This window comes from Strongylocentrotus purpuratus, unplaced genomic scaffold (assembly GCF_000002235.5).
Source record: "Strongylocentrotus purpuratus isolate Spur 01 unplaced genomic scaffold, Spur_5.0 spur5_scaffold_18, whole genome shotgun sequence".
Lineage (NCBI taxonomy): Eukaryota > Metazoa > Echinodermata > Echinoidea > Camarodonta > Strongylocentrotidae > Strongylocentrotus > Strongylocentrotus purpuratus.
This window is the reverse complement of record NW_022145603.1, coordinates 13955145-14027233: the sequence shown is the minus strand read 5'-3', so window position 1 is coordinate 14027233 and position 72089 is coordinate 13955145. Positions and strand designations below refer to the sequence as shown.

Genomic DNA, 72089 nt, shown 5'->3' with positions numbered 1-72089 from the left:
CAGTAGATACAATAGAACAAGAAAATATGGTATTCAATTTTCATATGCCATTTGTTTGTCATATATGATATCATATGTTTGTAAAACAAACACTTACATGTTGTATCCGGACACCTACCCCTGGACATCCGACCCCGGATAACCACCCCTAGAATAACAATCCTCTAGGACAACTACCCCCTAGAACAACTAACACCTAAGGAAACCACCTTCTAGGACGACTACCCCTATGACGACTACCTCTAGGACAACTACCCCGGACAACCACCCCCAGACAAATATCCCTGTGATAGTTGTCCGGGGGTAGTTGTCCTAGAGGATGGTTGTGGTAGGGGGTAGTTGTCCGGGGGTTGTTGTCCTAGTGGGTAGTTGTCTGGGGGTAGTTGTCCTAGGGGGAAGTTGTCCGGGGTAGTTGTCCTAGGGGGCAGTTGTCTGGGGGTAGTTGTCCAGGGGAAGTTGTCCGGGGTTAGTTGTCCTAGGGGGTAGTTTTCTTAGGGTAGTTGTCCTACAGGGTAATTGTCCGGAGGGTGGTTGTCCTAGAAGGTGGTTATCATAGGGGTGGTTATCTGGAGTGGTTATCCAGGTGTGCTAGAATCTGTTCATGTATGTGCCTTTTAATCTACTTTCTGCCAAGGATCGAAAAATAATGACTGAAATACCCAAACATTATAAAAAAAAACACACTCGAGAAATACATCTGGGTTTAAGAGCAATTTCAATACTGCAGAGCTAATAAAAATCATGTTCGGATTATCTCAAAAGCAGGAGAAGAAAAAAAACCTAGTAAAATGGCTATAAATTAATTCATGTCAAATTCATATTGCCTCAGGAATACATCTATGTCAGTGTATCTAAATATATATTTCTTTGAATAATCAATTGATTCACTGTTGTCTTTCAAAATGATCGTCTACAAGCTTAAAGTCAGTTTATGTCAATAATGGGACAACACAAATACAGTATGTACTGAAAGTCTGAAACTGGTTGATCTACAGAGTAATGCTGACGGTTTTCAATGTCGACTAGGGAGCATACCCTATTTATTACTAATATTTACTTTCATTATTACTACTACTTCTACAACTACTGCTTCCATTACTACTACTTCTATTACTACTACTAATACTACTACTATACTTCGTCAAGTACTACTACTACTACTACTACTACTACTACTACTACTACTACAACTACTACTTCTACTACTACTACTACTACTACTACTACTACCAGGCGCGTACGCAGGATTTTTTTCAAGGGGGGGGGGGGTTTAACATTTATAAATCTACGATGACGTCATCAAAATGAAAAATAATACTTCTTCTACTTCTACGACGATACTCAGCAGGATCCATAAGTCAGGATGTAGTGCTGAGGAATAAACTATCTAGTTCTTGGTCTAGATGCTTGGTGGAAGCGCTCCCTTGAAGCCCTCCAGTGAAGTAGCGTCAAGGGTGATCTTTGAAAGTGCATTCCACGCAGTTACTGTCCGAGGAAAAAATGAGTTCTGGTAGAGCTGGGTGCGGGATGGGATAGCCAGCAACTTCTTTGAGTGATACTGTCGTGTGTTGCTGGCAATCATGGGTGCTGTGTAATGGTGTGCATTGATGGCTACTGTGTCGTTTTGGATCTTGTACATGAGGTGGAGGCTTGCAGCATTTCTTCTCCTCTCCAGGCTCTCCCATTTCAGATGTTGAATCATGGCCGAGACACTGGCCATACGACGATATCTCTGGAGGGTGAATCTTGCTGCTCGCCTTTGTACTGCCTCGATTTTGGATATATGCTTGTTTGTGTGAGGGTTCCAGACCGAGCAACAGTATTCCAGATGAGGTCTAACGAGAGAGAAGTAGGCTTGTTGGCGGATCTTTTGTGAGGTTTTGCGGAGATTTCTGCTGACTAGTCCCAGCATCCGATTGGCTCGGGATGTGATGTTGTTTATGTGGCCTTGCCAGGACAAGTTGGATGAGAAAGTCAGTCCTAGATACCGGAGATCTGTTACCAACGCAAGAGGAGTGTCTTCTAGCGTGTATGTCGTGGCTTTCCGACGTAGGGAGAATGTGATTTGGTAGCATTTCTCGGTGTTGAATTTCATCTGCCATATGTTAGCCCATGAATGCAGCCTGTTGAGATCTTGTTGTAGGGCTTGGCTATCAGTGACATCAGTGATCGGACGGTATAGAAGACAATCATCAGCAAAGAGTCGGATTTTGGAAGAGATCCCATCTACTATGTCATTGATGAAGGATATAAACAGAAGTGGGCCGAGAACTGTGCCCTGCGGTACCCCAGAGGTGACTGTAACCCATGCATATGCAGTGAACTTGTAGACAATTGCCTCAACTACAAGATATCATCATTAAGAAGAGAATCAATCAATATTCACAGAGATACAATCAATTTTCCATAAATATGCTGACGTCAAAATTTGCAAATTCGTATTTTGAGTTCCAAGGTCAATATGATGATGACACGATATACTTAATGGCCAAATGAGACATGAAATCACATCTCCGAATCATACTCTATCCGAATATGAAGAGAAAAATTGAGGGTTCCCGTCCATCCCGAAGAGCCATAGGGGTTTTGTATAGGCATGTTGTTGCCCATGTATGCTATGTATTACAAGAGCTCGCGCGCACGCACATTCATCTTGAACGGACGCTCATTCCCTTATTAATGGTCATAAAGAGATAAACATGGTATCAAATTGTTCGGGAAAGCATGAGGAATACTGTGTTAAAAAATACCCTGGATGAATTATTTTGCGTTCGGCCGTGACAAACGAAAACGCACGTGCTTGCGCGTGTGCGCGTTTCTTTACTTTCTTTATGAAATGCTATTGCTAATAATGGCGTACGCGCGCGTTTTTTGACCTGAAATTGACTGGACTGATATTGACCTTGATCCTGGTAAATATGAACGAGAAATGTCTTTCCGTTATGAAGATATGATCATGAGTTGATTTTCACAAAATGGCGCCTAGATTAAGTCATCGGTCAAGGTCAAGTTTGAAAACCTCATTGTGCTCTTTCCATATGGCTATACATAATTATGTGTGCCAAATTTCAAGGCATTTGATTGAGCCATTTTCAAGTTATCGTGCTCACAAAAAAAGCTCTTACGAAAACATAAGGTGATCTGTATTATATAAAGCCCACCTGAAAAGAAGAATTTTAATTGGGCAAAATTGGAACGAAAACAAAGCAATGACGATATTCGTCATTGCAATTAATGGGACAGAATGTGAACGAAAACAAGGCAATGACGATATTCGTCATTGCAATAATGACAATAATAGCGATAATATGTCGTTCTCCAGTTCACTGCGTCTGAGGTATGTATACGGGCAACAACAAAAAGAACGGATTTCCCATTTGCAACGGAGGCGTTATGCAAGTTGTCTATGTGACGCGGTGGGTACAAATTATCATTAGTAATAAACCATAAAGATGTTGCATTCATATCGTGTTGGGTTTTCACGCAGCGCATACACACGACCCCGGAAAGAGTCAAGTTTGGAAGGGCGTGACGCCTTATATATACCACGTTGACTTGAGTGTAGCTAGCCATCTTGTATTTTACAGCAAACTTTCTGTTTTTCGGAATTATATAATCAGTTTACACAATGTACCATTGCTAGTGATGCATACCAACATTTGACATTGGCGGTGACGATGAGTGTTTCGTCTTGTGTGTATTCAAGCAGGAAAATGATTAACAGAACTGACTTCCTTCTGATTTGGTATAACAGTTGACACATATTCCTAATAAGGTTAGTGTATTCCAGTATTCTTATACCAAAAAACCTAATACCGTATACGTACTGAGGAAGGGGGTGTTAACCAGTAAAGCTTCTCGATATAATTTTTGTTTGGTTTTTGTATTTTTGATTATGTTGTAAGGATTTGCTGTAAAGAAAAGTCTCTTTTCTGTCGCTTTATTGTTCTTTAATGCTTGAGTTGTTTTGTTTATGTCTGTTTGTTTCTTGATTTAGTTGGGAGAGGGGGGGGGGGGTGTTGTCAAAACTTGGCGCCGTCTATTTCAGACGCAATTTTAATGTACGTTAAAGAAAAGACCTTTTGTCATAAAGCGAAATTTGTATAGATTTACTTCAAGTGTCTGAATTTGTTTCACTCTCTTAATCCAGGTGTTTGACTTGAGCCTGCTGGCCTACTATGTAAATTATATGTACAGTAGATACAATAGAACAAGAAAATATGGTATTCAATTTTCATATGCCATTTGTTTGTCATATATGATATCATATGTTTGTAAAACAAACACTTACATGTTGTATCCGGACACCTACCCCTGGACATCCGACCCCGGATAACCACCCCTAGAATAACAATCCTCTAGGACAACTACCCCCTAGAACAACTAACACCTAAGGAAACCACCTTCTAGGACGACTACCCCTATGACGACTACCTCTAGGACAACTACCCCCGGACAACCACCCCCAGACAAATATCCCTGTGATAGTTGTCTGGGGGTAGTTGTCCTAGAGGATGGTTGTGGTAGGGGGTAGTTGTCCCGGGGTTGTTGTCCTAGTGGGTAGTTGTCTGGGGGTAGTTGTCCTAGGGGGACGTTGTCCGGGGGTAGTTGTCCTAGGGGGCAGTTGTCTGGGGGTAGTTGTCCAGGGGAAGTTGTCCGGGGTTAGTTGTCCTAGGGGGTAGTTTTCTTAGGGCAGTTTGTCCTACAGGGTAATTGTCCGGAGGGTGGTTGTCCTAGAAGGTGGTTATCCTAGGGGTGGTTATCTGGAGTGGTTATGCAGGTGTGCTAGAATCTGTTCATGTATGTGCCTTTTAATCTACATTCTGCCAAGGATCGAAAAATAATGACTGAAATACCCAAACATTATAAAAAAAATCACACTCGAGAAATACATCTGGGTTTAAGAGCAATTTCAATACTGCAGAGCTAATAAAAATCATGTTCGGATTATCTCAAAAGCAGGAGAAGAAAAAAAAACCTAGTAAAATGGCTATAAATTAATTCATGTCAAATTCATATTGCCTCAGGAATACATCTATGTCAGTGTATCTAAATATATATTTCTTTGAATAATCAATTGATTCACTGTTGTCTTTCAAAATGATCGTCTACAAGCTTAAAGTCAGTTTATGTCAATAATGGGACAATACAAATACAGTATGTACTGAAAGTCTGAAACTGGTTGATCTACAGAGTAATGCTGACGGTTTTCAATGTCGGCTAGGGAGCATACCCTATTTATTACTAATATTTACTTTTATTATTACTACTACTTCTACAACTACTGCTTCCATTACTACTACTTCTATTACTACTACTACTACTACTACTACTATACTTCGTCAAGTACTACTACTACTACTACTACTACTACTACTACTACAACTACTACTTCTACTACTACTACTACTACTACTACTACCAGGCGCGTACGCAGGATTTTTTCAAGGGGGGGGGGGGGGGGGTTTAACATTGATAAATCGGTCCGAAAATTTCGCAACGACTCAGCCGACCGCTGAATAAGCGGGGGGGGGGGGGGGTAAGAGGACACTTTTTTTGGGGGGGGGGGGGTCTCAAAAAAATCGCAACGACTCAGCCGACCGCTGAATAAGCGGGGGATAAGAGGACACTTTTTTTTTTTTTTTTTTTTTTTTGGGGGGGGGGGTCTCGAAATTTTGAAATTTGACATTTTGCTCGGTTTGGGGGGGGGGGTAAGGTCACCTTTTTAAGGTCGGTCATGGGATTTTTTTTTTTTTTTTTTTTTTTAAATAATTAAAAAAATCCACAAAAAAAAATCCAAAAAAAAATCCAAAGGGGGGGGGGGGGGGTTTACACACAAAAAATTACCCCCCCCCTGCGTACGCGCCTGACTACTACTACTACTACTACTACTATTTCTTCTAATATTACTAACTACATTTTACTACTATTACTATTACCACTGTACTACTACTACTATAACTGTATTACACGTACATATTTGTACTAATAATATTACTACATGTAGTAGTATTACTACTAATAATACAACAACATCTACTAAACTAGCTACTACTACTACTACTGCTGCTACCACGTACTACATGTACTACTTTTACTACTACTACTCCTACTACTACTACTACTACTACTATTACCACTACTACTACTACTACTACTACAACATGTAATATTGCTACAAAGATTACGAACTAAGCCAAATTGTTTTATCATTAAAAAGTGGAAATCTCGCAAATGAGAATTTTTTAAAGCTTAACTTGACATATCACTATTTTTACGCAATTGCACAAAATAAGGCAAAGAGTTTTGCGGACTGAATTAACAGTTCGTAAAGGCTTTTCACCCCAGTGAATGCTGCACCCCAAATGTTTTGGTACTGTGATGGATGTATAGATCGATGTATATACATACTCGTCCTGTGGACGTGTTGTGTTAGTTTTAGTTTTAAAAGAGAGCTTGAAACGAAGATTGAACAATATAGATTCCTGAATCTTAACCACTCTGTGTGACTATGTGATCTGTTTATGTTAAAGGGATCCGGTAACTTTGTCTTATGGCCCGGTCCCACTGGCCGATGGACACAAAACGTATGCATAAAGGACACAGCGGACAAGCAAAATTTCGAGAGTGGCTCCATCCGTTTTCATCCGCTCCAGAAATGGACAAAATTTCCAAAAATTTGCGAAAACAGAACGGAAAATAACGGACGTGGGTAGTATGTAGCGGGGATGTTAAACGGATGTTCATCGGAAGCCTATCGGATGAAAGCGGATGTAAGTGGATGACAGCTTTCAATACTTTACATACGAGATGCATACGCTTACATCCTTTCTATTTCCGTGCTACTAACGATGTATAGACGTTCCATGTACCTTATCTTTCCTCCCTCTTTCCATTTTCAGCTGCAGCGGATGTGAGTTGCGAGGATGCCCAGAGGATGCAGAGAGGATACAGCGGACGTTTAACGGATGATAACGGACATAGAACGTTTGTTGCTCGTATTTGTCGCGGATTTACATCGTACACGGTGGAAGTTCATCCGTTCTAAAAGTTTTGTGCAGCTCAAAACTTTTTGCGCGGATGAAATCACAGTGGACGGATGCTCGATGGATAGAGCGTATGAAACACGTATGCAATGAGTACACAACGGATGCATAGCGTTTTCCACCGGTTTTCCAACGGATGGCAAGATTTTTTACGTTTTACATCCTCTTTGCATCCGTAAGTGCAGTGGGACCGGGCCTTTAGATCCTTTTAAAAAATCCTTCATTTAGCTCATGCTGCAATAATAATTATAAACCTTTAGGTCAGTCAGGAACCCCATGATCTTTACAAGCCGATCGCCTGTCTTATTATCAAGATATTTATGATTGAAAATCGAAATCAAATTTTGCGTTTGCCAAACGGTTTTCATAACACTACAGTCTATTGGGGAAAACGAGTATGGTAAAACCGGTCACTCAAATGTTTTTACTTTTTTGAGGGACTTCTTGATCATTTTGAAGCGCATTTTTTAGGGCTTCAATATAATACCATATCACAGACACTGATAACACGTAGGGCCGTGCATCTCAGATTTAAGGCCCGGTCACACAGAGGGGACGCATGGGGAACGCACGGCCAGCGCATTGGAAATTTGCAATTTTGGCCAGTGCGTTGTCGTGCGCCCAACTTTTGTCGTAGCTGACACCAAATTCATAGCGTGTTGCTAGCGCGCTGAGCGCATACAGGGCGCATACAGTGCGCATACAGACCGTACCCAGAGCGCACATGATAACAACTTCCACGAATGCACAGCGTATTGCTAGCGCGCTGGACGAATGGTCCACGCATGCACCGCGTTCTACGACGCACGGCCAGCGCATTGGAAATCGGAAAAGGCCGTGTGCCTAACTTTTGTCATGATTTTGGAAAAGCTAGCGAGCTGACACAAAATGCACAGCGTGTAGCTAGCGCGCTGTGCGTATACAGGGCGTGTGCTCCGCGTATGTCTGGCGCTGGTCTAGCGCGCTCAACGCACGTCTGGCGTGCCTTTGGCGTGTACATTGATGCGTCGAGCTCCGCGCACACTTTTGAGCATGCTCAAAAAATCCCGACGCACACAGCGAATGACGACAAATGCATAGCGCTGGTCCAGCGTTGGTCCAGCGCGCTCGACGAACGAGTAACGAGTGATGACGCACGCCTAGCGAACGACAACGCACTGGCCAAAATTGCAAATTTTCCATGCGCCGGCCGTGCGTCCCCCATGCGTCCCCTCTGTTTTGGTAAACCCCCTTAAAAAAAAGTCGTTGCGATTTTTGGGGGACTACTCTTTCCCCCCCCCCCCCCCCCCACTCTCTCTCTCTCTCTCTTTCTCTCTCTCTCTCCTAGCTCTCTTTTAATCAGGCTGCCGTGATTAAAGGCTACTCAAGGGGAGCTACTGAGCACTTTTTTTTGGGGGGGGGGCAAGGCCCGTTCGCCCCCTCTCCCTGGATCTGCGCCTGGATATTAGTATGGGCGGCCATTAATTGTGTGCCACTGCACGCTTCATGTTGTGTTTTTCATTCACCAAAATCCTATTCGTTTTGCACGCAGAGCTTGTAAGCCCTATCTAGGCCCCTTCCATTCATATCCCGATTCCAAGCAGTAAACAATTGACATTTCAGGTCTCTTCATAAATTCGTTTAACAGTTGATTCCACTTGGTTGATTCTATTGTTCGGGTTATTTACCAGGGATCGCGAGATAGAAGTTTATATTCTCATGACAAACAACTGTGTATTATTATCCTTATATTGTGGGGTAAGCACTAATTTCTGGGCTCAACGGGGGGCGGGGGCGGAGTGAACACTCTTTTTTTTTTTTCCCTCAACATCCACCCCCTTCTTTGTGCCTGGGGGGGGGGGGGGCATAGATAAAACACAGATATAGGGTGTCTTTAAAATTCTAATACACCCCATTTTGCCAAGGGGGGGGGGGTTGAACACCTGTAACACCCCCCTTTTGATACGCCCTTGCTACAATGCTATTTGAACAATATTTGATAACAAAAGACGGCACTCTGGTCCCATTTTTATGTAGCTTCACGAAGCAATGGCAGATGAATGAGTATTAGTCCGGGTCTAATAATCTATAGAAAACTGAATTTGAACCCGGATCATATTCTCTCTCTCTCTCTCTCCCTCTCTCTCTTTCTCTTGTTTGCCATTGCCTTTCTTTTCTCTCGCTTACTTCCTTTTTACCACGGAGTATGTAATGTGTATGTGTATGCCTCAATCATAGAGAATATGATCACTAATATCGCTCAAATGATTTTTCATCGGGGTATCTAAATATGGATGCATCCATTTCAAACGCAATTGTGTTGAGGAATTCTTTTAGACCTCCACCCACAGAAGGCAGGGCTGTCAACCCTTCCTCAGTTGGAGGGAGTCTCACGCCACCATGCTCATTCTCCCGTCGCCCCAAAAGCTCGTACCGGGAGGCGCATATTTTTTTGTACACAACTGTTTAGCCACTTCAGTCAAATATACTGTGCAAACGACTAGAGACAGAGTCTAGCATTACCCTTGGCAGCTGGAGCTGTACATGTGTACATAATCATACTCGTTATTTGTTTCGGGTTAAATCTATCTTCTCTTCTCTTTCATGATGTATTTCTGTGTTTTCCATCAATCTATCCTCTTCTCTTTTGTCATGTATTTCTTTCTTTTTTCTTCAATCTATCCTTCATTCTCCTTCGTTATATCTTTGTTTTTTCTTCAATCTATCCCCCAGTTCTCCTTCTACCTTCGACATGTATTTCTTTTGTTCTCCTTTATTCTAACCTCTTCTCTTTTGTTTTATGTATTTCTTTGTTTCTCCTTTAATCTATCCTTTTCTCCTTCGTCATCTATTTCTTTTTTTTAATCTGATAGATTCCCTTTCTCCTTATTTATTTATTTCCCTGTTTTTCCTTAATCTAGATCTATGATCCTCTTAGCTCTTCAATATGTATTTCTATGTTCTTCCTTTGACTTATCCTCTTCTCTTTCCTTATGTATTTCCTTGTTTTTCCTTCTCCATATCCTCTTTTTCATAAAGGGGGATGATCAATTGATTGATGCTGTACATAAGAAGGGTGTAGATTTACTCCCCACAGGGTGTGGAATCGATCATATAGGGTATAACCTTCAACCCCACGGATGTAAATTTGAACCCATTTTTTATGAAAATGGAACCAAAAGGTGTTAATTAAGCACCATTGGGTGCAAATTCCACTCCTTAAAGGGAGTAAAATCATAACCTTGGGGTGCAAATTTACACCTTATTGTGGGGTGTAAATTTACTCCCTACATTGGGGAGTAAATTTACTCCCTGAGGGGAGTCACTTATGCGACAAGCACTCACTCCCTATAGGGAGTAAATTTAAACCTATTTGTGTGTAGAACCGATTTTAGGACTTAGTATTTGAAAATAAAGGTATTTGCCTTGTTATCACAATGTGTCAATGACTTCTTGAGGTGTCAGCTTCAAACATGGTGATAAAACTACCTTAAGGCCCGGTCACACGTACGGGACGCATGGGGGACGCACGGCAAGCGCATTTGAAATTTGTGTGCGTCATCATTCGCTGGACCAACGCTATGCATTCGTCGTCATTTGCTTTGTGCGTCGGGACTTTTTGAGCATGCTCAAAAGTGTGCGCGGAGCTCGACGCATGAATGTACACCCAAAAAGGACGCCAGACATGCGCGGAGCACGCTAGACCAACGCCAGACATACGCGGAGCACACGCCCTGTATACGCGCTGCGCGCTAGCAACACGCTATGCATTCGATGTCAGCTCGCTAGCTTCTCTCAAATCCTGACAAAAGTCGGGCTCACGACTTTTCCCGAGTTTCAATGCGCCGGCCGTGCGTCGTCTTTATGTGACCTGGCCATTTTTAACTCACCTGAGCCAATGTCTCAAGTAAGCTATTGTAATCTCTTTTTGCGTTCATAAACTTTGTACAATTTCAATTTTTTTCTGGAAAATCCAGGGCTGGATTTTAATTAAACTTGGAAGGAATCATCCTCGGTCCCGGACTTTTGAAGTTGTTCAAATGGGGTATATAATGCTCCCAAGGGGGTTTGGGATTAGCACCCCACCCCCCCCCCCCCCCCCGCCCTAAAAAGAAATGCCCTCTGGTTTACATTTTCGACTTCTTCTTTAGAAAAAAAATTAGGAATCATCCCTAGGCAAGGGGAATCTAAGGTTCTTAAACTAGGGTATCTACCATCAATGGGGGCCTGGGGGCAGCGCAGCCCCTTCCCAAAGTTCCTCGTTGGTAGTAATTGCTCATTTTCTACTTCTTCTTGAAAACCCATGGCTGGATTCCATCCAAAATGTGTAGGAATTACCTGCAGGAAAGGGAGATCTAAAGTTGGTCAAATGGGGTATATGCCCACAAGGGGGCTAGGGTGCAGCCTTATTTATCCACCATGGGATGCAAACAGCAGTGAGAGCACGGCAAGCTTTAAAATATGTGCATGCACGAATCTTGAAAACTGTCAAAAAATTGTAGAAATTGTTCCTTTGAATGAAAGATATCTCTTCAAAATGCCTGGTAACCCTCATTTTTTTAATTTTCATATTCTTATAAATCATGAAGTGTAGATTTGACTTATACCAAAATGTTGGTATGGATTCTGGCCACATTGTAGGAATCATTTTCATATGAAGAAGACCCAACTTCATGTCTACCCCTGCATGGTACTTGAGAGTAGCACTCTTAAATCGCTCTACTGTTTCAATAAATGGCTATGTCCCTGTTGCCAAGGGGATGGGAGTTAGGTCCCTTATTAGGCCCCCAACTGGGAGTAGCACCCCCACCTCCGAAAACCCCTCTGGTTTACATTTTTGACTTCATCTACAAAAAGTGCATGGCCAGATTTTCACAAAACTTGGAAGGAATCATCCTTAGGCAAGGGAGTTTTTAAGGTTGTTCAAATAGGGCATACATTGGGGGCAGCCTTCAATATCCACCATCCAAACAGCTTAACAGCAAAATTAACTGCTACTACAACCAGGCGCGTACGCAGGGAGGGGGGAGTTGTTTTGGGGGTTAACCCCCCCCCCCTTAATTCTTTTTTCTTCCAAATTTCGGGGGGCAAAAAAGAAAGAAAACATTATTGCTCACTACCCCCCCCCCCCCCCCCCGAGCGAAATTTCGGTCGGCGGGTTTTTCAAACACCCTCCTTGAAAAAATCCTGCGTACGCCACTGACTACATCTATTAACTAGTTACTCGTACTATTACTACTACTACTATAACTACTTCTCATACTACTACTACCCGTATACTTTTTTCCAGTCATTACTTATGCACAACACAAATGACTAGATAGTTTAAAGAATAAAACAATGTGGGCTATTCAGATTGACTATTCTCTTTTTCTTGTTATTTAATTGCACTTTCAGTTGACTGTTTTCCATGAATGTGTTACTGTATAAGTGTGGACATTACCAGTGCTATTGTTCATTTGCGTATCAGGACAATTACCCCCTGGGCAATCACCCCCCGGGCAATTACCCCCCGGAAAACTACCCCCGTAGGACGATTACCCCCCGGAAAATTACCCCCCGGAGAATTACCCCCCCCCCCCCGAGGGCAATTACCCCCCAAGGACAATTATCCCCCGGAAAATTCCCCCCGGAGAATTACCCCCCGAGGACAACTACCCCCCGCGGACAATTACCTCCCGAGGACAACTACCCCCGAGGACAATTACCCCTCGAGGACAATTACCCCCAAGGACAACTACCCCCCCCCCCCGAGGACAACTACCCCCGAGGACAATTACCCCCCGAGGACAACTACCCCCGAGGACAATTACCCCCCATGGACACTACTGGGCATGGTGGCTCAGTGGTTAGAGCCGCGCCCGTCTCATGAACGGGAGGTCGTGAGTTCGAACCCCGGCCGAGTCATACCAAAGACTTATAACAATGGGACCTTCTGCCTTCTAGCTAGGCGCTCAGCATATTAGATTGGAGAAGGGTAGTAATAACATATTATGTTATGCAGGGCCCGCTGGAAGAGCAGTTTCATAACTGAAGTGGCTACCCTGGGTAAATAAAACGTTATTATTATTATTATTATTATTATTATTACCCTCGAGGACAACTATCCCCCAGGAAAAACTACCCCCGAGAACAATTACCCCCGAGGACAACTACCCCTCCCCCCTTCGAGGACAACTCCCCCCCCCCCCCCGAGGACAATAACCCCCGGAGGACAACTACCCCCAATGACAATCACCCCCGTGGAATTTATAACACTGTGACGTATTAAACGCAAGCTTCTCTCCAAATTGCTATTTACAGAAAATTGCATAAACCTTCATTTTCTTTGTTATTTATGAAGTTCATTTCAGTCTTTTTAAATTATTCAATTCGATATGGGGGGGGGGTGGAGGTTGCCCAATTCCCCTGTAGTTTTGCTACCGAGTAAAGAACAGAAATTACATTTCTTAGAAATTGAACAATACATTGCGCGCAGATGAGTACGCGTTACAGCCTCTCTCACCATCAATGGCACAACAAAGAAATTAGGATGTAAGATTTCCTTTATGCATCCTCTGTAACTTTTTTAATCAGCTGATCGTGTATTTGTCTTTGTATGTATAACGGGCACTCATCCATGCCATGATCCATAATTAAGGTTTTCTTCACGTTATCTATTATTTCTGTCGTCATGCTGAAGTATAATATGTTTTCGTGTACGTCAAATTATTTTGTAATATAAATTGCCTTCAAGTTATATGTACGGTGCCATGTCAAAAGAAAATAAATATCAGCTCTCTGGTAATTCATCTCATTGATTTTGTAACGCCAGCACAGCGTTTTTCAACCGGGGTGCCGCAAGAGAATGATTTGGAAAACGTTGAATTTGTAAAAAAATCAAATACCAGAAACGGTTAAAATATGTAATTACATGAGAAAAGAAAATTTTGAAGATACTTAAGTGTCTTCCTTCCTCGCTCGCTGACAATATTTTGACAGCAAGGCAAATAATAAGGGCAACGAGAGGCCCGAATATCCTCAAATTCGTGTATCAAGATCATGACCGAATATATCACTTTTTATTTATGTACATTTGGCGGCAAGGTGCCCGCATACAGTACTTTAAATAGTTTCTAGTGTGTGGATTACAACTAATTTGTTACCAGTTTGGAATTGTCTTCTCCTTTTTATTCTTAAATGTGCCCATACGTGTGTGCATAGCACTTGACGAGAGCCAGAGTCATGCAAAATTAATAATCTGTAAAGACTTTTGGGATTTGGGAGAAACTTTTCTTTTCTTAAGAGGGTACCGTGACTAACAAAAAGTTAAAATAACGCTGCTCCAGAGAAATGTATTTCTATGCATTTTGAAAAGCGCTGGACAATTACCTAAAACTTACATCCTTCGTGGAAATTAGCAACCGCACTGGCGTTGCATAAATTATAATGAAAGGGAAATGTGTAGTAATGAGGAAGACAACGAGATATAGTATTTGAAATAATATGGGTTCATGCAGGGGATCTTAGGGGCTCGTAGCCATCTCTCAATGTGTCAGATCGTCTTTTGCTATTGAATCCTGATTGTCCACGGGGGTAGTTGTCCTCGGGGGGGGGGGGGGTAATTGTCATTCGGGGAATTGTCCTCGGGGGGTAATTATCATCGGGGGGGGGGAGGTAGTTGTCCTCGGGGGGGTAATTGTCCTCGGAGGTAATTGTCATCGGGGGTAGTTGTCATCGGGGGGTAATTGTCCTCGGGGGGTAATTGTCCTCGGGGGGGGGGTAATTGTCCTAGGGGTAATTGTCCTCGGGGGTAGTAGTTATCCTAGGGGGTAATTGTCCTCGGGGGGTAGTTGTCCTCGGGGGGTAATTGTCCTCGGGGGGTAATTCTCCGGGGAGTAATTTTCCGGGGGGGTAATTGTCCTTGGGGGGTAGTTGTCCTCGGGGGGTGATTCTCCGGGGGGTAATATTCCAGGGGGTAATTGTCCTTTGGGGGTAGTTTTCCGGGGGGTAATTTTCCGGGGGGTGATTGCCCAGGGGGTAATTGTCCTAGAACCGTTCATTTGGCCCCCTACCATTATTTTCTTCCAGATCCTGGCTTGTTCCTGTGATTGAGTCGATTGATTTGCCAAGATGCCTGTATCACTAAGTGAGTGGAAGGTCCGAATCGGAACATTCGTCCATTGGATTAGGGAGTATGAGGTTAAGGAGAGGAGAGAAAGATTGCTTAAAGAAAAGGTTCGAAGACTGAAGGTTCTTTGCGAGAGACTTGAAGCGAAAATGGGTGATTCTGGAGAGGAGTCCGAAGATGACAAAAGCAGACAAGATGGCCCTGATTCCAAGGGATGTCCTCATAAAACTGCGAACATTCGGTCGTCAGGAAACTCATCAGATATCAAGGACTTATTAACTTCATGTGATCAGTGCATAAAGGGTTTATTAACATCAAGTGATTCTCATATCAAGGAGATACTCACCTCTTCTGATACATGTATTAAACAATTGCTGACACCAAGGAGAGACAGATTGCAAAGGATTCAGAGACTGAAGGTTCTTTGCGAGAGACTTGAAGAAAAAATGAGTGATTCTGGAGAGGAGTCCGAAGATGACAAAAGCAAAGAATATGGCCCTGATTCCAAGGGATGTCCTCATAAAACTTTAAACATTCGGTCGTCAGGAAACACATCAGATATCAAGGATTCACTAACTTCATGTGATCAGTGCATACAAGATTTATTAACAGCAAGTGATTCTCATATCAAGGAGATGCTCACCCCTTCTGATACATGTATTAAACAATTGCTGACACCAACTGATTCAAAAATTAGACATTTGCTCTCTCAAACCAATTCTTGTAAAAAGGACCAACATACAGCATGTGATTCTCATGTTGAAGATCTTACCATGCTTACAACAAACTATTCAAACATCAGGGGGTTGATTATACATTCTGATTTGTGCTTCCGAGAGCTACATATGTCAGCTGTTGCTTGTAAAGATGATATGCTATCTGATTCTGACGTCAAAGGTTTACTAACACCAAGAGACTCTGCCATCATTGAGATACTTCAGTCAAAAGATTATTGCACCAACAGCTTACTTGCACCTAAAGATTCTTGCATCCAGGAGTTACTTACACCAAGAGATTCTTGCATTCAGGAGTTACTTACACCTAGAGATTCTTGCATCCAGGATTTACTTACACCTAGAGTTTCTTGCATCCAGGAGTTACTTACACCTAGATATTCTTGCATCCAGGAGGTACTTACACCTAGAGATTCTTGCATTCAGGAGTCACTTACACTTAGAGATTCTTGCATCCAGGAGTTACTTACACTTAGAGATTCTTGCATTCAGGAGTTACTTACACCTAGAGATTCTTGCATCCAGGATTTACTTACACCTAGAGTTTCTTGCATCCAGGAGTTACTTACACCTAGATATTCTTGCATCCAGGAGGTACTTACACCTATAGATTCTTGCATTCAGGAGTTACTTACACCTAGAGATTCTTGCATCCAGGATTTACTTACACCTAGAGTTTCTTGCATCCAGGAGTTACTTACACTTAGATATTCTTGCATCCAGGAGGAAATTACACCTAGAGATTATTGCATTCAGGAGTTACTTACACCTAGAGATTCTTGCATCCAGGAGTTTCTTACACCTAGAGATTATTGCATCCAGGAGTTACTTACACCTAGAGTTTTTTGCATCCAGGAGTTACTTACACCTAGATATTCTTGCATCCAGGAGGAAATTACACCTAGAGATTATTGCATTCAGGAGTTACTTACACCTAGAGATTCTTGCATCCAGGAGTTTCTTACACCTAGAGATTCTTGCATCCAGGAGTTTCTTACACCTAGAGATTCTTGCATCCAGGAGTTATTTACACCTCGAGATTCTTGCATCCAGGAGTTAATTACAACTAGAGATTCTTGCATCCAGGAGTCACTTACACTTAGAGATTCTTGCATCCAGGAGTTACTTACACCTAGAGATTCTTGCATCCAGGATTTACTTACACCTAGAGATTCTTGCATCCAGGAGTCACTTACACCTAGAGATTCTAACATCCAGGAGTTATTTACACCTAAAGATTCTTGCATCCAGGAGATACTTACACCTAGAGATTCTAACACCAAGGAGTTATTTACACCTAAAGATTCTTGCATCCAGGAGTCACTTACACCTAGATATTCTAACATCCGGGAGTTATTTACACCTAAAGATTCTTGCATCCAGGAGTTACTTACACCTAGAGATTCTTACATCCAGGAGTTACTAACCCAAAGAGATTCCCACACCAGTGGGACACTATCACCAAAAGACTCCAACTTCCCACAGATATTTACCCCAGGAAAAACTCACACCATTGAGTCACTTACCCAAGGAGACTCCTACAACCAGGACTCTGTTTCACCTAGAGATTCTTACATCCGAGAGTTATTGACACCTAGAGATTCCTACACCAATGAGTTACTGATGCCAACAGATTTCCACGCTATTGAGCCACTTACACCAAGAGATTCCTACACCAATAAGTCACTTACACCTGGACATTCCTTCACTAATGCGCAAGAAGACTCCTACATCCACGAGTTATTAGCACCAAAAGATTCCTACACCAACGAGTCACTTACACCAGGAGACTCCTACATCCACGAGTTACTAACACCAAGAGATTCCTACACCAATGAGCCACTTACACCAGGACATTCCTACACCAATAAGTCACTTACCGGTGTTGAACTTGAATCACCTAGGCAAGGAGACCAAGAAACTTCACCTACATCTAGCTTAGACAGTGATGCCGTACAACATGGACCCTTTGGTGGAAAGGTAAGCAGGCTTTCTGATTGTTGTGTCCACTACTGTTTTAAATGTTATACTTCTTTATTCTAATTGGTGGTGGTGGTGGTGGTTATTTTACCTGACTGCTAAGAAAGCATAAATGCATGTTAGTAAGCAACCGAAGGACCGACGGCTTTAGGTCCTCTCCGAGAAACCTGTTGAACTGACATTGGAGAAAAACAATCAATGTGTAGATACATGTATATGTAAAGGTTTGTCTAAATCATGACATTATATGCACAGCGACAATTGCTTGTTGGTAAAGTTGAATATTCGAATCATTGCTCTGGTAAGGAGTACGAGGAATTTATAACACTAATAGAAGCCCTTCAATTTTCAAATCCAAAGAACTAACAGCAACCCAAACCATTACCCTATAGCTTTAACAACTTTGAACCCTGAGTTAAAACTTCACCGGTGCAAACGTCTGATATACTTAAATTGCTCCTTGGAATAATCACCTACCGGTATCAGCTAGTTTAACTGTACGTCTGCCCTTAATAGAAATACATGTATGCCCTACTTTATTTGGCCATGCAACATTCATAATTCAACCATTCCCTGTACACTTTATTTTCCTTAGATTATTTGACTTATTGTATCATTTAATTTGCAGGAGATGGCAAATACATCATCAAGATCATCATGCCACAAAACGGATAGCTTGAAAGGAACAGTTGATGTGATGTTATCACAGCAGCCATACCTGACTGAGTTACTGCTTGTTAAAGCGGGGGATGTGGAGCTCAATCCGGGTCCTCTTCACGGGTAATACAATTTAAAATATTATGAATTAGCACATACACCATGCACCATGTACACCCACGCATACACACGCTCAACTTGTACACGCGCAACCATATTATGTATTTAATTATTGTCTGTCATGTTTTTTTGATTCCGTAATTTGTTTCAAAATTAAGTTATAAATATATAAAATATAATTATTATTGTGCGAATCTACATCTAACAAGCTTTGCTTTCAAGTAGGTTCGTTTTTTTTCTTCATTTCCTGTCCTTATAAAAATCATTTTACATTACAATGACCCAAAAAACAATGTCAAAGATATTTCAATGCTCATTTCTGTTATATCATTACGTTTAACATTGTCCGTTATTGTTTATATTATGTGAAAAGAAATGAAAAATAAAATTCGCTCTGTATAGAGCTACTACTACTACTACTAAATATAGGATTTAAAAAAGAGGAGCATGGTATTAACTTCACACATGCTTTCTATATTTTCTCATCATTATTTATTGTAAGTTTGTTCAAAGTTTCAAACAGGTTATCAACCATGTCCTGCACATTTCACATGTAACCATTTTGCTACTTTATGTTTGCAAATTCTTTTCTCTTCTTGTTTTCTTTCAGATCGATAGATAGTGTACTGCAGGACAGTGAACTCATACTGCTCGCTGAAGAAGTTCCATGCGACTGCTACAATAAACTGTGCACTGGTCTTGGTTTCAGCTTAACGCAGAGCCAGAATGTATTAACCCAACATCATTTCAACTTCCCAGGAGCTTTGATCAACTTTTTCTGTGGATGGAAAGTCAAGCAGAGAGATGGCACCAATTGTAGAGCACTTCTTGGAGAAATTCTTCAACACGCTGATATGGGTGCACTTCAGACAAAATTATTGACAGGTACATTTGTCATTGTATTTTTAATATCTCTTTTGTTAAAGGGATCGTTTAACAATGTTAAATCTGAGATACACGGCCCTAAGCTACGTGTTATGTGTCTGTGAAATCGTGTAATATCAAAGCCCTTAACAAATTGTGCTTCAAAATGATCAAGAAGTGCCTCAAAAAAGTAAAAATCTTTGAGTGACCGGTTTTACCATACTCGTTTTTCCCAATAGACTGTAGTGTTATGAAAACCGTTTGGCAAACGGTTTTCAAAATTTGTAATTCCAATCATAAATATCTTGATAATCAGACAGGCGATGGGCTAAGTCATGGGCTTCCTGACTGACCTAAATGTTTATAATTATCATTGCAGCATGAGCTAAATCCAGAATTTTGTTTCAGAATCTGAGACAAAGGTACCGGATCCCTTTAAATGCATGTCGTCATTTCATGCGTATTTATAGAGGTGCATTATAACGATCAACATTGTGATACACATACAACGGACAGTGAGAAATAGATACGAAAGCGTGAATGATTATTCGCATTAAAAACACAATTTATCAAATAAAACCTAAAAGTAGAAGTATTATCAACCATTATTGCTTAGGAATGCAAATCTTATCCACTTAAACTACTTTTCTTTATGTGTGATGTAACAACATGGACGAAAAGAGAAAGATTTAAAGTATATTCCAGGTTTGTTTATTGTTTACATAATTTTCAGGCTTATGCTCTACCCCCACCCCCCTGCCAGAGAAATACAGTGTTTTGAATATGGTATGTGGACATTTTTTACAACATTAATTTACAGAATATTAACCGTCCTTTTATCTATGTAATTTTATTTCCGTTCTTAAGGTGAATTTCTGACATCTGGAACCTCACCGTCTGGTAAGTGTACATCACACATTTTACACGAAAGATCATTCGTTCATCAGGGAACTATCGTGCCTTATCAATACAAATTGAAACAATTGAAATAATTGTAGCTGTACTGAATTTTTAAAAGTAGTTCCAGAACAATGTAGGTTTGGTTTAGATAAATATTATATATCTCAATGTGAAAATTAATTAACATACTCTGTTCTCTCATTTTCTGTTCATATCAAGAATTAAATTAGGTTAGGGTGGACTTTCTCTTTAAAGCGAGCTCTTTGGACATATTACTGGAGAAATGTAAAATGTGATTTGTTGCGTTGTGTATCCGTTACTATTAAGAGCATTGATCAAAGATATGTAAATCATCTACCCCGGTATTCGCAATATATCTATAACGTACCGTCGTAGACTGACTGTAATTGCATGTTCGACCTATATCATTTCTTGTCCAATGGGTTGTGTCCCAGGATGTGGTAAAATCCTGTAGATATTTGATTTGTTCCTTTTATCACCACCAAAAGTTGTCAATTGCCTTTCAAGATGAGTTACGCCTTTAATACCCATGTCCTTATTTGTAACATCATTTTTCTGTTGAAATAGGCATTTTGTAGGATTTACATAAAATGTTTTTGATCTCTGTGCAGATCCAATACTGGATACTTCCCAACCAAACATGACTGACGCACAGGTTCTCCAGTGTGGGGAAGACTTGAAGACATTCTATCGCGAACAGATGTGCAAAATCAAACCTGACCCGCTTGATTTCAATATCATTGTTGAATTCGAGCGAATTTACACGAACTTAACGCTGCTCAGGAAAGAAATGGGAACAAGGAGAACCGAGACTCCAATGGAATACACTGACCTTCTTACTACAGAGATTAACGGGGAACTTCCTAAACGTCTTCTGGTTGAAGGTGAAGGTGGTGTTGGTAAAACGACTTTCTGTTCAAAGATCGCATGGGATTGGGTCAATGAATCTCCAGAGTTTCAGCGCTTCAGTTGGGTTCTGGTTATACCCCTGCGCGACGTTGTCAAGGGTCAGACAATTGGTGATATTATGAAAAACTATCTCTCCGATAGTAATGCTGTAAACCCTAAACAGATCGATAATTACATATTGTCTCAACCTATAAAGATTCTGATTGTACTTGATGGACTCGATGAGTATAATGGGGACCTCTCTGCCAAAGAAAGCTCAGATATTTCTCAGATTCTACGATTTGAGAAATTCAAGCAATGCATAGTTCTGGTGACAACAAGACCGTGGAGGGCAGATACGATCAAATCCAACATAGAATTAAGTAGGTCGTATGCTTTCATTGCAGTAAAAGGATTTAGTGTTGAAAATGTATCGACATACATCAGCAAGTACTTTGTGAAAAATGAAAAGGCGGGTTTAGAACTGATTCGATTTATTGAAGTGAATGATGTAATAAGGGAGAACATGGCACCCATCCCAATTTACGTAGCAATGCTTTGTATCTTATGGGAACATTGTGACAGTGAGAAACGAGAAATAATACGCAGACTGAAGACATTTTCTCAATTATTTGAACGAATGATCATGTTTCTAGGAGACCATTATGTGTCAAAGGCTGCCAAAGTGTTACATAAAGCTCATCTAGAGATGGAAATGGAAAATATCAAGCTTTGTTTGCAAAGAATAGGATCGATTGCCTTCTCAGGACTGCTGGAAAATAAATTAGTTTTTAATGAGACGGACTTCAGCTCATGTAAGGAAGCTATGGAGACATGTTGCAGAATCGGAGTTCTAAGTCGGGAAAATAAAAAAGTTTCCAGATGGGAAAGAACTTTGACTGCTTCACAGTCTGTAACCACTAGTGTCTTCTTTCCACACAAATTATTTCAAGAATATATTGCGTCTGTTTATCTTGCCTCTCTATATGACACGAATCGCGAAGAGTACAGTAGTTCAATGGGCAAAGTACTGAGCAAGAACCCACAAGAATTCCGTTACCTCTTGTATTTCACCGCTGCCCTGGGAAAGGAGCTGGGACTTGATATTGTCAAGAAAATACAACAAAATGACTTACCGGTACTAAATGTAGAACAAGAAACAAGAAACAATGCATTTCTAGTAGATGTCACTTTTGAAGCGTATAACAAAGACACGGCGAAAGCAGTAGGACAGGGGATATTTGCAGACGAGAAAATACTGACTATCGATAAAGACATGACTGCTCACACAACTTCTGGTTATTTATTCATCATGGAACAGCATGGAATGGTTTGTTATAGTTTTATTCATATGCCGCATACAAAGATTCTAAGCCTCTGATTTGTCGAAATTGCAGGCAGGAAATTCACTATCGACTGCTGGGCATTATACAGAAAAATATTGACCGGGTATAGTTCTACTTGTGCACACAACAAAAGTCAACAATGAATACGCGCAGTAAGAAACGCGTGTAAATTTCCATACAAATAAATACATTTTTACTTGCCTATTTTGTTAAAATACGTGAATCTCTTTTTGAGAAATAACACGAGGGATGCGGTATATAAAACAAATACTGTTTTTTTTTTTTTTTTTTTTTTTTTTTTTTTTTTTTTTTTGGGGGGGGGGGGTCATGCTTAAAATGTATTGCTCCTCTGTCATCTCTTAACTGCACTTTGCCCACTTCACCTTGTCTCGGCCACCGTATATTGTCGAGATCACCTTTAGTCCAGAATCTGGCCGATTCAATTTCGATCTCCACCACACCAAGGCAAAGCGACCTCTTCCAACTTCCTCACTGCCAGCCGATGATGGCATGATCCCTTAATTAGGGCGCCCGGACAAAAAAATCTTAGGCTGGGCCATAGGGCTGGGCGTACGAGTTTGTCGAATACACCATATTCGGCGGCTTGAAGCAAGTGTAGGAAATATAAACTTATAATTGTTATAAAGAACCGGCCAGATTCTGGAAACTAGATCACCCTGTGCAATAATTTATTTACCATGTCCCTCAAAGCAAGCAATATTTGTATATCACCGGTATTGAATATAGGACATTAATTTACCTATAAAAGTATGTGTATCTAGAACAGTGTGTAGCCGGCGTACAAACCTCCATTACAACAATAAAACTTATCCAATGTTGTAATAATTTCTTTCATACATGTATGTCAAAGGAAACAAAAATAGAATGACCTTCAAATTGTTTATTGAATGAAAAATGAGTCCATGAATCTATTTTGTTTCATGGGTATATATCATTACCACTGGTTATACGTTATATACATGTAGGCAATTGAAAGAAATATGAATATTATACACATCAACGTGATCATATATAACATTACATGTTCAACTAGGTAAACACATATTGTAATAGTTCTTCATCAGCCATTGATTGTTGTAAGGGAACCCTTGCTTTCATAATTACAGACACTGTACCCTTTCCCGCACTTGGTCTTGAAAGGGAGCACCCAGGTATATCCATCCTGGGACAAACCTATTCTTGTATTTTGTTGCAAGCAAGTGTATTTATGTATTAATGTGCTTCTTTGAAAAGATGATGTAATTCAATATAGTAGGGTTACATTTACATTAACTTGGTTGAGATGTACTGCCAGTTGAGCCTCAATGAATTATGACTATAGCCTGAGAGAGAATAACATATATACTAAAACTAAAAAACAAGTTCTGACAATTCAAATAATGGTTTCATGTATGTATATATAATTGTATATATATATAATATATATACATATATACACACACACTATATACCTAAGCCTGTAGAACACGTCAGGATCATTTTAGCGATAGGAATTGTATAGTAATTATAACTTGTTTATGTCTATTTCAGGAGACTTTGGTGTTCAGAGACAGATCATTTGGCCCGACTGTATCGCGTGACCTAGCAGACGTTCTATTCACATCGAACTCATTATCAAGATTAGAGTTTCATCTTACAACATTGGATCATGACTTCTACCAGTTAATGCACGCACAAGTTTCTACAATGGAGGTATATACATATACAGTGCGTCCCAGAAAAAACGAAACCGAGAAGTATCGATGTTCTATCATAACTTAATCACAACCATAATTAATGAATGATACATATTTGGAAAGCTTAGAGTCTCCTCTTTCATGTGATCCTACTCAGATAATGCATATTTCACGCATGGGTGATTAAAATGAATTTAAAGAGAGGAAACCAAAAAGACATTTGGCGGGCGGTATCTGAATTTCGAAGAAAAATTCACATTTCTAGAAAATTGAGTTTCTGCCCTTTCATATGACACCTCAATCAGGAAAAATAAGATAAGATATCTATCTTTAGGGGGAGAAAAAAATCTGCTTTATCGAGAAAAAGTTTAAATTCTTTTTCCTTTTCAATAGAATGGGAATTTATGTCTGTATGGCATTGTAAAACATGACTAATCTGCCATCCTTTTTCATACAAGCTTTTATTATTATCTTTAAAGGTGGAGAATGTACAAATCATAACTTGAGTAAAATATTATATGAAAAGATTTATTGACAATACTCTATTTCATTGTCAATTTGCACACAGGGAGATAAATCCTCAATCAAAGAGCTGGTCGTAGATCACCAATTCCTTAATGGTCTACAGAAGTTTAATAACGGTGACATTAATGTGACCATTGGGGACCTATTCCCGAGCTTGAAACAACTGACTTTTACCACTCTCCATACTGTCTCACCGGGAGTAGTTGAACGGTTGGCACATTCCAGCCTAGCAGTTTTTACTATTGAGCGTGGCCATGATGAGGTTGAGGACAAATTTGTTCCTCTCATTGGAGAACCTGCTTCACTGGGACAACTTTTCTCCAGTTCATTCCCACAACTCACGTGTCTGACCTTCCGAGAGCTAGTAATGGGCAACATACGCAGTGAAGCAATACTACGTAATCTAAAGAACCACCTGCATTTGAAATCAATAAGGTAACGTTAATCAGGGACATGTTTGCAGAAATTGTCATTATTTCCAATGATGGTAATGATTAAGATGATAATAATGATAATGATAATAATAATGATAATAATAAAAGTAATAACAGTGATAATAATACAATTTTAAAAAAGATGAATAAATATATAAATGAATGATCATTGAAATAGTAAATTAACGAAAAACGAATAGGCCTACATATGTATAGAAAAAATACCAAAGAAATGAAATGGTTTCAATTTCTGACAGTAATCGAAATTATGACAAGGGTCGGTGGTAAAGTAAAAGGGATATAAACTACATAATTAAATTCATCTCGATAATTTTACGATTGCCATTTGTGTTCTTCGTTACATAACCACATAGAGCAATTATAATATACAGTGCGTCCCAGAAAAAACGAAACCGAGAACTATCGATGTTTTATAATAACTTAGTCACATTTATCATTAATAAATGACACATATTTGGAAAGCTTAGATTCTCCTCTTTCATTTGGAGCAACTCATATGATGCATATTTCACGCATGAGTGATTAAAATGAATATTAAGAGAGGAAACCAAAAAGTCATTTGGCGGGCGGTATCTGAATTTCAAAGAAGCATGAAGTCTTTCGTCTACGACTGATTGTCAACGAAACGGAGTTAAGTCATTTGTTAATTCCGTTTGGTGCTACAGCAGACAGCCACTGAAAACGAATTCGTTTAATAAAATTATGGAAATGCAAGCACTACTTTAAACCAGCAGAACTTTGTTATTCCTAGCTCATTTTCCCTGACTGAGGTGTCATATGAAAGGGTAGAAACTCAACTTTCTAGAAATGTGATTTTCTCTTTGAAATTCAGATACCGTCCGCCAAATGGTTTTTTGTTTTCCTCTCTTCAAATTCATTTTAATCACTCATGCGTGAAATATGGATTATAAGTTGCACCAAATGAAAGAGGAGGATCTAAGCTTTCCAAATACCGGTATGTGTCATTTATCAATTATAATTGTGATTAAGTGAAGATAAAACATCGATAATTCTCGGTTTCGTTTTTTCCGGGACGCACTGTATATAAATAAAAATTATTTAAAAAATATAGCATATATGGAAGGAAGCACTATATAATGTATTATATCACAGAAGGTTATATTCTGCTTTATTTCATAATATTACAATTTAGTGATTCAAAATGTTTAAATATGTACTTTCCATGGACACATATTTCGCATAGTATCATCCGCTGTTTTACGGATGACGAATTGGATCCCCTGGCTGAACAAATAACTACTGAGAACAGGATGAAAATAACGCTTCAACATGACACGGTAAATGTCTTTGTCATATCGACTATGTTGGTCCTAAAGAAGTTATAAAAGTGAAAATATGATACTTAACAGAAAGTTCACCCTAATATTCAGTTGGTTTTGATAAAAGCAGGACATTGAGAGAAATAAATCAGTGAATTTTTGTGCACGATCTGATAGAGAATAATATAATTATTGGTTATTTTGAGTTGTATAAACAATCAAACACAATTTGACAACGCTATGAAGGTTCTTGCCAGGTCCTCTCCCTGTAAAGAAATATCACACATGTCCCCTACATATGATAATTGCACATATGTTTCTACACATAGCCTGTATGAAAAGAATTTCTGTCATCAGGAACTAAGAAAATTGAAATTTATGAATTTTCTTACTTTCAATTGGGAAACGATACCAGGATTGAAGAAGGAAATCAAATACATGTATCAAATATCAAGTAGCATTCATTTATGATTCCAAATACAACATTAAAAGCATACAACTTCGTCAAGACAGTGGATGAAATTCGTCTAACTGTCCCTCTGAAACATGTTAAAGCATATTGACTTAACTTTTATTGTTGTAAGTCAGATTGATTGGAAGTTTGAATGTATACTGTATGATTTGCTTCTTTGCCTTCTACAGTAGTTACCATATACAACACGCTTGGTTGTATATGGGAATATTTCCAAAAAAATTGTGAGTACCTGGTATTTTGTGTTCACTTTGCGATTTCATGGTATAAGGGAGTTTACAGATAGCACATGGTACAAATGACCCCAAATATCCACAGATCTTTTACACATGGAGAAGTTCCACTTTGAGCATCTTAGAATAATAACTGCCAAAGTCCTAGATGTGCTTCATGAATACCTTTTGTTTGCCCTCTTGAAAAGAATACTTCCACCTGCGTATCTTAGAATGTACCGTTGGTGCATAAATGAATAATGTTACATAACTTTCATGAGCGCATATCCAGTATTCATTTCTGTTGGGTTTTACCTTTTTGGTACAAATGACCTTTATCTGCCCATGCGCAGATTGTATATGTAAACTCCCTTATTCCCTTCAGGTTTTTTTTCTTCAAATAAGCAACCAGCATCTATTCTTTTCAACAGGCACAAGAGAGCATCAGGGGATGGTTAACAGAAGATGTAGTGGATGCACTTTGTCATCGAACATGCGCCCGTTGTTTGGAAGTACTTGATATGCGCGTAAATATTGCAAGTGACGAACGTTGTCCAGACCTTAATGGCAGAGAGGTGGATTCAAAGGTTAGTGAAGACGTGAAGCTGCTTTCTTACATTGTCACCCCATCCTCTCTCTCTTTTTCTCTTTCTCAGTTTTCATCTCTTTGTTGACCATGAAGGTCCTTTTTCTTGTTTACTTTTTTCTCCCATTTCCTGCTATTTTCTCAATTTCTCTCTCCGTCCCATGATCTCTGTGCTCTCTTTATGATTAGATGCCCTTTAACGGGAGTATGTATTATTTCTCTTGAATGTCAACATTTAATTTTTTGTATGTAGAGTCTAGAGGTGATAATTAAACCCCCACTAGAGAGAAGAGCCTTCAAGTCGCACCAGATTTATTTGGATAATCCTAGACATTATAATTTTTCTTCAGTGATCACCTATCACTCATTTGTGTCTTTCATGCTGACATTTGTATTTTTTGCAAATGAAATTGTAAAGAAAGGAAAGAAAAGTCACTTAAGCTGTCTAGCATTGTAATTTTGACAAAGTGAATTTTATTCCCAAAATTATGTATTGGTCTTACTACCATGAGGCCCTACCGCATCTTGGGCAGTCCGAGAGGCAAATACACATTGAATACATTTTAAAAGGTTCTATCCACATACAGTTATAGATTCATTTCATTTACAGGTTTGTGTATGGGGGGGGGTCGTCTATACACAAACATACATTACATGAATGGTTTAAAATCTACAAGTACTGCGATTACCATCATCAATGACAGTTTATTCCTCTATCATATGGACCATATGATCTGATAGGATAGGGCCATAGTGCTATAGATGCATTCCCTTAAACACGATACCTTCGTAGCACTCGGTTGAAACATAACGAACAAACAAATGGTAATAAATTGTCATAAATCACAAACTTTTATTGGTATTCATATGGTGTGATTAATAATAATAACCCGGATTACCATTACATTTCTCAGTCATGCATGTGTGTTATTCTTTTTTTCTTTGTTTTGTTTTGTTTGTTTGCTTTTTTTATGGGGGGGGTCGCTGTACAAAGTACCACTAAATTACCGACTGAAGGATTTCCACTATCCTTCTTCATGACTTGCCGGCGTATTCGATTGCATTTCCACAGATTCATCGACGTTCAAGGTTCAACACATAAAATCATTGCCATTACTCTACCACCAAAACAAATTCTATAATTACATGATGACCAATCAGCTTCCTCTTGTCGGGAGATATTTCTCTGTGTCTGGATTAGAGCGCTCCAGCTGTATTTTTAATAGTTAATTTTCTAACGTTGTGTTCAAACCAACCAAAACAGTTTCCAAGTATTTTGCTCTTTAGATTTCTTTTTACTGACTCTTTCCCTCCCCCCTCAAACCAGAACCCTGGATCATCTTTTGTAATTATGTGAATGCTTATTGTAACAGTACAGACTATATTAAGGGTTCCATTATTTTCCCGTGTCAAGCTTTTTGATTCATGTATGTTATTCTTTTGTATTTCCATGCACAGATTCAGACGTTTAAGGTTCAATATTTGAACCTACGCACTAATCAATCAGCATCATCTTGTCTGGGGAGGTTTCTCAGTCTCCTGCCTCATCTTACAGACCTAGAGATTAACTCATGTTACCTTCATGATGATTTCTACAAAGAGATTGCTGATCAAGCTTCTTCATCTCAGGTAATATCTATTGTTTTAAAAGAAGCAGAAAAACTAAAGATGCAATATATATATATATATATATATATATATATATATATATATAGGCGTGAAGAAATGGTCTAGGAACGTGAGACGTATAGCTGTACTTTTATAATTTTATTACGAGCTTTCGGCTTGTGAGGCCTTCCTCAGGTTCTGAAGTGCAAACAAAAACAAATAAAAATACATTGTATGAACAAATATACATGGCATACAAACTTAATATCACTCAATCATAGTCAAGCATCATAAACATAGCAAAAATTAGTACGAGAAATACTTTCGGAATAAACTTAGAAATGATTATGCAATTTCAAAGTGTTTTTCGCACTTTTATATATATATTTCTTTAAACCTGAAGTTGTGTGATAGAAATACGAATGAATTACCGTTAATATGCTTAATTCTTTTCCATGAGTAAACATATTTATACAAAAAATTAGGTGCAAAAATTAAAAATTAAACACAAAAAGGGTCAATACGAGAGAAAATCGGATTTTTGTTCAGTAGTCAAAGGGTGCCTTACACTAATTACTGATAACGCTGAAATTTGTAAATCTATGCTTTCACCAGTTTGATTGATGAATTTGTATAGTTTCGTATGAAAGATTTGTAATTAATGTTCCCCTATGTAATGTGCTACTGCTCCAATTGCTGTATTTCTTCCTCAATGAAATGACCAATGCAATGCAAAACTGAGGAGATGTCAATAATTTGTTAACATATTATTCTTGTTCTTTGGACCGAGATTCCAGGTAAAAAAAGACAAATACATTTAAATGACATCAATTTCCCTGGGTACTTTTCCACAGGCATAACACCTTTTCAACAGTCAGGTAAAATCAATAACGACAAAAAATACAGAATAAACTATGAATGTGCTAATAATCCAGGCAAAGTATTTTCTGTGTCGAATCAGATGCATCTTAAGTTCCTGAGTATACACTGATAAGTGATAACGATGCAATTTTTAAATTCCCGCTTTCTCCAATATGATTGACAAATTTGTATGTGCAGCTTAGTAATAAAGATTTTTAATTACTTTTTCCCCCATAAAATATGCTACTGCCCCAATTACAATATTTCTTCCTCCTTTTTTCTTGCCTATCCACCAGTGCTCAAAATACACGGGGGCGATGGGCGATTCGCCCCCGTGAGCTCCATAATCGCCCCCGTCAGGTTGCTCACGGTCACGGGGCAGTTGAAAAATTAAAAATCGCCCCCGTGGAATTATAAACTAAAGATTATCTTTTCTGATATAACTTGAACACAACATTGAGTATCAATTTTCAAACCTTAAACCAATGAAATGGAACTTAGATGACACTGTCTCTCCCATATCTCTTTGAGTATTACCGATACAAACAACGGAAGCTCGCAGTGCAGCTTGTGCGGCCGTCAGCGTTGGCTATACTGCGCTGGTAGTACCGGTGTGCACACTGACGCCCAATATCTGCTGGAGCTGGAGACGATCGCGCAAGGACTGAAACATGGAGAAGTTTTTCGTTGTGAAAAGTGTGAATCCTCTGAAATCTGGTTATTCTAAAAGACCACCAAATAATGTAACTCGACCAGTACATCAATATTGAGAAGAAGATCACCAAAGATGTTGCAGGGGCGGATCTAGGCGGTTTAGGGTTTTTAACCCCCCCCCCCCCCACTCCCCCCTTGGGCTGCCGGGTGAAAATGTGATGTGCATAGAAAAATGCTATCATGTGTCCAGACCTACACAGTATTAGTAATGTCAGTAGATGCCAGGAAAACATCACTAATGGGGGTTCAAAATAGCAACAAAAAATCAAATAAATGATAATGATAAAATACCAAGGAATTTAGGAGTTTCATGGGTACCAAGTCAATGGAAATTTGTATTAGAATAAGAGCCCCCGTCAGCACTAAAAGAGCCCCCATGAGAAGGCTCACGGGGGCTCTTTTTTTTGGAAGAGCCCCCGTGGACAAAAAATTAATTTGAGCCCTGCTATCAACTTTGTTTTCGCCCCCTTCAGAATCCTGGATCATCTACTGTGATTATATGCGTTCTTAATGTGAGAGTACTGACTATTATAAGGGTTTTCATTATTTTCCCTTTTTCATGCTTGATTCACATATGTTATTCTTTTGTATTTCCATGCACAGATTCAGAAGTTTAGGGTTTACAAGTTGAATCTAGAGTATGATCCATCAGCATCCTTCTGTCTGGGGAAGTTTCTCAGTCTCCTGCCTCATCTGACAGACCTGATGATGAGCTCATGCTCCCTTCATGCTGATTTCTACACAGAGATTGCTGATCGTGCTTCTTCATTCAAGGTTAACACAAAATCAAGAAGCAGAAAAACAAAAGATGCAACGTTTTTTTTTTTGTTTTTTTTAAACCTGAAATTGTGTGAATGGAATACGAATGAATTGCCGTTAATATGCTTAATTCTTTTCCATGAGTCAACATCTTTATACAAAAAATTAGGTGAAAAAAATAAAAGATAAACACAAGATGAGCCAGTACGAGTGAAACATTATCTACTAAATCAAATAATAATAAATCAGATTTTTTTCCCCCAGTATAGTCGAAGAGTGCCTTACACTAATTCTCAAATTTGTTAATCTATGCTTTCAGCAGTTTGATTGATGAATTTCTAGTTTCGTATAAAAGATTCAAAATTAATTTTTCCCCTAAACAATTTAAAGGTGTTGTGGTCTAGTGGATAAGTCGTTGGACTGTGGATCACAAGGTCCACGGTTCGAGTCCCGCCATGGCACTAATATCCTTTGGCAAGAGATTAATCTACATTTGCTATTCTCCACCCAGGTATTAAATGGGTACCGGTAGGAAGGAATTCCTTGAATGCTGTGAGCGCCGAAATCGGCAGCCTAGCAGAGCCGGGGCAATAGTTGGAGCGCCTTGAGCACCATGCATGGTGGATATGTGCGCTATATAAATATCCAATATTATTATTATTACTGCTCCGATTACTGTATTTCTTTCTCAATGAAATGACAAATGCAATGCAAAACTGAGGAGATGTGAATAATTTGTAAACATATTATTTTTGTTCTTTGGACTGATATTCCTGGTAAAAAAGACAAATATATGTCAATGACATCAATTTTCCTGGGTACTTTTCCACAGGGATAACACCTTTTCAACAGTCAGGTAAAATAAAATCTCCAACGACAAAAAAAACCCAGAATAAATTATGATTGTGCTAATAATCCTGGCAAAGTATTTTCTGAGTCGAATCGAATGCATTTTCAGTTCCTGAGTCTCTCTCTCTCTCTCTCTCTCTTTCTGTGGCTGTATCAAAGGAAAAGATGGGTCAATCCTGTTTGAAATGAAGGACAAAATGAGTAGGTGGACCCAATACATGGGCGAACTGTTTGAAGATAGTAGGGAAGCAATGCCGAGTTTTGCAGATGAAGTCAAAGGGGAGAAAAAAAATCTTAAATGGAAGGGGAAGATCTAAGCTTTCCAAATATGTGTAATGTATTAATTATAAATGAGACTAAGTTATGATAAAACATCGATAATTCTCGGTTTCGTTTTTTCTGGGACGCACTGTATATCAAGCTTTTTCAGCTCTTCAAAAAGTTCTGAATGTTTTACTTTATCAAAAGCCTTTGAATAATCAATAAAACACATGTACACATCCTTTTGCAATTCGACTGCTCTCTCCGTTATATTTCTAACGAAAAATATTGCATTTCTTGTGCCCGCATCCTTTACAAAACCAAATTGTTCCCTTCCGACCATGGGAGTTATTCTACTTCTTGCTCTGAAAAGCAAACTTCTCAAAATAATCTTAGTGATAAGGCAAATAAGGCTGATTGTCCTATATTGCTCACAATCTACGGCTCCCGGTTTCTTTGGGAGAGTAATGAAAATGGATCTGCCCAATTCATCTGGAAATGTTCCGTCATCATATATTTTGTTGATAATTTCTGTTAATCTATCAACACCATATTCCTCTAATGCTTCAAACATTTCAGTGACCACACCATCTGGTCCAGCTGCTTTGTTCTTCTTCATCTTTGACAGAATTCATAACTTTCTTATTTTTAATCGGAATGTGCTTAAACTTTCAACGGCCTGTTTATCTCATTTTTCAGCTGATATCAGGGTGGACATATCCTTTAAAAAAGTGACCCCAAAATGTCTGTTCTTATTTATACGTATAATAGGGTTTTTTAAATAAAGAAGTTACTGAAAAGCATATTACAAGAAAACAGGGTGACTACTAGGGGAAAAACAGGAAAAACGTTCATGAGTATTTTTTCTTCGAGCAATTATGAAAAATCAAAACTGAAATGGGGCCGTAAGATATCTATCTTTAGGGGGGGGGGGGGGGAAATCTGCTTCATCGAGAAAAAGTTTAAATTCTTTTTCCTTTTCAATAGAATGGGAATTTATGTCTGTATGGCATTGTAAAACATGACTAATCTGCCATCCTTTTTCATACAAGCTTTTATTATTATCTTTAAAGGTGGAGAATGTACAAATCATAACTTGAGTAAAATATTATATGAAAAGATTTATTGACAATACTCTATTTCATTGTCAATTTGCACACAGGGAGATAAATCCTCAATCAAAGAGCTGGTCGTAGATCACCAATTCCTTAATGGTCTACAGAAGTTTAATAACGGTGACATTAATGTGACCATTGGGGACCTATTCCCGAGCTTGAAACAACTGACTTTTACCACTCTCCATACTGTCTCACCGGGAGTAGTTGAACGGTTGGCACATTCCAGCCTAGCAGTTTTTACTATTGAGCGTGGCCATGATGAGGTTGAGGAAAAATTTGTTCCTCTCATTGGAGAACCTACTTCACTGGGACAACTTTTCTCCAGTTCATTCCCACAACTCACGTGTCTGACCTTCCGAGAGCTAGTAATGGGCAACATACGCAGTGAAGCAATACTACGTAATCTAAAGAACCACCTGCATTTGAAATCAATAAGGTAACGTTAATCAGGGACATGTTTGCAGAAATTGTCATTATTTCCAATGATGGTAATGATTAAGATGATAATAATGATAATGATAATAATAATGATAATAATAAAAGTAATAACAGTGATAATAATACAATTTTAAAAAAGATGAATAAATATATAAATGAATGATCATTGAAATAGTAAATTAACGAAAAACGAATAGGCCTACATAATACCAAAGAAATGAAATGGTTTCAATTTCTGACAGTAATCGAAATTATGACAAGGGTCGGTGGTAAAGTAAAAGGGATATAAACTACATAATTAAATTCATCTCGATAATTTTACGATTGCCATTTGTGTTCTTCGTTACATAACCACATAGAGCAATTATAATATACAGTGCGTCCCAGAAAAAACGAAACCAAGAACTATCGATGTTTTATAATAACTTAGTCACATTTATAATTAATAAATGACACATATTTGGAAAGCTTAGATCCTCCTCTTTCATTTGGAGCAACTCATATGATGCATATTTCACGCATGAGTGATTAAAATGAATATGAAGAGAGGAAACCAAAAAGTCATTTGGCGGGCGGTATCTGAATTTCAAAGAAGCATGAAGTCTTTCGTCTACGGCTGATTGTCAACGAAACGGAGTTAAGTCATTTGTTAATTCCGTTTGGTGCTACAGCAGACAGCCAGTGAAAACGAATTCGTTTAATAAAATTATGGAAATGCAAGCACTACTTTAAACCAGCAGAACTTTGTTATTCCTAGCTCATTTTCCCTGACTGAGGTGTCATATGAAAGGGCAGAAACTCAACTTTCTAGAAATGTGATTTTCTCTTTGAAATCCAGATACCGTCCGCCAAATGGTTTTTTGTTTTCCTCTCTTCAAATTCATTTTAATCACTCATGCGTGAAATATGGATTATAAGTTGCACCAAATGAAAGAGGAGGATCTAAGCTTTCCAAATACCGGTATGTGTCATTTATCAATTATAATTGTGATTAAGTGAAGATAAAACATCGATAATTCTCGGTTTCGTTTTTTCTGGGACGCACTGTATATAAATAAAAATTATTTAAAAAATATAGCATATATGGAAGGAAGCATTATATAATGTATTATATCACAGAAGGTTATATTCTGCTTTATTTCATAATATTAAAATTTAGTGATTCAAAATGTTTTAATATGTACTTTCCATGGACACATATTTCGCATAGTATCATCCGCTGTTTTACGGATGACGAATTGGATCCCCTGGCTGAACAAATAACTACTGAGAACAGGATGAAAATAACGCTTCAACATGACACGGTAAATGTCTTTGTCATATCGACTATGTTGGTCCTAAAGAAGTTATAAAAGTGAAAATATGATACTTAACAGAAAGTTCCCCCTAATAATCAGTTGTTTTTGATAAAAGCAGGAAATTGAGAGAAATAAATCAGTGAATTTTTGTGCACAATCTGATAGAGAATAATATAATTATTGGTTATTTGAAATATATAAACAATGAAACACAAATTGACAACGCTATGAAGGTTCTTGCCAGGTCCTCTCCCTGTAAAGAAATATCACACATGTCCCCTACATATGATAATTGCACATATGTTTCTACACATAGCCTGTATGAAAAGAATTTCTGTCATCAGGAACTAAGAAAATTGAAATTTATGAATTTTCTTACTTTCAATTGGGAAACGATACCAGGATTGAAGAAGGAAAGCAAGTACATGTATCAAATATCAAGTAGCATTTATTTCTGAATCCAAATACAACATTAAAATCATACAACTTCGTCAAGACAGTGGATGAAATTCATCTAACTGTTCCTCTGAAACATGTTAAAGCATATTGACTTAACTTTTATTGTTGTAAGTCAGATTGATTGGAAGTTTGAATGTATACTGTATGCCTTCTACAGTAGTTACCATATACAACATGCTTGGTTGTGTTTGGCAATATTTCCATAAAATACCTAGTTCTTTGTGCTCACTATGCGACGTCATGGTATTCCCTTCAGGTTTTTTTCTTCAAATAAGCAACCAGCATCTATTCTTTTCAACAGGCACAAAAGAGCACCAAGGGATGGTTAACAGGAGATGTAGTGGATGCACTTTGTCATCGAACATGCGTCCGTTATTTTGAAGTACTCGAAATGGGCAGAAATGTTACAAGTGACAAACGTCGGCCACACCTTCGTTGCAGAAAGGTGGATTCAAAGGTTAGTGAAGGCGTGAAGCTGCTTTATTACATTTGTCACCCCGATTCCATTTAATACAACTTTAAATGCATACAAATCCTCAGACACCTGTGGAAATTCGGCTAATTGCTCTGACACATGTTTACTGTAAGCATATTCAGATTTATTTGAAGTTTGCATGTAATCTGTATGATTTTCTTCTAATGGAAATCCCATTTAACATCTTTAACTTTTTCCTCCTAGAGTAGTTACCATATATACAACATCTCTCTCTCTCTCTCTCTTTCTCAGTTTTCATCTCTTTGTTTACCATGAAAGTCCTTTTTCTTGTTTTTACTTTTTTCTCCCATTTCCTTCTATTTTCTCAATTTCTCTCTTCTCCCCACGATTTCTGTACTCTATTTATAATTAGATGCCCTTTAACAAGAGCATGTATTACTTCTCTTGAATGTCAACATTTTAATTTTTGTATGTAAAGGTGGTAATTCCAGTCGAACCCGATTTATTTGGATAATCCTAGACATTATACTTTTTCTTCAGTGATTTGTTGGCAAATGAAATTGCAAAGAAAGGACAGAAAAGTCACTTAAGCTGTCTAGCATTGTAATTTTCACAAAGTGAATTCTATCCCCAAAATTATTTGGTAGTCTAACCACCATATGGCCCTACCGCATCTTGGGCAGTCCGAGAGGCAAACACACGTTGATTGAATTCTAAAAGGTTCAATCCACATACAGTTAGATTTATTTCAATTACAGGTTTGTGTATGGGGGGATGTCTATACACAAACATACATTACATGAATGGTTTAAAATAACTCCAAGCATTTTGTCGTCATCCTCTCCAAGACCACCATACACGATACAGACATCATGGTCAGTTTCGATGTTGAATCTCTGTTCACCAATGTTCCTGTCACCGAATCCTGCCGAATCGTCGAAGAACGCCTCGAAGCTGACGACACCCTCGAAGCTGACGACACCCTCCCTGACAGAACTCCCCTGACACCGGATGAAATACATGACCTCATGTACTTCAGCCTCAACTCAACTTCCTTCAAATGGCGAGACCATTACTACCAGCAACTTCAAGACGCAGCCATGGGATCACCTCTTTCACCGGTTATAGTCAACATCTTCATGGAGCACTTCGAAACTACGGCACTCCAGACTCTCTCACAACGTCCTTCTTTCTGGCTCCGATATGTCGACGACACATTCGTCATCTAGCCACATAGCAGGCGTGACTTAGACCACTTAATATTCCTCGCCCACATCAACCGGCATCACCCGAGCATCAAATTCACCATGGAGACTGAGCAAAACAACAGCACCCCCTTCCTAGACGTCCTCGTTACCAAATCGCCATCCGGCAAGCCCGCTCACCAAGTCTACAGGAAACCCACACACCGATAGAAATCTTCACTACAGATCCTTCCACCATCCATCCGTACTACAATCAGTCCCCAACGCCCTCATCCGCCGAGCCCATCAACTCAGCGCGATGCCGACCATCTAGACCAGGAAATCTAGCATGTCACCACAGCCCTAACTACCATCAACAAATACCCAAGACATAAGATCAAATCCAAGACTCCCGCCAGCAAGCCCGCAGCCAACACCATCCCTGAAGAGAGCCAACCCGCAGCTACACCACCGAAACAAACTGTTGTTCTTCCCTATATCGGTCAAGCCTCTCACAAGATTCAGCGTATCCTTCAAGCAGCAGACATCCAAGTTCGACACAGTTCCTCCAACAAACTCCATTCGATACTCCACTCCCACAAAGATAAGCATCCAAACCACAAGAAAGCTGGAGTCTACAAAAAACCATGCGAATGTGGAAAAGTCTACATGGAAACAAGACCCAAGGAGCACAGAACCAGCTTCAGACTCAGCGATTGGGATAAGTCCGCCATCGTCAAACACGCCCAGCAACACGAACACACCATCGAATGGGATAACAGTCATCTCATCTCCATAATGAAGGACTGGCATACACGCCGAATCCGAGAAGCCATCAAAATTCACCGCCACAACACCGTGCCCCAAGACTCAGGATTATACATCAACGACATCTGGAAGCCCCTCATCAACAAGTACCCGATCACTCCTCCTCCACCACCACCGCCTTCACCACCCCGCAGACACCCGTACATCAACCACCGCCACCCGCCGAACCCTCAAAGCAGCCGCCAGCCTCACAGCTACAATGCACAGCAGACGACAGCAGACTACAATGCCGCCTACGTCGGGGACACACATAGCGCCTCGCCGACAGCACACCCAACCCATGGATTCGAAACTCCCCGACGTCCGCAACCCGGAGACTCCAGCCCAGACGGACAGCCAGACGGACGAGCAGACCAGCCATGTCCACTCCCCGATGACTCAAGCCCACACAGTCATGTATCGTATCGTAAGGACCCATTTTTAGGAACTCGTTAAAATGGCGTTGGAAAATTTGGGGTCATAAAAAGACCACAGTCTGTACTTTTTGAAGAGTATTTTGACAAGTGGTATACTTCTACAACCTTAGACAGTGTATGCCGAAAAAACAGGAACAACGCATTTTTTGTTTAAAGTGATAATTAATCTACATGCGAAATTATGGTATAATCAATAATCATTCCTAATACATTTATTCAATAATCCTCAGATGTTCGGTGATCGTTCTTGGTGGTGGCAATTTAACCAGTATTCATAAAATCCTCATAATTATATACATACAATTGTCGGTAAACAAGTCAAAAGCGACCTCAGTCAATTTTTTCTCTCTATCTCTCTCTATCAAATAGTAAGCTTAATTTATCGAGAAAAAATTGTGAGCAAAACGTATACGATGAGATTTTTCATAATTTATATGTCAATCCCCTCAAAGGGGGTGTCCTCAAAAGAAGGTATTTTTCCATAGTCCTCAGGAGATACTGCAGACACGTACTGGAGTGTGCGAAATATCATATCCAGAAGAAAACCTTCCAGGGAAAGATTTAAAAAAAATATTCATTGAGAAGAGCAACTGTATCAAATAAAATTTACAAATTGTTAGTACTTTAGTTATCAAACTGTATTTTTTACACCATCACACACTTGTGTTACGGACACTGCAAATGCCATTTACTAAATTGCAAAAAAAATGCTATGCTTAGCTAAATATTATTATACCACAGCTAGTCCCCGGGGGATAGTTACACAAAGCAAAGTATATAATATTAGAACTTTGAAAACATTGTCATATAGCAGGAATGACACTACAGGACAAAATTATGATTACAATGGCGGCATATATTTTTGTAAACTTTTTATCTATGTTTGATTTTTTGTTTCTGAAGATAGGACAACATGGTATTTTTGGCCCTCTATTACCATTCTCACAAAGCCAACACAAATGAAATTGAAGCAAAAGTTGCTGCCTGATGAAGAACTCATATGGTCTAACATTTCAGGCGAAAAAATATGATTAAATGACTTTGCGTTTCCAGGAGAGATGCGTTTCCAGGAGAGATGCGTAACGCTGTGGGTAGAATAGTTGCAACCTGATTGTGGCTATACCCGCATACGTCTTCCTTGCAGCTTCAAAATGGGCGGTCGCTGGTCATGTTAGGCAGGTTGTCGTCATAGACAGGTGGTCGTTATAGGCAGGTTTGACTGTAGAAATATATATACATTCTTGCGTTCATTGTATATACATTTGCCATAGAAAACAATACAAACCAACTAAACAGTTACCAAGTATTTTGCTCTTTAGATTTCTTTTTACTGGCCCTCTCTGCCCCCCCCCCCCTCAAACCAGAGCCCTGGATCATCTCCTGTAATTATGTGAATGTTTAATGTGACAGTACAGACTATATTCAGGATTCCATTATTTTCCTCATGTCATGCTTCATGATTCGCGTATGTTATTCTTTTGTATTTCCGTGCACAGATTCAGACATTTAAGGTCAGCCATTTGAATCTACGCGATGATCAATCAGCATCCTCCTGCCTGGGGAAGTTTCTCAGTCTCCTGCCTCATCTCACAGACGTGGAGATTCGCTCAAGTTCCCTTCATGATGAGTTCTACAAAGAGATTGCTGATCGTGCTTCTTCATCTCAGGTAAAATGTATTGTTTAAACGGAAGCAGTAAAAAAAAAAAAGACGCAAAATATATATATATGTATATTTTTTCAACCCTAAAAAGGCCGGGCTATTTGAGTTCTTGATAGGGCCGGGGAGCGAAATTTTTATTCCCAAACAGGTTAGCAATTTCTTATATTTCCGTTCTTCTCAATGGGTGATATGTTCTACGTCATTAGCAGCTTGGAAAGAGGTCACAAACAATTAGACTTTGATTTTGTATTGCTTTGCCTCACTATTTATAAAGGCAAAAAAACTGAATAAACTGAGACTTGAACCCACAACTCTGAGACTGTATTACGCTGACCTTACTGATTGAGCCAACGATGGGTTGATGAAAAGGATTCTGCATGATTTCTATAACCCTATCACTCACCCTAACGGTTACGTCATTGCTAATGACGTAACATATCAGCCAATCAGATGACCGGAAAAATTAGCATTGGCAAACCTGTTTGGGGAAAAAAAATAGCGGCCGGGGGGGGGGGCCTTAAGATCTAAGCCGCGAAACGGCTGATCTTCGCGAAATTTGCATGCATGTCAAGTGAAGTGTATAGAATACTATGGTAATTTTTTGAAAAATTCACACATTTGCATATTTATGGTATTTATGCAAATAAGGTCATACAATTCACCTTTTTACCCATAAATCATGTATTCTTTATATTTGAGCATTCTTTTTCACTACATGTATTCGTTAGACCATTTGAAACAATAATACAACAACACATTTGGAAGAGCTAGGTTATTCCTTATGTTATCTCTTGTTTTGATAATATCTTATATATTTCATTGTTTTTTTCAACTTTTGTATTTTATTGTTTTTGTTTTTTTATATTTCTAACTTCAATTGAACTATTTTGACTCCCAAAACAAACATATAAGCTTTAAACAAGACCCGATAACCAATGTTTTATCTTTTTTTTTTAGGAAAAATGACATTTCCATATGTTTTGTACACAAATCACGAAAATGAGCATTGGGCTGACATGCAAAGACAAAAGGTCATTGTTCCATAGTTTTAGATACTTTTTCAAAAAATCATAACTTTCTTATTAGTTATCCGATTTTGCTAAAACTTTCTTTGATTGGTTTGTATGATTTTTCTGCTTCTATTGAAAGTAAGTTATTTTTGGAGTGGACTTGTACTTTAAGTCAAAGTCAAAAGTCATTACAGGTCTGCAAACTTAGACTTTGTTGTGGCATCAACATCAAGATTTTGACATTTTGACACAATTTCAAAAGTGTTTGTTCAAATTCCACGAAACTTGTACCCAAGAGTTATCAAGTATCACAACTCATATTACACAAATTCCAGGTCACAAAGTCAAGGTCAAATGTCATTTTTAGGTCAGTAGACTTGGATTATGTTTTCACACTTAATATGATTAATAAATCAATTTTTGTTATTTGTTCATATTCCATTAAAGTTATCAATCTTGGTACAAATTATAGTAAATAATTCTTCTGATGATTCTTAGTCAAGATTCACTTCAAAATGCTGATTATATTCACAGGATTTCCTTCTTTTTTTTGGGGGGGGGGGGTGGGGGGCTTGCTAATGGGCCACCCTGCCTATAAAAATGCCATAGAAAACAATACAAACCAACTAAACAGTTACCAAGTATTTTGCTCTTTAGATTTCTTTTTACTGGCCCTCTCTGCCCCCCCCCCCCCCTCAAACCAGAGCCCTGGATCATCTCCTGTAATTATGTGAATGTTTAATGTGACAGTACAGACTATATTCAGGATTCCCTTATTTTCCTCATGTCATGCTTCATGATTCGCGTATGTTATTCTTTTGTATTTCCGTGCACAGATTCAGACATTTAAGGTCAGCCATTTGAATCTACGCGATGATCAATCAGCATCCTCCTGCCTGGGGAAGTTTCTCAGTCTCCTGCCTCATCTCACAGACGTGGAGATTCGCTCAAGTTCCCTTCATGATGAGTTCTACAAAGAGATTGCTGATCGTGCTTCTTCATCTCAGGTAAAATGTATTGTTTAAACGGAAGCAGTAAAAAAAAAAAAGACGCAAAATATATATATATGTATATTTTTTCAACCCTAAAAAGGCCGGGCTATTTGAGTTCTTGATAGGGCCGGGGAGCGAAATTTTTATTCCCAAACAGGTTAGCAATTTCTTATATTTCCGTTCTTCTCAATGGCTGATATGTTCTACGTCATTAGCAGCTTGGAAAGAGGTCACAAACAATTAGACTTTGATTTTTTATTGCTTTGCCTCACTATTTATAAAGGCAAAAAAAACTGAATAAACTGAGACTTGAACCCACAACTCTGAGACTGTATTACGCTGACCTTACTGATTGAGCCAACGATGGGTTGATGAAAAGGATTCTGCATGATTTCTATAACCCTATCACTCACCCTAACGGTTACGTCATTGCTAATGACGTAACATATCAGCCAATCAGATGACCGGAAAAATTAGCATTGGCAAACCTGTTTGGGGAAAAACAATAGCGGCCGGGGGGGGGGGGCCTTAAGATCTAAGCCGCGAAACGGCTGATCTTCGCGAAATTTGCATGCATGTCAAGTGAAGTGTATAGAATACTATGGTAATTTTTTGAAAAATTCACACATTTGCATATTTATGGTATTTATGCAAATAAGGTCATACAATTCACCTTTTTACCCATAAATCATGTATTCTTTATATTTGAGCATTCTTTTTCACTACATGTATTCGTTAGACCATTTGAAACAATAATACAACAACACATTTGGAAGAGCTAGGTTATTCCTTATGTTATCTCTTGTTTTGATAATATCTTATATATTTCATTGTTTTTTTCAACTTTTGTATTTTATTGTTTTGTTTTTTTTATATTTCTAACTTCAATTGAACTATTTTGACTCCCAAAACAAACATATAAGCTTTAAACAAGACCCGATAACCAATGTTTTATCTTTTTTTTTTAGGAAAAATGACATTTCCATATGTTTTGTACACAAATCACGAAAATGAGCATTGGGCTGACATGCAAAGACAAAAGGTCATTGTTCCATAGTTTTAGATACTTTTTCAAAAAATCATAACTTTCTTATTAGTTATCCGATTTTGCTAAAACTTTCTTTGATTGGTTTGTATGATTTTTCTGCTTCTATTGAAAGTAAGTTATTTTTGGAGTGGACTTGTACTTTAAGTCAAAGTCAAAAGTCATTACAGGTCTGCAAACTTAGACTTTGTTGTGGCATCAACATCAAGATTTTGACATTTTGACACAATTTCAAAAGTGTTTGTTCAAATTCCATGAAACTTGTACCCAAGAGTTATCAAGTATCACAACTCATATTACACAAATTCCAGGTCACAAAGTCAAGGTCAAATGTCATTTTTAGGTCAGTAGACTTGGATTATGTTTTCACACTTAATATGATTAATAAATCAATTTTTGTTATTTGTTCATATTCCATTAAAGTTATCAATCTTGGTACAAATTATAGTAAATAATTCTTCTGATGATTCTTAGTCAAGATTCACTTCAAAATGCTGATTATATTCACAGGATTTCCTTCTTTTTTTTGGGGGGGGGGGTGGGGGGCTTGCTAATGGGCCACCCTGCCTATAAATAATGTCCCAATCTCAATTTTTCATGATATTCAGCAAAACTGAGGAGATGTGAATAATTTGTAAACATAGTATTCTTGTTGATGTACGAAGATTCCAAGTAAAAAAAAAAATACAAATACATGTAAATGACATCAATTTTCTGGATAATTTTCCACCAGTATAACACTTTTTTAGCAGTCTGGTAAAATCACAACAACCTAAAAATACAGAATAAAAAATAATAGATGTGCTAGTACGGTTAATCCTGGCAAAGTAATTTTCTGATCTGACGATACACTGATAATGATGCATATCCCTGCTTTCTCTAATATGATTGACAAATTTCTATATGTAGCTTCGTTTGAAAGATTCTCCATTACTTTTCTCCCATGCAATGCGCCACTGCCCCAATTACCATATTTCTTCCTCCTTTTTTCTTTTCCTCCTAATGGATTGAAAAATGCCAAGTTAACAGTTGTCATGAAAAGTCGTAAGGATGTGTAGGTTTTGCTGTATGGCAAGAGGAATATAGAGTAGTTTATGATTTTCTTTCCCCCATTTCATTCTTTATGGTTTACCTACGTCAATCGTTTCTCTTCCACAGATTATTCGATGTTGTAAAATTTCGGCAGGGGATAATTATGTACCAGCTATTTATTTTTATTCCTCCGCTACAAAGTAGCCGGAGGCATTATGTTTTCGGTTGTCCGTCCGTACGTCCCGTCCTCGTGATCGCGTTATCCCAAGAACCGATAGATGGATTCCCGCCAAACTTGGTCAATGTATCTTGCAGAGCCAATGAACCAGGCGCGGATCCAGGATTTCCTAGGGGAGGGGGCCCAACTTTTTTTGTTTGTTGCTCCCGAAAAATTTGAAAATCGCGCCGGCCGAAAAGTCGCTCAGTGGGGGGGGGGGGGGGGGGGGGGGGGGGGGGGGGGGGGGGGGGGGGGGGGGGGGGGGGGGTAGTGAGCACATTTTTTTTTTTTGTCCCTCCAAAATTAAAAAATGTGCACCCCCCCCCTTGAGCGCCAGGGGGGGGGGGGGGCCATCGCCCCAAAAAGGTAAAAATCACGTGTTTTTACCCTTTTTTTCCCCCAGGGGGGGGGGGGGTGGGGCGGGCCCCCGGGTCCTCTCCCTGGATCCGCCACTGCAATGAACTGATTAGATTTGGGGATCATGAGGTCAAAGGTCACCGGGCTCATAATGTATGCAAAAATAGCTTGTGATCGCGTTATCTCAAGAACTGATTAATGGATTAATTCCCGTCAAACTTGGGTCGTGTGTGTATCTTGCAGAGCCGATGAACTGATTAGATTTTGGGGTCACAGGGCTCATTATTATGTATGCAAAAACATTCTTGATAGAATTCGAATTCTTGATGTCACAAATTCAATTCTTGATATCAAGAATTACTATTGCATTACAACGTAAAATTATTTCTTGATATCAAGAATTGAATTCTTGATATCAAGAAATATGTTTTAATGATAAAAAGGCTTGCCATAAGCTCGTGCCAACTTGCCACAATTCGAGGCTCCCACTTAGCCGAGTCGTATTAGCGAGTTATGGCGAGTTGTGGTGAGTTGCCTCAAAGAGGCACTCGCAATAACTCGCGAAGAATTCGGTATGGCTTAGCGTAACTCTTTACAACATTCCACGACTCTCCTCGAAGTCGCAAGTAGTTCCAAAAATGTGAACATGTTCAAAAAAATTCCCCTATTCGTTGTGATTCGAGGTGAACTCGCCTACATTCGTAATATACTCGTAGCAACTAGCCACCTTATGAAGAGTGCAGCGCGAGCTTGTTACGAGTAATGCGAGTATATTACGAGTGTAAGTGAGTTCACCTCGAGTAACAGCGACTTCACCTCGAGTAACAACAAATCAGTGAAAATTTTGAACATGTTCAACATTTTCGCGGATTCGTTGTAGCTCGAGGTGAACTTGCTTAACATTCGTAAAATACTTGCATTACTCGTTACAAGCTCGCGCTGCACTCTTCATAACTCACCACCTTATGAAGAGTGCAGCGCGAGCTTACGAGTAATGCGTGTATATTACGAGTGTAGACGAGTTCACCTCGAATTACAACGAATCAGGGAAATCTTTTGAACATGTTCAACATTTTGGAACTGCTCGCGACTTCGAGGAGAGTCGTGGAATGTTGTAAAGAGTTACGCTACCACAACTCGAGGCTCCAACTCGGCTAAGTGGGAGCCCTGCTTTAGCCATACCAAATTGTTTGCGAGTTATTGCGAGTGCCTCTTTGAGGCAACTCACCACAACTCGCCATAACTCGCTAATACAACTCGGCTAAGTGGGAGCCCTGCTTTAAGGGCCTATCTCACTGAGCGGCGAATGCTTGCGAAAGTAGCGAATTTGGGGTTTCGCCAGAGTTTGTAAAATGTTGTAAAAGGTTGCAAGAAAGATCGCAAACAGTTTTCTTTGTTGTAAACAGTTTTTCTTGTCGCAAAGAAATTTTGAACATGTTAAAAATTTCTTTGCGAATTTATTTTTCCGCAAACAGTTGCAGGCGTTTGCAAAACAGTCGTAAGCCTTTGCAAACGGTTGTTAAACGGTTTTGCTCTTTGTTTTCGTCAGTTCTCTGTGTTTCGCCAAAGCTAGCGACCACGTTACCATATGGTTCCTTTATAAAATCGACCCATTGAGTACCAGCAGTTAGCAAAAGGTCTCAAACGTTCACAAATAGTGGCAAAGGATTGGCAAATAGTTGCTAATCTTCGCAAAAGTTATCGCTAACATTTGTTTACAGTCGCTAATAGTCGCCAACTGCCTTTCGCAAACACTTTCGGAGACATTCGCTCAAATGTTGCTAATTGTCGCTAAACGTCACTTAATGTCGCTGATTTTCGCTAACATTCGTCAGAAAAGTTGGCGAATCCAAATTCGCAACGTTCGCAAGCATTCGCTGCTCAGTGAGATGGGCCACGACCGCGAGCCTTTTGTGATCCATGAATCAGATGTTCGCAAACGGTTCAAGCTCATTAACCCTAAAAAGTCACCGGGGCCTGACGGTGTGAATGGGCGAGTACTGAAGACATGCTCGTCCCAACTCACCGTCCCATACGCTATGATATACCAGACATTGAGTATTAAAAAGTACATTCATCATGATCATGTATATTATATTAAATGTATACTAAAACAGGGCCCTATGATTGTCAATTATATGTTGTTCCTATGTTCATATGTTGAAGCAAGATTTTTTTATGTAAATATAAACAATTATCCTATATGGATACAATAAAGAAATGAAATGAAATGAAATGAAATGAAATGTTTTTGAAAGGGATGTACAAAGTGCCACTCAGTTACAGACGAAAGGGTTTCCAATATCAAAATTTCCTTCACCATGACTTTCCGGTGTACGCTAGCTGTGTGCAATTGTTGATTCACATGTTGAAGGTTAAATATGTGAAATTACTATTATTACTCTACCCTATAAAATAGAAGAAAAAAGTATTGACTCTCTACATATTTGCAATGACCAGCCATTATCCTGCTGTTTGAGGAGTTACTCGCTACATCTGTCTCCTTAATAGAGCTATCAAGCCGTATGTTTAAAGGTATGGAAACGCCGGGCCCTCTCTCAACAAATGAAATGCATAGAAGCTCTTAATATTACCAACCATGTGAAAGAATATGTTTTGACTAATACGTGATGATTACAAAAATTGTCGGGAAACTGCCTACTAATTGATATATTTGATAAATTATCATATCTATCCGGTCTGGATAGATGACGCATAGTCCCATATACATCTTTTTGTGTACAGTGCTTGTAATTTTACCAAGACTGGCCAAATTTCTTATCATTTTGATGATTCCAGAACCTTGCAGTACACACCAATACTTATATGCTAGATGATCAACCTTTTCTGATCGATTCCACAACGTTTCTTTCACAGTGCAATCGTATGAGATGTTGCACATTGTGTGTGTCTGAATGACTCGGATGACCAGGGTAATAACATCTGTAAGAGATGGTATTTCGTATTAAGCACTATATAAATCCAGATTATTATCATTGTTAGTATCAATACATTTTCTCCCATATGATATGCTACTGTCCCAATTACCATATTTCTTCCTCCTTTTTCTAGCTCATCAAATTTCTTTAAGCCCCCCCCCCCCCCCCCACCCCCTTTCAGAATTCTGGATCATCTGCTGCGATTATAGGAATTCTTAATGTGACAGTACAGACTATTATAAGGGTTTCCACTATTTTCCCCTTTTTATGCTTCATGATTCACATATTTCATTCTTTTATATTTCCATGCACAGATTCATAAGTTTCAGGGTCACGATTTGAACCTACGCAATAATCAATCAGCATCCTCCTGTATGGGGAAGTTTCTCAGTCTCCTGCCTCATCTTACAGACCTAGAGATTCGTTATTGTTCCCTTCATGGTGATTTCTACAAAGAGATTGCTGATCGAGCTTCTTCATGTCAGGTAAAATGTCTTGTTTAAAAAGAAGCAGAAAAACAAAAGATTCTAAATATTTTTGTCTTTAAGAAAAAAAAAGGAAGTCGTGTGATAGGAATACTGATAACGCTGAAATTAGTTAATCTATGCTTTCACCAGTTTTATTGATGTATTTTTTAGCTTCGTATGAAAGATTCAAAATTTATTTTCCCCTACACAGTGTGCTAGTGCTCCAATTACTTAATTATTTTCAGCAGTCAGGTATTATCACAACAACAAAATTAATACAGAATAAACTATAATAGGTGGGCTAGTCATCCTGGCAAAGTATTTTCTGAGTCGAATCGGATGTATTTTCAGTTCATGAGTATACACTAAAAAAGGTGTAATTTTAAAATCCTTGCTTTCTCCAATATGATTGACAAATTTCTATGTGTAGCTTCGTATTAATGATTTTTAATTACTTTTTTCCATAAAATATGCTACAGCCCCAATTACCATATTTCTCCCTCATTTTTTGTTGCTCATCAAATTTCTTTTCAACCCCCCCCCCCCTTCAGAATCCAAGATCATCTGCTGTGATTATATGAATGCTTAATGTGACAGTACAGACTATTATAAGGGTTTCCACTATTTTCCCCTTTTCATGCTTCATGATTCACGTATGTTATTCTGTTGTGTTTCCATGCACAGATTCAGAAGTTTAAGCTGGTTTATAATTGTAACCTACACGCACATCAATCAGAATCCTCCTGTATGGGGAAGTTTCTCAGTCTCCTGCCTCATCTTATAGACCTGGAGATTAGCTCATGTGAATTTCATGATGATTTCTACAAAGAGATTGCTGATCGAGCTTCTTCATGTCAGGTAAAATGTCTTGTTTACAAAGAAGCAGAAAAACAAAAGATTTTTGTCTTTAAAAAAAAAATGAAGTCGTGTGATAGGAATTAAAAAAATTGCCGTAGATATTTTTAACACTTGTCTATGACTGTTCAAATTCAGGTGAAAAAATCAAAGATTAACAAAGATGGGCCAGTACGAGTGAAGCATTATCTAAATCGAATCGGATTTGTTATCAGTAGTGTGCCTCACACTAATTACTGATAGCACAATAATTTGTTAATCTATGCTTTCACCAGTTTGATTGATGAATTTTTAGTTTCGTATGAAAGATTCAAAATATATTTTCCCCTATACAATGTGCTACTGCTCCAATTACTGTATTTCTTCCTCAATGAAATGACAAATGCAATGCAAAACTGAGGAGATGTAATAATTTGTAAACGTATTATTCCTGTTCTTTGTATTGAGATTCTTAAGAAATACAAATATATGTAAATGCCATCAATTTTCTGGATACTTTTCCACAGGCATAACACTTTTAAGCAGTCATCTAAAATCACAACAACAACAAATACAGAATATGCTATAGATGTGCTAGTAATCCTGGCAAAGTATTTTGAGTCAAAACGGATGCATTTTCAGTACCGAAGGAAACACTGATATTGATGCAATTGTTAAATTCTTGCTTTCTCCAATATAAATAACGAATTTCTATGTGTAGCTTCGGATTGAAGATTTTTAATTACTTTTTTCACTATAAAATATGCTACTGCCCCAATTACCATATTTCTTCCTCCTTTTATCTTGCTCATCAGATGTCTTTTTACACCCCCCCCCCCCCTTTCAGAACCTGAAATCATCTGCTGTGGTTATATGAATGTTTAACGTGAGAGTACAGATTATAGTTGTTTCCACTATTTTCCCTTTTTCATGCTTCATGATTTACATATGCCATTCATTTGTAAAATCCTAAATTCTATCAATCAACAACATTCCCCCCCCCCCCCTGAAAAAATATCCGGGGATGCCTACCACACTTTGGCTACTCTACGTATAAAAATCAACAGAAATATATACAAACTAGAAATGCAATCGTGTCACAACGATGTGCGTGCAATGACGCCATGTTTCTACGTGTCAAACGAAAGAGCTTCTCTCGCACTATCCAGAGCAATTTGTACGAAGTCTGTAGCTTCTGTGATATTGGAGATAGGTAGGGCGAAAGAAAGGCCTCAACAGTGAGCTTGATGGGATGGTACTGGTAGTGACTATGCCTACGAAGTTTGAAAGAAATTGGGATAGGGGAAAGAACCTAGAAAGGGCTCGCAAGCACTGCGTGCAAAAACCAATGGGATTTGGTGCATGTTCGTCATTGAAATCAAGATCGTTCTGTGGGTCAAAAGCGTGAACCCGATATGCCCCATAGACAATGCGTGTAATGCATGGGCGGAAAACGTACAGGATCTGTATTTTGACCGGAGTTAAATTGTTTTTTCTCTCTCTCTCTTTATGTCTCTTTATGAGCCTTATTTGGTATCATTAGAAAGAAAATTTCATGGTTGTTATTGTAAACCACTTTTTTTTTTCTATGATAATCTTATCGAAACATGTGATGTAAAATAGATTTATAGGACAAAATGGCGTCTTAAATGGCCCCCTTGACTAATTTCAAAAATCCGGCCACGAGGTGCCCTGCGTATTGCATCTCGGAATGTCATTGCAAATTTTCAAGGAAAAAAAAGGATGTTTAGGGGGCGAAAAGTAGTCTGAAAAAATGACGTCATGGCCGATAAGTATTATAATCGGGCGGAATTCGTATAGTGACCCTTGTTCAAATGCGATTTACTCACAATTTTCTGTGTAAACATATACCATACTTGGTATCATTCGAAAGGGCACTTCATTGCGGTCAGTTTGACACCATTGTCATCTGCACGCAATGTACTGCACGCATTAAAGGCGCTATTACGTAATGCATAGCAAATTCATCATTTTTGGCGATAACTTTGCGCTGACGTTATTAAAATTTACCAAACTTGGTTGTCACGTATATGGATAGATGTGTCTGCCAAGTTTCAACGACGTACGTATAAAGATCGCCATTTTAGAGCAAGTTGAAGTTATTTCGGAATTTTCTTGAAAATGGCGAATTTGGAGGGCAATTTTCGCAAATTTGGTCAGTGTTAGGGTATATAATTTTGTAAATGGCTGGAAAGGGCATATCTTCAAGTAACTAAATCCAAAAAAGGGTACGGGTTTGCCAAGCCATAATGGAGATACGGCCACAGAAAGAAAGCCAATTCCCAAAACTTTAGAGGGCGCTATTTATGTTTTGCAAAGCCATTGGAGCGTGAAATTTGGCAGGGCTATGTGCATTTATGAGATTGAGATACTGTGAGATTTAAATACAAAACGAAATTAATATGAGAAAGTTATGGCAGTTTTAGATTATTTAGGGGTCAATTTCTCAAGAATTTGAGAGATTTTTGACGGAGTCGGTTTCAGATTTGAATTTTGAGTACGAAGATTGCATTTTGAAGGTCAGGTTATATGTCGCAGATGAAAGAACACCTCTTAGACTATCTAGAGGAATTTGTTAGAAGTTTGTAGGATCTAGGATAGTGGAGATAGGAAGGAAGATAGAAAGGCCTTAAAATGGACCAGAAACGGACAAAATGGCGCCTGGACGGTCATGCATGACTGATTTCGAAAATCGAAAAAGTAGGTGACCTGGATGAGATGCTAGAGATGATGCCTACGAGATTTGAAAGGAAAAGGACTGGAGAAAAGTACCTAACTAGGAAGGACAAGCACTACGTGCAAAACGAATGGGATTTTTGGACGATAAGGAATATACTAAGGAGGAGAATATTAATGGGGCAGAATGTGAACGAAAACAAGGCAATGACGAACGTCGTCATTGCAAAAAATATGAGAACTTATATTTCCCTCTCTATACACTTTTGTCTTCCTCATCACTTTGCGGCTACTTGTGTTGTCTATTCATTGAAGATTGTACTGCAGATTCAGAACGTAATACTTGTGGTTTCATTATCAATGATGCATACATGTGATATTATGTATGCTACATGCACATAACTGATGCCAATCGATTTTCTATCCCTACAGATTCAAACAGTCAACCTGAATTTCACTTCGCGCAATTTCCTTGAACTCAAGGTACTAAGTGATTCGGCATCCAAGCAGCTAGCCAAGTTTATCATCTCTCTACCCTGCCTTACAACCTTAGAGAACAATATGAATAAATCTTCATGTTTTACTTTCTTCACTGAACTTGATTCATTGGCTGCATCCTCAAAGGTAATAAGAAAAGGCAGGCAGTAGAACATGCATGGATATAGAGGTTCCTTTGCTGCTTACCATCAATTTTCATGCAGTATGATGATTTTGTGTGGGAGTTTTAAAAGCCCGACTCGTCCATTTGTAGATTTGAAAAACAACCAGATTGAAATATGAAGAAATAAAGAAGAAGAAACATTGGGTCTATGAAACTTTAAACAAAATATATCGATTAAGTATAATACTTCAGGAATTATAGAATTATATATGAAATTACATAAGCATGTGATCTTAGCATAATTCATGAATTACATATTTATACATGTATATAGAAATTAGGATTCTCTAACTAGCCCTATTCTTTGCTCACTTTGTATTTCATGACCTTGAGTCTGTTCACTTTATCAAATCATTGGTTTCATGACGTGGTGAGCTAGCTTGGAGAATTGAGGGTGAAGAGACAGAGAGAGAGAAAGAAAGAGTAACATCGATGCAATTATTTTGGTGGCAACCTACGTTAATGAATCGTGTTGATAAAAATGAAGAAGAAAAAAAAAACCTGAGGTTCTAGCCTTTTTTGTTTGATGAGGGTGCCACCAATAGTGGTGATGCATCGAGGCATTATGTTTTGGGGTTGTCCGTCTGTCCCGCTTTTTGTTACCGCAATACCTTGAGAACCATTACACAAATTTTAACCAAACTTTTTAATGAAGTATTTATGAGCATGCAATGATGAACCGATAAGATTTTGGGTAGAAGTGGTGCAATGATACAGGTCACAGGCTCATAAAATTGTTTAAATATTTCATTACCGCGATAACTTGGGAAGTATTAAAGCTGCAATACAAACTAAACTTAGATGAAGCTTGTATGAGCATGCAAGGATGAAGTGATTAGATTACGAATGTAAGAGGGCAAAGGTGAAAGGTAAGAAACAGAAAGAAAGTCATAAATCTTTTTTTTAATACCCTCCCCCCCCCCAAAAAAAAGGCAATTTTGTTGTTGTTTTTGTTTCAGTGTTAACTTCAAAGCATTGAAGCAATTCAAGCTAAACTTTGATGAAGTATAATGAGATTTCTGGAGTAAGAGGTCATGAAGGTGGAAGATCATGATATCAAAGGAAAGTTTTTAAATCCCCCAGATAATTATTACTGTGATAATCAAACTAAAGTTGAACCAATGCCGACCAAAATGGCTCACGTATGTTTCATTTGGGGGGGGGGCTACAACATGAGGACATTAAATATTTTTTGAAAAACTGCGTTGGAACACCTCATGTTTGAGAAATCACACTTTATATAAGGTTGATGGTTTTTTGTCGTTTGGATTTGTCCGTCATCTTCTCCCTTGCTTTACTGTATCTAATACAATTGTAAATTTATTGTTTACAAGCTGTCCATGTACACTTGTATCCTTGACCATATATTTACATGTATAACAACAAATATAGGGGTTTAAAAAAAGAAACAAAATTGCATTTAAGGGGGGAGAGGGAGGACTAGGTTGGCCGATTCCATACGTTACCAATCCCTTTTCTCTTTTCCCCTCATTTTTGCAGCTAGTCACATTTTATTTATTTCCTTTTTTCTTTAAACTCTATGAATGGTTGTCATGTCAGAGTCCTTACTTCAGGGAAAAGCGTACCCGGAGCCCGGACTGCGAGCAAACCGGGAACCCGGACTGCAAGCCGACCTGTTGCCTGAACTGCAAGCAAATGTGATATGCCTTCAACCAGTGGAATGCGTTTTCCACATAGCAGAAGAAGTGCAGGTTTGTACATCAATATTGATTATTGAGGAGCGATAAAATTAAGAAACTACCACGGAGCTGTCATGTGAAGAGAGACATAAAATACAGTCTCATAAAAAAAACTAAATCACATTATTTTACTGAGGAAAGAAGAACATGTATGTTTTATGGATTCATTTGAAAGAGGCAAGACAGGTTATTCCTCTTTTTAAATGCCCAATTAATATTTCATTAAAGATTAATGACTAAAAAGAATGATGGTAAGACCTGGTGATAAGTTACATATATTTTGGGGGGTTAACGCAACAGGAATTATATCATGGTCATATTTAAATAAAGTATTAGAAATCCCACAAACACTGCCTTAAGGAAGCATTACGGTATTGTAAAGTAAGTCTACATGAAAACATTGTAACATTGCTAATCATACTTGCATATGAAGTCCTTTTCAAATACAAATGTTTGTTATTAATTTTTCAAAGCTTTACTATAATTAATTTATATATTCACCATGTGAAGTTATTTACAACGGGATTTCATACCTATTTTGTTCCACTCATTTTTAATGCAGCTCCACTTGAGAGTGAAAGAATTCCTGAACATGGGTAAGTAACACAACTCTATCTTTCTCTCTCCCTCTCTCTCCCTCAACCTCATTCTATCCCTTTCTCTTACTCTCTCTTTCATCCACTCTCTTGATCTCCCCTTTCTCCATTCATCTCTTTCTATTGCTGTTTTCAACATTTTTTTAAACCTTTATGATTGTCTGTTTTGAGCCAGAAGGGGAATAACTGACTATACTTTTACACAGAGTTGACGCCTTCTTCACTCTCCCTTACTGTCTTGCCTTGATGCTGTTTTATCGCTTTCAAATAGCATTCAATGACATTATGCCACGATTAAACATCATGAGGTTGCCTTAAGATTTGAGGTGGAAGCAGAATAAGCAAAATCCAGAGGTTTTAAACCCTTTTCACATCCCAGTTTTCCCTCTCTCAATCTGGATTTTAAAGCCTCTCTCATCCCCTCTCCAATCTCTCTCTCTCTCTTGAATTATAATGTTTCCAATTCTTAAACACTATCATCTCAATGTTAATTGTCTTTCTATTTCTCTTTCTCTTTCTGTCTCCCTCACTCTCTTGTTTCTAAACGTTTTCAATCTCCATTTGCCCCTCTCTTTGTCTGTATCTCTCACGATCTCCCCATGCCCCCTCCCCCTTCTCTCTCTCTCTCTCTCTCTCTGTCTGTCTGTCTCTCTGCCTCTCTTCTTTGTCTGTCTATTACAAACGCAGTCACAAGCGACGACGACGATGATGACGATGATGATGATGGTGATGATGGTGCTAGAGTTGATGAGAGCCTGGAACAACGTCCTGGTAAACGACGAGCTAAGACGGATCGTAAACCTTCCTCACCTTAGGATCCTTAGGATGAAATGCAATAGCATTATTAAATAACATCCAGAGATTGATTTGCCGGTAGCGAGGATATATCTTACACACACAAGGATGGAATATTTATTCGAATACTAACATTTCCTATTTTGATTTCTTGCCATTCTACCTCAAAACAGCTGTTACATATTATAAGTGCAATACTAATTTACTATGCAAATACTTACAAGTACTTAACTGTTATCAATTATGCATTACAAGTCATCAGGTGTTTTTTCTTCTATATTGGCGTATATTTTGATGAAGCTGCTGTCTAAAATTCTATTGTTCTTATTATATCTTGCTTTCTTTTGTAATACAAAAATGCTGGATTCATTTTAACCGTATTACCTTTCAGATCTATGCAATTTGTACATGTTCTGTATATACTGTTTATATTTTATGTCACTCGTTATTTGTAAATAGATGGATTATGTTAATATCATAATGACTGATTTTGAAATGTAATACATGTAATGTCTTAATGTTCGCTTTAGACCATGGGTCTATTTTGGGGGGCCATTGCACGAAAATCCTCTGGCAAGACATTAATCTATATGTGCCTCTCTATTCAACCAGGTGTAGGACATGTTTACCTGGTTTGAAGAAATTTGAATGTCAAAGGTGGAGTAAAGATAATTTTGTACAGTGCTTAGAACCATAAACGCTGTATACATACTATACAACTTATGCATTCAGGGGCTATATTTGTATCAAGCGCTCTGTAAATATTACAATTATCTATATTTTCAATACTGTTTTTACAGCTGATAGGAAATGCCTGTTCACTTGTAGCTTAGAGATAAAACATCTCATTCACCTATTCCAAACATTATTTCATTTTCAATTATTTTGTATTTTACATATACCATGATGGTTGCAAGGTTTTATTAGCCTTTGATAAGGTCTTTTTTATGTGCGCCTTGACCATTTAATTTCAAGTGTATTAGTGTATTTAGCGCTTTACAAATCATATATAAATTTCTTTGTGTACGGAGCATCATTATTTCTTGTATTTATGTGTATTTTCTCGAACTGCAAGCAGAAATATAGACTTTCTCCTATATATGAGTATATTAAAAGGCATCTTTATTTCAGTGGGAGAAAATCAAAAATTTAAATGGATAATATACCCAGGTCCTCTATCACCTTGCGGCAAAGCCGAATTAAGATGAAGTTACAATGAAAGAGTGCACACAAAGAAGGTAATCAGCATGGAGAACCGGCAAACTAAAAATTCAACGATTAGCATGTTGTACCATATTTCAATTTGTTTTTGTATAACCTAGCTTATATGTCATGTGATTTGATATTCTACCTGACAATGTTAGGCCTACAAATGTGAAAGTCTGAAACAATAGTTGATATCTTTCTCCATACATCTGTTACAGGTATTGGAATTGTTATTGATTTTAATGAGTCACTCCCATACTATTGTACATGGCAATGTTACAAACTATAACTATCTAAAAATCAACAGTAATAATTGATGTATTCATATAAGATGAATTGGAAGTGAATGATTTTGAGGAGTCGGTATTTTGTTATGACGATGTTAAAAAAGATATCGAAATCTAACAGCATTGGTTGATGTCTTTCTTCATAGATCTGTTACAAGTATTGGAATCGTGATTTTAATGAGTCAGCCCCATATAATTGTACATGACAATGTAACAAAGTGATTGATTTTTAGGAGACAATATTATACAATATGAAGGAATATATCAAAATCTAATAGCACTGGTTGATATCTTTCTTCATAGATCTGTTTCATGTATTGTAATTGTGATTGATTTTAATGAGTGTGTCCTATATATATGTCATGACAACGTTACAACAAAATATATCAATATCTAAAAGCAATGGTTGATATATTTTCTTCATTAATCTGTTATAGCAATTGGAAATGTGATTGGTTTTAATGAGTCGGTCCTATATACAGAGCTTGAAGAATATGATGGAGGTATTATTATGTTTCAAGACAAGTTTCGCTTGAATGTGCTGTGTAACACTTTGCATTGTATAATTATGTTTGTACTTGAGAACATTTTTGAAATAAATTCACTCGGTATCATCCCATTGATGCCAAACAATGCATACGTGTCACTGTACTTACTTCATTTTTAGAGGACCAGGGGGGGGGGGGGGCGTTTCACATAACTTGTCATCAGTGACAAATGACAGGTTTTGTTATAAGCTACTGAAATCCTTGCTTCTGATTGGTTATCAGCAGATTTGTCACTGATTTTTGTCATTTGTCATTGAAAAAAGGCTCCCCTAGGCAATAGGTATTGGGCCTGGTTCTGTCGGTGTTGTACAGTGAATCGTTTCACGAAACCCCCAAATTAGTACAATTTCCCACGTGTTTTAAGCGGTTTCGACGGGATGTCGGTGAATTTGTACCCGAGACGTTTTCGTGAAACGCCGCCCGTGGTGTCATTTGTTGTAAGTGAACGAATTAAGTTTCGCTAAATAAAGCCACCCCCCTAAAGAAAAATATTATTATTATTATTTAATAACTTTTATCACAAAAGTTATAGAATACTAAAGTTAAAAAAGATATTAATGACTAATGATATAATATACTTTTTCAAAAAGATAATAAATAGGCTTAAATGAGAAATAAATAGACAATAATATTGAATAAATGATCACAATTTTGAAAAAAATTGAAATGAGGCTATAATGACATTGCCCTTCGGAGAGTAATTATAATATTTACAAAAAAGGATCCCAGTGTGAAATATTTATCTCTAAAGATAAGTTTGTAGAAAATGATGATTAATGGCCCGTAAAAACTCCATTCTATTACTAGGGTGATCACGCTGCCTGTGCAAACAGTCTGCCCCGCGAACACACACACACAACAGCAGTTAGTTGGTAGAAATAGCAATTATTGCAAATGTATTAAAAAAAAAACTCAACAATATTTTAAAATTTTTATTTCACATAAATATTTCAAGCATACCTTTAACTACAATTCTATGTAGTTTCATTGTTATAGGCATGTGGAAAATATGTTAAATATTTCATTAGAATATTGTCTTTTCAGCCATGTGTGACATGGCCCGCTGATCGCCCATTGACTGTTATTCTGCGTGGTGAAAATGCACCTCATGTATAAAACTTTCCTACAAAAATGCAATATTCTCATGTGTTTCACTGATTAAATCAATTTGTTATTTACTCTCAAGGTAGCCACAACTGTACTAGGGTCACCAAAAATTTTGCTACTCTGAAATTCAGTCCCTGTGGAATGTTATGGCCTGTTGAATGGTTTCTCGGAAAATCATCATAAATCCTCAATTATGACATCTTTTCAATAGGCAAATATACTGTGATGTAGCTGAAAGTCTACAAATTCTTATTATAAGATCGGTTATTCTGAATAATTTGTGAAACACATGAGGAAATAGCTGTGACGGTGATCCAAGTAATTTCCATCGCCATATTTTATTGGCATTGCAAAAATATTTGGAATTTAAGGTTAATATTTGGTGTAAATATGATCTATGAATATATGATTTTAAAAATGCCCCCAAAATGAACAGTTTGACTTTCCTAATTTGCATAATGAGTGCGCGAATATATAATTAGCTGAAATGACCTAATTTGCATATTTGATGAATATTCATGATTTTTGTTTTATTTCAAATGAAATATATTTCCATACCTGTCTGATATATTTTACTGGTGTATCATGTTCGGTTTTGAGTTGATTACATATGCGCATTTGAGTTATTAATTATGCGAATCGCTCTCTTTTGAAGCAAAATATAAGGAAAGAATTCTTGTTACACTACAATTGCCCCATACAATATTATACAAACAATGAATGTTTAAGAGTTCAATAGAACGTTCAAAATCTTTCAACGAATGCAAATATTTGCACTATTGAACAAATGAAACACATTCACTATTTGTTTGATATAACATCTAAGTAGATTTAATAGAACGTTAATCTTTTTAACAAATAATGCTTTGCTCCTGATATTAATAATAAATTAGATTTGGAGCCAGCCCCTCTCGGTTACATTCAGATTTCCTTCGCCTCATAAGTGCGCAGGTTAGATGATGAAAACAATGGGATACGCGCAGGGCAGAGAAGTACGCAGTCTAAATATAACCAAAAATGCATGATGAGTATGAATAGTAGAAAAATGCAAGCTCAATGACGTAGTCGTTCAATAGATTATTTATTGAATATCATGTAACCAACAATTCCCCAATCAAATTAAAAGGATCTACTTAGGTGTTACATATTACAATGTAACACATTTGATACAACTAGATAATTATATAACATAATAATGGATCTTTCAGAAACATTTTTTTTTTTACTTACGCAGTATTCCAATATTTGTTAATATTGACGTATGCATATGACGTATGCTCATTAAAATGTAAATGAGAGTCAATAGAGGCACCTAAACAAATTACAGATTGTTTTTCAATGACAGATAAGCCGTTACATCACATCACAAAGATACTAACAAATAGTTACAAATACAACAACAAACTAAAATAAGTTTACAGTGGAAAAGAGAAATTCGGAAGATAAAAGGTTGGGTGCATATAGAAGTGATATTTAGAATAAAATTTAACTTTTAGTTATTATTAGCCTTGGTCATAATAGAAGCGTTCTGTACAAATACACACAATGATAGTATTATTATCATTATTATTATTATTATTATTATTATTACCATTCATTCATTTAAAATGTTTTTTTTCTTCAAATAATTTCCTCGCGGCCTCAAGGCCGAATTACTCAAGTTTATAATTAAAATGTCATATTAGGATGTACATTCAAAACATTAAAAATAAAAAGGCATTATTGGAGTATCATGAATAGAATAAAAACAATCGCATTTTAATGATCGAGAAATAGGCATTAAAATTAATAATATAAGGTAAAATATGACGATATGACGATAGAGGGAAAAGGAAATATCCAACAACGATGACGGAGAGAGGAAGAGCGTGGATAAATAAAAGGGGGAGAAATGAGTCAGATTAAAAAAAGGAGACATAGAGAGAGGGGAAAAGACGTGTGCGGGAGGAGAGAGATGGAGATAGAGAGAGAGATAGAGAAAGAGACACAGAGAGAAGGAGATAGAGAAAGAGACACAGAGAGAAGGAGATAGAGAAAGAGACACAGAGAGAAGGAGATAGAGAAAGAGACACAGAGAGAAGGAGATAGAGAAAGAGACACAGAGAGAAGGAGATAGAGAAAGAGACACAGAGAGAAGGAGATAGAGAAAGAGACACAGAGAGAAGGAGATAGAGAAAGAGACATAGAGAGAATGAGATAGAGAAAGAGACACAGAGAGAAGGAGATAGAGATAGGGTTCCATGACACATGCTCCGCCGACGATTGCTCCGCCGACATTTACTCCGCAAAACGCGACAATTGCTCCGCGACATTTGCTCCGCGACAGTTGCTCCGCCGACAGTTGCTCCGCCGACATTTGCTCCGCCGACTTTAGCTCCGCCGACAATTGCTCCGCCGATATTTGCTCCGCCGACAATTGCTCCGCCGACAATTGCTCCGCCGACATTTGCTCCACCGACAATTGCTCCGCCGACAATTGCTCCGCAAAACGCGACAATTGCTCCGGTGACAAATGCTCCTCGAACGACAGTTGCTCCGCCGACAATTGCTCCGCCGACATTTGCTCCGCAAAACGCGACAATTGCTCCGGTGACATTTGCTTCGCAAAACGCGACAATTGCTCCGCCGACATTTGCTCCGCTAAAAAAGTGGCCCGTAAAATACAAAGGCTACTACGACAATAATTGTTGCTCCTCCCTAAAAGTACCCCAAAAAAGACAATGCTCCACCGACAATTAAATTGCTCTCTGATCCAAAAGTGCTGCCTCGTGGAAGACATGAATGCTCCTCTGGCAATTAGTGCAATAAATGCTCAGCCGTTTTTTGCTATTCCCCATAATGTTTGATTTAAAAAACATCAAGTTTTAGCTCCTTATGCAAGTTCTCCGGCGAAAGATAATTAGTCCGCTCAAAATCTGTTTCATTTATTACTCATTAGCCGATCAAAAGCTCAAGGCTATCTCTCTCTCTCTCTCTCTCTCTTGCTCTTCCTTTTCCTTTTTACACCCTTTTCTTGTCTTCTTAGCTCTTTTCTTTCCTCTCATGCTATTAGTCTTCTTTCATTTTCATCACTTCTTCTTTTCTTCCCCTATCGAGTTCTAGTTCTCTCGTGAAATTGTAACGTAATGTAGTACATGTAGTACATTCTTGTTTAGAATAGTATTTTCAATAATATCCAGTCCGTTTTCTATAGGTTTCTTTCCTTCAGTTAAGTGTATGTAGCTTTACTCTCTCTCTCTATATATATATACTAGTGAGTAAAATCTTTTGAGCTAGTGCTATTCGGTGTGGCGTACACATGGCAATCACATGGTAGATAAAATTATGATCATCAGTACTGGGTCAAATAAATTAACAGGCCTTAAATTTCGTCATTTTTAGGGCAAGGCCAGTTTGGCCTTGAGTACCTCATATTTTTAAGGGCACCAAGGCCAAAATATTTTTACAAAAAGGGCATCGAGGCCAAAATATTTTACAAAAAGGGCATCGAGTATGAGGCCCAAAAAATTGATTCTATTTTTGTTAGATGTCATGTGTCTTTTATGAAACTTGTGCGGGATCAATTTCCCACGACTTTCAGCACCAGCTTCTTCACAGAATGTATAGAGGTCTACGGTACATACAAACGAGGCAGTGGCCCGCAAGCCTTAGATTTAGCAGCCAGGAGCAAGGGGAATTTTTTTTTTAAAGTTGCCCCTTGCCCACGGGAATTTACCAGAGCAAGGGGCAATTTTCCAAAAACAGATAGATCTAGGCCCCTTATCTAATCATAAGTTCAAAGAGAGTCTACAACTACAAGTACAAATGTTAATTTCATAATGTGAATAGATCGAACGATCAATTTAATAACTTTTTAATCTTAACAATATGAACAGGGGAGTGTTTCACAAAGATCCTAAGTAGAACTTAACACTAAGTTGGACTTAAAAAGTATGGACAGCCATTGGAGCCTTAAAATGAAATATATTCAAAAGCAAAAATTTGAGTATTTTAGACTTTTCATCAATTCCACATCAAGAACATGAAATCTCCCATGATAATAAAAAATATGAATGATTTGAATCAACATTTTATGCCTTCTAAAAAAAAAATTACAAAATGTTTTCAAGGATGCTAATGGCTTCCCATAAATTTTAAGTCCAACTTAGAGATAAGTTCAACTTAGGATCTTTGTGAAACACCCCCCTGGAAAGATTGATTAAGAACATCAAACTTGCACATTAAACAGTATTTTAAAGTAACTAAAAATATTGATGAGCAAATGAATAAATAAATAGTCAATTTCACAAACATCGAAAGTCAGAAGGACTTGGCAAGTTTACCGGGCCGGTATCCCAAATCGAAATCGCACCTCACATAAACCTTCCGCCACTCTCTCGGTAGTAGGAGCAAATTTGAAGAAATTATCTTTTTAACTGTTGTATAGAAAGGTCTAGATAGGCCTAACTAATGAAATAAGATGTAAAAATGTCCTTAAACATTCGACAGCTGAAAGTGACACGCTCAGCTCAGTTGCGTAACGTGCGTTCACGAAACCAAAATCGTTCCTCGCACACACACTCTCGCCACTTTTGGTGGGAAGCTGTCGGGCTGGAAGTTTGCCAGCGAAACCGATGCACCCTCGGAGATTCGCAGCGCGTAATTTTACTGGGACTCGAAACGTTCGTCTTGGGAAGCTGGCGGGGTAGCTTTTTGAAGCTAGGTCGGCTGGTGGCAAAATGAGAGTAACTACGATCGAGAACATCGTAGGTGTTCTTAACTTATTAATAAGATAATTCTAAATTCTATTTGAGATAAAATAATAAACTAGACCTACAAACAAACCTCGACAGATCTCTAATGACTATTTGAATGCTTGTTTATTTCTCCATTTCACGATTTGTTTTCTTGATCCTGGCCTTCGATTTGTACGTACGTACGTGCGTGCGTGCACAGCTAGCATGCACCATATATCAAGCGATCGATCGCATGAACGTACGTACGTACGTGCGCTAGCGCATTGCTTATATAATAACAAAGGGCGCATTTTTAAAGCACTAAATACGAAGCTAGAAGAGAGCTCGTGGGCGGCAAACTGTTCGTGATTCGTGTATTTTTACTGTTCTAATAATTTATTGGCGCATTTTCACGGAAAACACTTGCGCCTTGCTGTCTAGTTTTAGATGATTATGGGCGCAATTGGTGGTTTAATGAGCGCAAATTTAAAAAAAAGGGCACGTCCAGTTGGAAAAAAAGGCACGTCGGCCAGTTTGAAAAAAAGGGCACGGCCTTTTTGGCCGTGAATTTATCTTTTTTTGGGAGGGCACCGCGGCCAGTCATAGGGGCATCGACGGCCTGGCCGTCGATGGCCGTCGATTAATTTAAGGCCTGAATTAAAGAGAACTGAATTTGAACCCGGGCCATAGGCTACCCCCTCTCGTTCTCTCTCCCTCTCTCTCTCCCTCTTCGTCGCCTTACTTTTCCCTCTCTTACCTCCCTGTGCATTTGTATGCCTCGATAATACAAAAAATAAACAATAAGATTCTTCCTCTTCCCCTTCTTCTTCCTAGTACATGTAGTAGGAGTAGTACTAGAAGCAGTATCACAATAATAATGACAACAATTATTATTATGGTTGGTGGTGTTACTAATGTTATTTTTGTAATTATTATGTTTGTTTTTGTGATTATTATCCTTATCATGATTATTATCGTTAAGATAAGTTATTATTGTAATTATTATAATCATTATTATTGTTATCATTATGATGAATATGAACATGATGATTTTGATGACGATTAGTATAAGTATATAGTATTATTATAATTGTTATCATATCATTATTATCATTTGTATTATCAGCATAATCTACAATGGTAGTAGTGTAGTATAGTACATGTAGCATTAGGCCTTATAGTAGAGGTATCATTCTGATCATTATTATTCTGATTATCTTTTGCAATACATCTAGACGATAAACTCATGACAATTGACAATTGTCATGAATCATTGTCTTTAAGTTGACCATTTAATGCATCTGGTTCGAATTTTGCTCAGGTATTTGGTACTGGATGATTTAAATGGTAGAAATTAACTTGTGTCCTATTCATTCTAGTCTTATTCATTTGCATTATGTTTTATTCATTCAAGTTCTAATGTTTCTGACTGTTTTCAAGACAATATCTTATGTGTCGATCATAATTCTATGTAGCTTGATATCTCACGGTAATTTTGAGAGAAAAGCAATGCAAGCAATGATTTCTGAATTGTAGCGACTATCGCGTTCGCCTTTGCTGTTCTTCAATAATATTTGACAAGCAGTATTAATTAATTTTTCAAGTACTCATGATAAATTCGTTTAACAGTTGATTACCCTCGGTTGATTCTTTTGTTCGGATTATTTGGCGGGGAAAATAGAAGTGAATGTATTATTATTCTTATTTGTTCATCGTCTCTACGATGCTCTTTGAATCAAAAACAGCTTTTAGTGTTAGGCTTCCTGAAAGAAATTTCAATTGTTGTTAAGAAATTTTTGGTTGCACTCTGTAGATTATGATGATGTGTTTGATCTTTTTTTCAATACAAGATCAAACACATGATGAAAATCTACTGGCTGGATGCCAATAAGTTCTTGACAACAATAACAAAATGTGAGCTAGTGCTATTCGGTGTGGCGTACACATGGCAATCACATGGTAGATAAAATTATGATCATCAGTACTGGGTCAAATAAATTAAAGAGAACTGAATTTGAACCCGGGCCATAAGCTACCCCCTCTCGTTCTCTCTCCCCCTCTCTCTCCCTCTTCGTCGCCTTACTTTTCCCTCTCTTACCTCCCTGTGCATTTGTATGCCTCGATAATACAAAAAATAAACAATAAGATTCTTCCTCTTCCCCTCCTTCTTCCTAGTACATGTAGTAGGAATAGTACTAGAAGCAGTATCACAATAATAATGACAACAATGATTATTATGGTTGGTAGTGTTACTAATTTTATTTTTGTAATTATCAGGTGGGCTGTATATCGTACAGACCACCTTATAATTTCGTTAGAATTGCCTTTGTTTATTTATTTATCTATTATCAGGTGGGCTATATATCGTACAGACCACCTTATAATTTCGTTAGATTTGCCTATATTATCAGGTGGGCTGTATCTTATACAGACCACCTTATAATGTTGTTAAAATCGCCTTTATTATTCTTTATTGTTAGGTGGGCTGTATATCGTACAGATCACCTTATAATTTCGTTAGATTTGCCTTTATTATTTATTTATTCATCAGGTGGGCTGTATATCGTACAGACCACCTTATAATTTCGTTAGAATTACCTTTATTTATTTATCAGGTGGGCTGTATATCGTACAGACCACCTTATAATTTCGTTAGAATTGCCTTTATTTATTATCAGGTGGGCTGTATCTAATACAGACCACCTTATAATTTTGTTTAAATTGCCTTTATTATCAGGTGGGCTGTATAGCGTACAGAACACCTTATAATTTCGTTAGAATTGCCTTTATTATTTATTTTACTTATTTCAAACCACTTTTTTGTAAGCACGATTACTTGAAAATGGCTCAAATTTGGCACACATATATGTATAGGCATATGTACAAAACACAATTACGTTTTCAACTATGACCTTCACTGATGACGTCATCTAGGCGCCATTTTGTATTTTTTTCTGAAAATTAACTCATGATCATATCTTCATAACCAAAAGCCATTTTTGATTCATATTTATCATGATTAAGGTCAATATTCGTCCGGTCAATATAAGGTCAAAAAAATGCGCGCGTACGCGTACGTCCGCGCGTCGGTGCGCGCGCAAATTTTCAAAATGCACAAAAAAAACTCAAAATCATTTAGCATACGTTTTAGGCCATTTAAAGCATTTTATAAAATATCTCGCACACGCGCATGTGCGCGCGTTTTCGCCCGTTCTGACATTTTGCAAAACAGAATCGCCAAATTTTCTTCGTCATCATATTTAGCACATTTTTTCAAGCATTTTGATACCTTGTTCACCTTTTTCTGACCATTAAAGGTAATACAAAGTTTTGGGAAATTTTGAAAATTGGGTGGATAGTGATTCTTTACAATTTTGTTATATTTGGATGCCCCTATGGATGTATTATAAGCACTAAAAAAATTAGCCACTAAAACTCTTCTGTTTTCGAGAAAAATTGAATATAAACATTTACCGGTGCTCCCGGTACATTTTGATAAATTTCAAATAGCGCCTATGGCCGTACAATGGTAGCTGCGACCATGAAAATTTCAGAGTATGTAGTTGTGATATATAATTTCCAAACGGGAATAGCTAATCGGTCGGTTTCAGTCAAGAAACATTGTTTAATAGCTAAATTAATATCTTGACCTTGATAGGGAGCTATACAACATTAAGAGTTTATTATTTATAATTTCATAACTTTAGACTCGATTTCAACCGCGACAACGATCAATGAATATTGTAGGAACACTATGCTTCCGAAATTGTTAATTTGAACCAAATTCATGACCCCATACCAAAACTTTGTAATACCTTTAATAACGGAGTGAGGGTCCGTTCAAGATACATGTCCGTGCGTGCGAGCTCTTGTAATACATAGCATATAAGGGAAAAAAATCATGCCCATACAAAATCCATTGTAGCTCTTTAGAATGTAAGGTGACCCCTATTTTTTTCATATGTTGATAGAGTATGAATCGGAGATATGATTTCATGTCTCATTTGACCCTCAATTAACTCACGACGTCATCATAATGGCCTCCGAACTCATTCAATTTGCATATTATGACGTCAGCATATTTTTTGAAAATTGATTGTATCTCTGTAAAATAAAAAAAAAATATTGATCAATTTTCTCTTCAATTTTGATATGTTCTAGCTGGGACAATCTTCTACGAATGCAGTCTTCACAATTTTTCATTTTGACAAAAGCATCATGGCGTATTTTTGCGATTAAAGGAGGAATATCAGTTTTTCACTTTTTGCGTGTATTCTCTATGGGACATGCCTTTTTTCAAAACTGGATTCTACATTCCCGTCTTTCGCGAGCAATATCTCCGTCGTTTTAGCTCCGTTTACGCTGAACTTCGAGTATGTTGTAGCTGAGACAATAAGCTATCTTAAATTTGCCCTTTATTTTGTCTCAAATTTTAGTTAGACCAGCCCACCTATACTTGTTCAAAACAAGTATTACAAATCTAGTTATTATCATTATCATCAACATTGTCACCGGAGCAAGTGTCGCTTCAGGCGGAGCAAATGTCGGCGGAGCAACTGTTGGCGGAGCAATTGTCGGCGGAGCAAATGTCACCGGAGCAATTATCGCGTTTTGCGGAGCAATTGTCGGCGGAGCAATTGTCGGCGGAGTAAATGTCGGCGGAGCAACTGTCGTTCGAGGAGAATTTGTCACCGGAGCAATCGTCGCGTTTTGCGGAGCAATTGTCGGCGGAGCAATTGTCGGCGGAGCAAATGTCGGCGGAGCAATTGTCGGCGGAGTAATTGTCGGCGGAGCAAATGTCGGCGGAGCAAATGTCGGCGGAGCATATGTCGGCGGAGCAAATGTCGGCGGAGCAATTGTCGGCGGAGCAAATGTCGAGGAGCAAATGTCGCGGAGCAATTGTCGCGTTTTGCGGAGTAAATGTCGGCGGAGCAATCGTCGGCGGAGCATGTGTCGGGTTACCAGAGATAGAGTGAGAGAGTGAGAGAGAGAGAGAGAGAGAGAAGGATAGAAACAGAGAAAAAGGGAAGGGAAAAGGAAGAGTTAAAGGAGTGACATGAATATACAACAGATGTTAACCTAAACATGATGCGAGAAATAACATAATCCTGCATATCAAGATAAAAGTGTAATCGTAAAACTTGTTATCTTTAGTGTATTCTTTAAATACACAAAAATGTTAACCAATACGTATACAATTTCCTGAATTTGTGAATAGATATGCACAGCCTAATGGATTATTTTAGTTTCATTCAACGGTGTAGTAAAATACAAAAGGCACATCAGTATAAACATTGATATCAGATTAAACATTCTAATAACTAGAACAAGTCGAACAATATTAGACAAACATCGACTTACTACTGGTAAACAGAAGGTTACTATGCCTCCGAATTTTTTTTTCACGGATTTTCATTTGGTAGGCGGATGAAATATGGAATTTTATTTGTGGGAATGCCTGGGTATGTAGTCTAGTTGTGCGTGTGTTAGGTTCAAGGGTGATTACTAGTAGTAGTAGTAGTACTACTACTACTACTACTACTTCTATCGCCATTATCATTGTAGTAGTAGTAGTAGTAGTAGCAGTAGTAACTTGTTTAGAACAAGACTAATCTTCCACAAGGTCCATTTCATAAATTTCCAACGGTACATAGTTAGATAACAAACCGTTAACAATTAACGTGTGACAATTTACATGTAAGATACGAACATTTTACGTTTGAACACAACACTATTGAAATATTGACATAATGGTGAAGCGAAAAACCAAAAGGGTAAAGTATACGGCCTTGATTTAAATGCTGTAATAATAAGGTAGTAGTTGTAGTTTATTTACATCATATCTATTTCGATTGTAAAATACCTTTCATCTATAACTAGATTACATTCCAACGAATACGAACCACGAAGAAGAATTCTATAGTATAGTAATAACAGAAATAATAACCGAGGCCTATATAGTTCTATCGTTGTTGTTGTTCTTTAATTCTTGCTGTTCATTATCATTATAATTACCATAATTATTATTAGTAGAAGCAGTAGTAATATAGTAAAACTAGTATCATTATTATAACAGAAATTGTCAATTCAGAAGAAAAACCCAAGAATCTCCATCTTTGTCCGTTGGCCCACTTTACCACAATCCTCTGGCCGTTGACTTCTCGGCGGTTCTCGTGCTCGATCGCATCCTACAAACAACGTGAACGAAAAAAACAATAGTCATAATACATAAAGAATTTATTTTAAGCATTGCTAACCAATGGGAGAGTGGTGAAATGAGTGTGTGTGTGCGTGTGTGTGCGTGTGTGTGTGTGTGTGTATGGGGGTGGGGGTGGGGGAGAAAGACAAGATGAGAGAGAAAAAGGGTGAGAGATGCAAGAGGAGGGAGAAACATAAAGAGAGTGGGGGAGATGGAAACGCATGATTTTCCAGTATTCATGCAGCACAACAAAAGGGGATGGAGAGAATATATGGGCAGAGAGAAAAAAGGGGGGCACAAGAAAGATGGTCCCATCAAGATGATAGGCACAGTTGAATGAATGGCAGAACAATAACAAGGGGCAGGGAGGGGTGGTTGTAAACAAAAATAACTTTCCTGCTATTTCAAATTTGAGACTTTGGGTTATAATGTATCCATTTATCCGTGCATATGGAAGTATAATTTGCATTTAAAGATATAAATTACAATTATAAACCTCACAACAGTATTTTTTCGCAACTGCTGTAAAAAAAAAGTATAACAATGGAGAGCCCATTTTTTTCTAACCTTTTTTTCCTTCTTTATTTAAAAAGAAATCCAGGTATTCTATCAATATTGAAGAAATGAAGGAACAAATAAAGGTAATTTTCCCCCCTTATCACATTGTTGTAAAGCTGCATGTACATGAAGCTGAGTAGAATGTTATTATGTCACTTATAGAGTTATAATATAAGATAGTGAAAAAACGCTCAAAACTTAAAATTCATGATTTTAATCTTGAATTCTTAACAAATGTATTTCAAAAAAAAAAATATTATAAAGATAATGGTAAGCATATTTTAGCCCCTGTCTTATGCATGTTCATTGATTGATAATTGCCTATGTTTGATTTGTGTCCTTCATATTATTTTGTAGCAAATTGCAATAGTAATTCCTTTTTGTATTTCTTAATAGAATGGCCAGTACATTTCTGTACTTGTACTTATCAACAAGATCCTGAAGACAATTTGAATTAATAACTTTTGAATACATTGAATATTTTACTCGAATAGATTTCATGATCCCTCGAGATATCCATGTTTTTTTTTAGCAGTTTCCTTCTTTCCTAACTACTTAGTAACCAGTGGTATATGTTTTTACAAAGATTAGAGAAAGAAGTACATACATTGAGATAAGCTGTGTTGACCTCTTGAATTATATACCGTTCCCCAGTTATAGCCAGCAAGCTCTTCTCTAAATACATTTATATCATATTCCTTTTAACATCTACATCGATTTTTTTTTTTTTTTTTTTTTTTTTTTTTTTTTTTTACTAGACTGCACTTTTGCTATGTTCTTAAGATTGCAAAAACTTTGAAATGATCGGACACATCAGATTTTATATGTAATTTCCATAATAATATCTATAATGTTCTCTCAGTAACTGTGTTAACTTATTATGGGCATTCCCAACTCAAGCTATGCTTTTCGGGTTGTCGCCTCCTTCCGTATCTGAATTATTTACTGCATACTCTATGTTGAAAGCTTGTTACATCATATTGTACTGTTGAGAAGGAAATACATGTTAATAAATACAATACAATACCTGAATGAATTTCAGATCCATTGATATTTGAATATATTATAAGATCTAGTAAAGTAGCAGATTCTTTTGTCACTCTTGTTTGCGATTGAATAAATTGATCTAAGCCTATGCATTGTAATGATGTCAAAAACTCCTCTACTGTGACTTCTTCATTCAAAGAATTAAAATTGAAGTCACCCAAAAGTAAACATGTACATCTCTCTCAATACGCTATGCCTAAACCTAAAACCAAACACTGACCCTAACCCTATATCTTTGATATGCAACCCAAAGAATTTGTTGCTAGAGCATATAAATTATGTACAGTCGAACCTGCCTTAGCGGCCACCTTTTTATAA

At 38.0% G+C, this 72089-nt stretch overlaps 3 protein-coding genes across 4 annotated transcripts in view; 2 read left to right on the top strand and 1 right to left on the bottom strand.

The window, feature by feature from the left end:
• The first annotated feature begins 34309 nt into the window (after positions 1-34309).
• Positions 34310-40773, top strand: LOC115925441 (extensin-like). 2 transcript variants are annotated; one of them, XM_030989257.1, is made up of 5 exons: positions 34310-34478; positions 35691-35784; positions 36539-36694; positions 37522-39091; positions 40598-40773. In XM_030989257.1, exons 4-5 carry the CDS (start codon positions 38527-38529, stop codon positions 40609-40611), a joined length of 579 nt encoding a protein of 192 aa, XP_030845117.1. In that variant the 5' UTR covers positions 34310-34478; positions 35691-35784; positions 36539-36694; positions 37522-38526; the 3' UTR covers positions 40612-40773. The 2 variants fall into 2 exon arrangements, with proteins under 2 accessions (XP_030845117.1, XP_030845116.1); XM_030989256.1 differs by lacking the exon at positions 40598-40773 and having other exon boundaries at positions 37522-38633.
• LOC105438664 lies at positions 40635-58232 on the top strand. Its single transcript, XM_030988792.1, has 8 exons — positions 40635-40712; positions 42609-42779; positions 48669-48839; positions 49506-49679; positions 52785-52976; positions 54574-54725; positions 55276-55309; positions 55997-58232. The coding sequence occupies exons 1-6, from the start codon at positions 40635-40637 to the stop codon at positions 54673-54675; spliced, it is 888 nt and encodes a 295-aa protein (XP_030844652.1). The 3' UTR covers positions 54676-54725; positions 55276-55309; positions 55997-58232.
• An 11282-nt stretch (positions 58233-69514) lies between these two features.
• LOC105440960 (serine/arginine-rich splicing factor 6-like) overlaps positions 69515-72089 on the bottom strand; it is an 11372-nt gene continuing 8797 nt past the window's right edge. Inside the window, exon 4 of the mRNA XM_030989255.1 lies at positions 69515-70155. Within this exon, the coding sequence (XP_030845115.1) occupies positions 69994-70155 (162 nt within the window). The 3' untranslated portion in view covers positions 69515-69993. The remainder of the gene's footprint in view (positions 70156-72089) is intronic.

Coding starts and splice junctions, on each gene's coding strand:
- LOC115925441 (XM_030989256.1), top strand. CDS start 34,411: ATGGGCAACATACGCAGTGAAGCAATACTACGTAATCTAAAGAACCAC. Junction 34,479..35,690: donor CTGCATTTGAAATCAATAAG/GTAACGTTAATC, acceptor TATTTCGCATAG/TATCATCCGCTGTTTTACGG. Junction 35,785..36,538: donor TAACGCTTCAACATGACACG/GTAAATGTCTTT, acceptor TCTTTTCAACAG/GCACAAAAGAGCACCAAGGG.
- LOC105438664 (XM_030988792.1), top strand. CDS start 40,635: ATGATCAATCAGCATCCTCCTGCCTGGGGAAGTTTCTCAGTCTCCTGC. Junction 42,780..48,668: donor ATCGTGCTTCTTCATCTCAG/GTAAAATGTATT, acceptor TTCCATGCACAG/ATTCATAAGTTTCAGGGTCA. Junction 49,680..52,784: donor ATCGAGCTTCTTCATGTCAG/GTAAAATGTCTT, acceptor CTATCCCTACAG/ATTCAAACAGTCAACCTGAA.